We start from the raw sequence: 72,089 nt of genomic DNA, 5'->3' as shown, positions 1-72,089 counted from the left end.
CAAAGAACACACAAAATATGGTTATTGTGTAACCGTAGTGCCAAGTTTTGTTAACCTTTGTCCGACAAACTTTGATTGGAGATCCGTCATAAAACAAAGCATCTTCATATTGGGTCATGCCCAACAGTGGTAAAGATAAAACTATTCCTACCAGCCAGATAAATGCAATGACCTTGACCGTAGCACAAATTGTCACTGATTTTATTCGGTTCTTTAAAGGGTGGCATAAAGCTTGATAACGTTCAAAGGTTACAGCCAACATCGTCAGTACCGAGACATGTACTACTCCGTTCTCCATCATCGGAACCAATTTACCTGAAGTTATATGAAAATGATTTTAAAACATGTTTATTTATTTAGGCATTAATTTGCAATGGTGCAATATTGTTTTGGCGTATTTTTATAATAAAACCTCAAAAACTTCCAAAACGGCAAAGATGAAAACATGCTGCAGTCTGTTCTGATTAAACCAGTGATATAGGCACGCTACCATTCTTTAAACATTATATCTCAACATGTAAATATAACATGTTTTTTTTTCTTTTATTTAGAATTTCAAAATTATCTCCAGATTTGTTCTTATGGCGGTGATCAACAATCGGCGAATGGTTCACAAGTAAAATAAAGTGTGTCCAAAACGAGAAAACAATGACCGAAACTAAATAAATTCAATTTCGAGAGGGGATTAGGGGTTATGAAGCCTAAATATCGCAGATAAGCTGTCAAAAGACAAACTTATGAAGTAGGTCACATATCCGAAGACTAATTAACTTTCTTCATGTAGGTATACTTGAATCACCAAACAATAAGCAGGTTAAATAAATGAAACTGAAAATACAAAAGACACAAAAAGAATTTTGTCTTCAGTTTTTATTTAGGAATGTAGGCATAACCGAATACTGTTACATAGATTTAAACTTTGCATAATCTTATGATAACAAAAATATTTTTAGTGAAAAATGACTGGCGGTCGCTAATTTTTTTTTAAATATCTACTCTTGAAATTGAGTTGAAATAAATTCTATGAAACGCCCGATCAAGGATCAGAAAAATAAACTATTATCTTTAAAGAATATTTTCGTAGCTTTCATGACTTACAGAGAAACAAAATGGAGGGTGATATTCATAGGTGACACACGAACTCTAAGAGTATATATGTATGTAAACATTTCTTTTCTAATTCAAACAAGGAATGTGTAGAATAAGTGTCATTTAGTTTAAACAAATTTATATTCCGAATATATACATACATAAACATATACAATAATGACATAATTCAAATAATACATTCAAAGAAAACTCTCTTTATTATTTATTTACACCACATTTGGCTTTACTTTATCCAAAAATTTCTAATTACCTCCCTTTATTTACATGAAATGTAAATTCGGTAATATCTTTACAAATAATGCTTTTTGGAACTTACAAATTGATAAATATTCATTTGAGCATCATATTTATGATATAAAACCATAGAAAAATGAGTTACAGGATCTTTTAGTTTCCTGTCAACACAAATGAAGTATTCTGGCGTAGATTGCTTATCACGCGACGTTGACAATATTAAAAGCCTCGGGGAAATATTTATGGGTAATTTGTTCCACTTACGGATGACAAAATAAATAAAACTTAGATATAGCGTAGTTTTGGTGGATATTTAGCTTGCCTTAAAGATAGAGCTCAATATGGAAATGCATTTCCTTATACGACGTCTGCATTTTCGTATCATTTATAAGAATTCATCGTAAAAACACTGTAAAGATTATTTCAAGAAAATTGATAATGTAATGATTTCTTTTTTATTTAGTTTTCACAAGATTTTAACAAGTTTACTTGTAACTGTCAGTTGTTATACAAAAACAAACCCATTTGGTTATGATCATTTACACAAGATATAATTCGGATAAACTTTAAAAGAGTTTGTTGATTTCCTTTTCTTGACTAAGATATAATTTTAAGAAGAAATAGAATTTTTGACGAAGAAAGACAGGTACAATGAGTGAGTTAAGGCGTTAGATAGTATGACTATTGTATTATTGTTTCTCTGATTCTATACCTGACTGTTAATGTTTGGCAGCAATTTGTAAGTTTTTCTAAATAAAAGAGACTTTTACCACTACCATTAAATATTTTGGACAATATCATTAATAAAAATTAGTAAAAGCAGAGGGCCAAGGATCGAGAAATGTGTTACAACAACTGAAAGATGTGAGATTTTGAATTTGAAACAAGAAAATGACGTTTATAGCTTTAGTAGTCCTGAAAACAAACCGTTTTAGATACTCCATTATATTTTAATTTAAGAAGTATTCAGATGTGTCAGACTTTATTGAACCCCTGACTAATGACGAACATTAAAGCCATCATCAAGTGCTTTTCAGAGAGTGTTATAGATGTATAAGCCGATATACAATTGAATCTCCTGAGACGAATCCAGACTGCACACGGATAAGGAGTCTATTCATGTTTACGTGATTAAAAAGATACTTATAAGATTAATAGTTGAAAGACTCTTTCATAAGTCTCATTTAAAGTTGATACAAATGATATCAGGGCCGACCAAGGCAAGCTAAGGAAAACGTATAATAAAACATAACTTAACTTAATTATAATATAATATTAACATTTCGGGCTAGAATAAAATATGAATTTTCTAGCATACGTCAATCAGGTTTGAAATAAAATAACAATAACATAATCTTGAAACGTATTTGAATACTCAATATCAAGATTGTGAAAAATGGAATCCGTACAGAACGCTTATAAAGACAAAACTGAAAATGTTGCAGACTCGGATTGATTGAATCTGTTAATGGATGGTTCTTCAAAGTGCAAGCTACCGTCCACGCACCCTAGTACCGACTTAAGCAGAGTTCAACACTAACACATGAAAATGGTGAAATTTTGAATTAAGAAACATCCACAGGTGTGTTCATACAATGGAATTTTCAGTGTGACACTTTCCTGCCATTCCATAAAAGCGGCGTAAGCTCCCTAGGTAAAAGAGCGTGAAGACAATGGGCTGAACTAAATAAAATGGAATTTTGAAAGGGGGTCAGAGTTTATGACGACCATCGGAACTAACATATATATGTGGGTTTTTTTAACGTAACTTCCTGTGTCTGCATGTGACCACGGCTCTTTGTTACTTTGTTAAAGCACAACTCATATTCTACAATTTTCAACTAATATTTGCCTGCTAGTTCGAACCAACAAAAACATGAAACATAAAAAAACCATTGCCTATGTTTGGTAAAAGAAAGCAGTATGAACTGTTCCGCTATAGTATTACAACTCGGGCATGGCAGGTTTTAAGAAATTGTTTTTGTATGCATTGCTTGCAATGTATACAGAGTTATAAGCTTTATCTCCGCAGTCGTTACAGGTTAAGTCTTTACCGAACAACATCCACTTACGGAAATCAAAGCACAGAAGGAGCTGAATTTGTTTGGATCTCAGAATGTCAGAAAGGTGAAGGTTGTGAGATTATAAACCAATTTGTTTTTGTATAGTGCCACCAATGCTTTCGTGCGTTTTACTTGTAGTAAATTGGCTATAAGATTAATTGCAACACTGATATTTAATCCAATGTTTATTTGACTTAAACAATTTGAAAAAAAAATGAGTTGCCTTAACTGGGATTCGAACTCCAAACCTCTCGCTTCCTAAGCGAGCGCGCAATCCCTCGGCCACGGTTAATCTATATATTAACGGGCTGAAGAAAACCATAATATTCTAAATTAGGGTTTGTAACGACGCTAACTGTTGTTTAACACTTGTGTAAACAATCATGGCGCTTACTAGCATGTATATTTATAAAAAAATAAAACAATATTAGAAATCTTCGACCATTCGGGAATTAATTTGCTTGAAAATTAATGCGCCTTTCATTTGACCATCTTTACGCAGTGATCTCTCCTGAATTTTTCGGCTTTAGTGTACATATAAAGGGAAGTAACCGCTTCAAAAAAGCGGACTACTTTCGGCATTTGCAATTAACAGCATTAGAGTCTGAAATTTCGCTACCATTATTTGTTTGGTCTGACGACCCAAACAAATAAAAAAAAAAACGTTATAGAAACTAGTTCTTCATTCAGCAGTATTGTTACATTCCGACTACACATCATTAAAATATTGTTTGCAAAGTTGTTTTAATGCTTTGAAAGTTCCAAATCGTTCATTTTCATGAAATAATAGACTCTACATTCCTTTAAAGAAAACAAAAAATAACAGTTCATTGATAAAATCGTAGTTTATACCTACGCGCTAAACTTCGCATATACGCATGCGCTTGCTAGCATGAATGAATACATCGTAAATATAGTAAAGTCGTCAGAATTATATAAATGGGACGAAACATCTCAGATAGATATTAAATCAAATAAAATTCCTGATTTACATTCATGCAATAAAATTGGCCTAAAATGTTTTACAAAATGAATATGGAGCTCAGTAAAAAAAATTACCTGCGTATATCGGAAAATGTTTGTTTGTTTTTTGTTTTTTTTTAAAAACCTGGCAATTATCGTGGCTTCGTAAAATAAAAATTTCGTAAGCTATTCTTTTGAATACCTTTTTTACACATGATTTTCCTTTCACTTTTGTATGCCTTAGATTTTTGAAAAGAAATATGTTTCGAAATCTGATATTCGGTACGGGAAAAAATAAAGATTCGGCCACTCGACCATTCGACCCATAACAATTCGTCGAACTTGGGATATTGACGATTAAGCCAGAGCATGGAGCTAAATACGACGATAAGAAATAATCATTTGAAACTAACTGTAAATCAGTGTAAGCATTAAGAAATAAATACATTAAATTTATGTTCAGAAAATAGGAATTATTTTAATCTGCTTATTTTAATGGGTGCATGGAATTGTCAAAAACACCAAAAAATACCGAAAAACACTTAAACTACAAAGAAATATTAACGCTGTGATTAAATTCAGCAATATAAACAATTTTTGATGGTTATTTGATGAATTGGGTTCAATAATATCAGTTTTAAATCGATAATATATCATAAAATACGCTGATGAAAGTGTTCGCTGAGCCTGCGTCGCACATAGAAAAGCCAAAAAAACACATGCCACAGGCATTAAAAAATGCGCCAATTTCCATTTTAATCACTAGAGTAATTGTTTTTCACACTTCGATCGATCAATAAATTTATCAATTGTCAGCATTATATCGAAAAGAAAACACTAAAAAAATGTTTTTGGAAGCTTAAAAAAACATGGATAAGCCGAAAAACACTTTTTACGGCGATACATTTGGTATAAGTCCAACAAAATAAGTTTTATCTACTTTTTTCTCTTTAAATGATTAAAATTTACTTTGTTTTTGCAACCAGTGTAAATTAGAGAATTATTCTATTCTGTATTTAATGTGATATGAAAGTGTTTTTCAGCAACGTAACAGTCTAGCGTCAAAAACATGGAAAAGCCGAAAAACACATTTTAAAGGGCGATAAAATGGTCGTAGTTAAGCAAGAGCCACTATAATTTTTTTTCAACCTTTTAAATGAATAACTATTACATTTTTGTTACCAATGGAAAATGTCAGTTATATCATTTTTATAAATACAGTATGAAAGTGTTTTCGGCTACGTTACGGTCTAGCGTCAAAAACATGGAAAAGCCCCCCCCCCCCCCCCCCCCCAAAAAAAAACAAACAAAAACAAACAAACAAAAAAAAACAAAAAAAAAAAACAACACATTTTACGGGCGATGAAATGGACATATTTAAAATAAGAACTATTATGTAAATTTTTCAACCGTCTAAATGAATGTTTATAACATTATATTTGTTAGCAATGGAAAATATCGGTAATATTTTTGTAATAAACATTGTATGAAAGTGTTTTTCGGCTATGTTAATGCTAAGCGTAAAAAACAAAACAAAAAACAAAAAAAACAACAAACAAACAATACATTTTACTTGCGATAAAATAGATATATTTAAAAAAGTGCTGCTGAATACATTTTTCAACCGTTTAAATGAATAACTATTACATAAATTTTATAACCTTTGTAAAATGTCAGTTATTTTTTGTAATAAATACAGTATGAAAAACTTGTGGTTTTTTTTCGGCTATGTAACGGTCAGCGTTAAAAACATGGGAAAGCCGAAAACCACATTGGACGAGCGATAAGAAAGGTATATAAATAAAAATACCCATAAAATTAGACTTTTCAATCGTTTAAATAATTCACTTTTACTTTTTATTTGTTTATAGTAAAAAATAATCTAGTAGTCGTTTTATATTTATATGCTATGTGAACTTGTGTAGTTTCAATAGAGTAAAGAACATATATAGAAAAGCAATAATTTATTGCTGATATAATGGCAACACATCATCTAAATCATTATTCATTTTTATTATCTTATTATTCATTTTAGTGGTGAAACTTATAGGTTAGCTCAGGGTGGGGTTTTAGAATTGTTGAATGTCGGTCATCCAACTGTGGTCTGTCCACATTTAGCATCGTCGGATACCCACGACCGAACCATTTACATTTATCAGTTATGTTATGTTAAATGTGTATCCGACGAAGACATTTAGTTGTTAACACTCTACTGGACATTTAGTTTGTCAGAACTCTACTGGTCACACTTTTGCCCCAATTGTCACACAACATCGTAAGAATGTGTGTGACAGGTTTTGCTCGAGTTTGAACATGGATCACCTTGGTTTAAAATCAGAAGTATGTCACAGTAGCCAAAAAATAGAAAAAATGTTTTGGCTCAATATTGTGAATGGTTCATCTAAAGTTAAGAAGTTGGTTTCACAGCCTGATTATGGAAAAAAACTTGTTAACTTGCTGTCCAATATAAATGAATTTCTTGGAAAGGTTGTTTATGAAGACTATATGTAACAATTATTGAATAATGAAAATATTACAGTACATTTGAATTGTTTTGATTATAGATTTCATTTTTATTAATAAACGATAAAGTAATGCATTTGAAAATTAATGTGTAGAGATGAATACAACACACCAGAATATATGTATTAATGCATCAAAGTACAGTACATAGATCTGTAACATGGAAAGCTATACAAAAGGATGTACTATAATTTGGTAATTAAGTCTTGTAGGATGATTCAATTAATTGACTTTGCATAGAGTTCAAGTCAGGTCATAGATAGCATCACTGAAGGCTCAATATTACTGTTTCAATATTCTATGCTGCAGTCCATTTAACGGGTGTTTCAAAAAATGATTTCTTTATTGCTCATCTATCAGCTTGCCTAGCAATACACAGATGGAACATCACATCTTCCTTGTCCCATGAGTAACTTTGGAAGAAAAAAGCCTTGGTGTTGAGAATTGAGTACCGCTCAAGCCGGTTCTAGGGGGCGTGAGGGATGTTGCACTTATTCATTATCTCTCATGTACAGACTCAATCAAACCGAGTCTGCAATTCTTATGTAATTTTGTTGTGATTAATGCTTTTGAGGGAACACTTTGTTTCCAGAATTTGGTGTGAGTCACTTGTTAGGGACATTGACTTTGGTCAGAAGGTGACCCCTATTGTTTTTTAGGTCATTTGGTTAAAATCAACATGGCCTTGATGACAAAATGGCTTATATTATCAAGCAATGTATACTTCAGTACTTTCAGTGCTTTGATTTTATCTAAATCTGCAATGACTTTATTTATAAAGTTAATACGTAAAGAGGTTTCCCTTTTCCGTGATTTTTATGCGAGAAAACAGAGGAAATTCAATGTTACTCAAATCACGAAGACTTTGTTATTCTTTACTTATATAATGTGTAACACTGATATGTGACGTCTCCCGGGATATTCCTATGGGGAATTTGTTAATAATATAGTATCAACATTTACATGTCTTGACCAAATAATAAGAAATTTAGAGAGAAGAAAGCCATCATTGAGATGAATAATTGACACCTTACAAGATTTCAGACCTAAAGACAAAGGATGATTTCTATAATCATAGGACGATGGCCGCAATAACTAAGTTTTCACATATTTGCACCTGATGCAAAACCAATTTTTGATTTGGATAAAATCTAAGCCTTTTGTAATGTAGATTAAATCTAAAGTATTAAGCGACATTAATGCTGAAAACGAGTCAGAAAATACTTCCCAAATAAAATGTAATTTGAAATTTCGGATGACGTTTGACATTCTTCAAAAAGTTCAATTCAATGTCGATCCCTTGCTATTACATGTTAAATCATTATTCGTAAAGAAATAAGTCTTAATAAACTTTTTAACAATTGTCACACTTTCCGTTATTTGACAAATGTAAATTGTATTTGCTTTTTAAAGATTGATTTTTTTTTAAATAAAGGATGGCTATATAACCGAGTGTTTTTATCTGTAGAGACATATCTTCTTGTACTTTTACTTTAGGGGAAACGATAAAACGATAAAATTTCAGGAATCTCGAAGATAATCTTGTCAATTTCCATTGTTTTACTAAAATTAATTAATGTCGGACTAAGACCACATAAAATTTATATCTCCATAATATTAAATTTCATAAGAATATAAACTAAATCATCGTTATCTTTCTTTGAGTCTATATTCCTTTTCTTTGCAATAACTAATTTCATTAATTACAAACAATAATGTTCTTGAGTTACTTTTCAGGTCTTTCGGGGTCATTACTTTTAATAAAATTAATACTTTTAGTGTTGAGGATTGAAAACCCTTGAGCCGGTGCCGGGGGCGTGGGGGATGTTGCACATTCTGTTATCCCTCATAAACCGATGGAATAAAACTTAGTCTGCGATTTTTAAGTAATTGTTTTTGTTTTCATTTCTCTCGGAGATTATAACCTTCGCAAAATTTTGATATGTCAATATGTCAATTTAAATTTCAGACTGTGTTGTGACAATGGAATAATGTTTGATATAATAGGAATAAGAAAGACTGAACATCAATCAGTTACTATTAACGCCCACAAACAATATATAATTATCGGATAGTTACATATAATCTTAAATTTGAAGTCCGAAAAATATCCTTCGGTTTTTTGTTGTTGTTTTTTTTTGTGTGTGTTGTTGTTGTTTTTGTTCATCGCTTCCAACTTTTTTTAAAATTGAAATTGAAATACGCGGTATCTTTGTTGCTTCACAAGGGAAAGGGGATCAGTTTAAATGTACACATACATAACATTGCATTCATACGCCAACACATTTTGCTTTCGAATGAAGAAAAGGTAATGTCATATATGGTAAAGTTCGTAAATACATGTAAATGGAATTCATTCGTGATTCGATTTAAAGATTTTTGTTAAAAAAATATTGTTCTATTTTAATTTTACTGTAAAAAAATGATAAATATATATAAAAACTTACACATGACTTCTCCAAGAAACCATCTGTCTTTTCCAAAGAATTCCAAGAGAGCTGCCGGTTGACAAACAAGCAACACTAAAACATCAGCTGCACTTAAATTAAGCAAGTACACATTTGTTGGTGTCCGCATATTCCTCACTTTAATTATTACTACAATCACTAAAATATTACCAGCAATCCCGACAATAAATATGACGGCGTTACAAAACGACGTTATGAAATATATGTATGATGGAATTTCCATCTCTTTACTAATTATCTTATACTAGTATATCTCTATACGATTGATATACCAAATTATCAATAACATGATGCTTCTTCCTTAATTGTTATTTTTTTAATACTAGTATTCATAAATTGATTAAATTAATATAACTTCTCTTTCATAAATTATCACTGTAAAAACACCATTGCATTATCTAAATAGAATTGCTTGCTTTTCTAAATAATAATAATTACTTTTAACCAAAAGGAGTTTTGTCAACGGTGACAGAGAAACAAAAAAGCTTGATATATGATGTGTATATATATAGCGGATATATCCAATACACCTTATATTTCTACTGCAAAAATATATATAGAACCTCCAAGAACAAAACGCTGCATTACACACACAATTAATTAATCAATTTCGTCTTTTTAAGTTTTTTTTAAAGGGTATATTTCTTGCAAAACTGTGATTGAATGGCATTTAAATGAATGAAACATTTTCATTCGTCATAATAAAATGGTATATTTTTATAAGAGCACTTTATATTATGATGATATATTATAGTTACCAGAAGGTGAGTATGAATTTGAACAAAAGCAAGAGTATGTCTTTTGCCTTAACCGGTGCAGGGTAGGGGGAGACGGTAGCCTGCATTTACCACTGCAGTCCATGAACAGTCTAATCAACATTTTCAAGTTTGCCATATAAGGCTACATTCAAGGTTTTCTCTTTTGACTTTTTGGAATTACATAAAGTAATGCAATTCCCCTTGTGGCTAAGGGGTTGCCTTTACGGGTTAAGGCATTAGAATTGCAATAACCATTTAACACAGCGTGATCGTCAAAGGCAACTAAATGGGTCCGCATTATTGGAGTCTATTCATCGCTTAGCCCCAGGAGGTGGGATTGTTATTAATCCCTGGTGTTGCTAAATGTTTGTAACACCCGAGGTTAACCAAAACCTTGCCTGTTTCGGCGCCATATGACTATGGTAATAGTTTATCAAACACGTGATCAGATTTACCCTGAATGAACTAATAAAGCTCAATATCTTCTACGACAGACAATACGTGCTCTCTGTTTTTGCAAGTTTGACAGTAACAGTTACTATAATATTTTCTCTAGGGAAAACTAATTGTTAATAAAGCGTTATCATCTTGGAACAAAATAAAACATGCTAGTTATCATGCAGCTCCCTGGTCTGTATGTCAGATAAATATATTTTATAGACAATCAACATAAGTATGATTTCCTTTGGAAATATATGAATTACAAAATAACATATTTGATTAAATTGAACTTTGGTAATATCATCATTAATCATGTATTATTAAAATAGTTTTTTTTTAATTTTAAACTAGTTCATGAATTAAAGGAACTCCACTGAGGTCAAAAAGTCTAAAAAATAAATTTTTGAACTTCTTGTATAGATGAGCTGGGGCACTAAAATAAAACAGATGGATATGTAAAACATAATTAAGAAAAATATTCAAAAATATATTGAAAACCATATTTTGTGTTATTCATAGCACATTGAGAGTTAAAAGCTTTACAACGCTTATCAAGGTATTTATCTCAATTAAAATAATTATCCTGGAAAGACGGACTGAGCGAATGATCTGAAAATTTGCACAAAGTTATTGGTCTACACCTCCTACTTCAAATGGAGAATCAATCTCGAAAAAAAAATATTTCCTGTCCCTTCATGTCAGAAAACCTCTGTGGTATTCCCTTAATGACAATATTTCTAGACTATTTGTGAAATTTAAAAGAGTGATAAGTTGTTTCATGTCTACATAATGTATACAATCAAAGTTGTTCAAGTCACAGCAATGTCCACTCTTTGGGATGATATGAAAAAGAAAAAAATAAAAAAAAGCACCCCATTATATTTTTAACAATCTCTTCAATGAGAATTTACATTAACGAAGCATAGAAGTTTATGTTCTCAATCCACACGAGTTTATAAATACAGATGAGATACATTAAAGATACATTTAAAGAAACTTCTTATTTACTGATGAATGGCTTATCAAAATGAGCCATCTAAAAAGATCTTTGACTTTATGGCAGATATGAAATCGCCGCCGAAGCTAAACGTTTATGCAATGCGAACATTAATATTAGCAAAACCTGCATCTTAGACCATCGCCATTTGTTATACAAATTTCTGTAAATGTGAGCCTCTAAGCTGCTGCATGTACATATCCGCAACGAAATGGGACTAATTTGACGCTCATGGTGGCTTCCGTCAGCAGAAAATGGTTATTTTCTCGTAAAAAAGTAGAATGCTCACATCTGGAAAACTTATTTCATGAGCCAGCGCCGTGTTCCTTATATTTCCATAAAGGGAGCCGTCGTTTTATTCTATGACCAAATCAACAACGAAATCGGACAAGCTTAGTTGACCTTGGTTGATTCAGGATAAGCACTTACCAATGGGTAAAAACACTTTGCTCCGAAAAAAAATACGTTTAAGTGTACTAGCGGACAATATCGCGGGTTGTATTGGGCTTGGAGAGGTAAATAATTATGCAATGCGGGCAACAAGTAATTCTTTTCTTGTCGTGTGCCTGATATTGTCGTAGATGGCAGCCTTCGAGCAGTTGCATGAGCTAATCCGCAACGAAACTGGACAATTGGACGGCTTACTGTGGGCTGTGGAAAATGTTATTTTAATAAATATAATTATATTTAGATAGAGCTACTATCATAAACAGCCGCACGGAGTTTCATCTTTGAATTGCGTTCATGTTTCTTTGCAAACTCCATATACCGGTACATTATATTGCTGTGACAGAGAGTCTTCATACATTGCATGAGTCACTATGCATGCAGTGGGCGCCGGAAAAGGTATATTTGTATGTACTATTTGTACTAGGTAACAAAGTATTATTGTATTATAACGGGCAAACACCAATGAAATGAGGGAATTTATTTGGCGACACTGTTTGTTTGTCCAGAGCAATATTCCTTATGTTGTCGTACATGTGAGCTTCCAAGCTATGTTTGATTCTACGCCTATTTTTACACATTTCTTGTCATATCCCGGCAGTCGCTATACTTAACCGACTTTTCCTTATAATAAGCCCGTGCTACCTATTTCTCTGAAAGTCACAGGCTAATAATCAAACATGAGTTTTGAATCAGTGCTGAGAGACAAATAACCATTAGTCTCTATCTTTGAGATCAATAGCCGTGGAGAAATTTCTCATTGCCCGAGGATTAGACCGAATTACAAATCCAATTTTCAGTGTGTAGACTTCCAAACTATTGCATGAGGTGATATAAAAAGAAAATCAAATCAATATGTAGGTGATATTGGGTTCATTAAATAGTGTATTTTTATGGACATATACATGTGTATATCTCCGCGCGGGCTAAAACGCATATGCCACCCGAACATCTAGCAACTTTGATTTTTAAGCCTTCATGCGCCTTATATGTGCGTGAAGAAAAAATCCATGATATTTCAGGAGTTCAATCAGAAATTTATAACTAGTGTAATAACTTTTAGTCATACTGTACGGCATTATAAGGCAAAGGGCGCTAACTCTAACAAACGTGGCCAACATGCCGCGTTTATAGGCATTTTAGCTTGCTAGGCAATTTCTTCTGCTAGTACTGTATATCAGTTCTAACATTACTTTTTGTACTTTCGGGTTCTAAAAACATAATAGTAAATATATAATAATGTACTATTTACTTGTTTATCTATGAATTTACTTAATTGAAGTGGACCTGTAATGAATATAAACTAACTCTACAAATCACAGTCTTTACTCTTTACATACTATAAATTTACATGTTTAGTATTTTAGCTAGGTCAGACAAAACAATTGTTGACATTCTGTACGTGGTTCGATAACTAGAATCTAGATGGCAATTACCAAGTATATTGTAATTTCAATGTTCGAAATCAATAATCAGCACTGAAAAAATAGATCGAACCTGCGATATCTGGATTACATATCCAATATTCTGATACATTTCCTATTGAGATATACGGACGTTTTGTTGCTTATAAATCCTTTATATCATCTTAAAGATATATACAGTTTTTCAGAGCCTACACATTAGTTCAATTTCATTTCCGATTGGCCCCTGCAGTAACTTGAAGGTTCGCCTTGAAAATACGGCATGGCGATTGTTTTTGCCAGTTTGTCATTTTGGGAGCAGAAATGGAAAATGTCTTTTAACATTAGTAAATGTCATATTATGCATATAACGAGAAATCGCAATGCACTAAATGCTGTTTCTAAATACACTTCACAATTAATTAATTGCCTCTGTCAGTTGAAAACCAGGCGACCTACCTAGGTATAGAAATAAGATCAACGTTGAGCTGATCCCCTCAAATAAATAAGATCTCTAGTAAAGCCAGTCAGAGCTTAAATTAGGCTTCTTTAAACGTAACATGCATTCCTCCAAACCTTGTACTAAAGCAGAATCATATAAAAGCATTGTTAGACCAACTTTAGAATATTGCTCTAGTGTATGTCATCCTTACCATCAGTAGAATACCAGTATTGATAAAATTAAAAAATGTTCAAAGGTAAGCTGCTAGATTTGTGACTAATAATTACAGCAAGACACGAGTTTGTATATAGTCGTAGATAACCCACTTACTGCAGCAACCAGTCTTAACTCAGACTTAGATCGGATACATTCTTGGGCCAATACTTGGCTTGTTTCTTTTAATCCAGAAAAAACAAAAACAATTACTTTTTCAAGGAAATTATCTAAACCGTCTCATCCTACACTTAGTTATAACTCTATACCAATATCTCAGGTCAAATCTCATAAACATCTTGGTGTTACTTTATCTCATGATGCCCGTTGGAAAACCCATATTCATCTATTACTTGATAAGGCCTGGAAAAGAATCAGACTACTCAGAAGTTTTAAATTTCTTTTTTATCACGAATAAGTTTAGAACGCGTGTATTATTCATTCGTCCGCCCACTTCTTGAATATGCTGATGTAGTCTGGGATAACTTAACTGACGAACTAAATAAGGAAATAGAATTCTTTCAAAATGAAGCAGCTAGAATAGTCGCAGGCGCTACCAAACTGTGTAATATTAACAAACTCATCAGTGAACTTGGGTGGGAATCGTTAGAAAATAGAAGAAATAAACACAAATTAATCTTATTGTATAAAATGAAAAACCATATATCACCTTCTTATCTTTCAAATCTTCTAACTCCCACCCAACAAAGTACATATAACCTTAGACGTATTGACGATTTAACTCCAGTTCAAACCAGAACACATTTATACTCAAAATAATTTCTACCTTCTACTATACGCACCTGGAATTCTCTCCCTTAAACTCTTCGATATAGTTCAACTTTAAGCTCATTCAAGTCCAAAATAACTCCGAATATCAAAAGACCACCGTCTTACTATAATACAGGCACACGTAAAGATCAAATCCTTCACCCAAGATTAAGATTAGGATGTAGTTCATTGAATGAGGATCTGTTCAGAATGTCTATTATGGAAAGTCCAACATGCACATGCGGAATGAGAGAACCTGTATCTCATTTCTTATTGCAATGTACCAAATACAGAAATATGCGCGAAAGATTTCTCACTAATTTAAATTGTCCGGCTACATTAAATAATCTTCTTTACGGCAACAAACATCTCTCTTCTGATGAAAACAAAACCCTCTTTCAGAATGTCCAAAAATTCATTACACAATCGAAGCGCTTTTTGTAAGAATTACTATCAGTGTGAATAAACTTGGTCTTTCCGTACGCTCATATTTCTTTACATGTTAATCTTAATTATTAAACTCCGATATATTCAATCATATCTTTCCTTACATTCTTCCTTTCTTCTAGCATTTCACCATAATTTACCTTAGTTTCTCTATAGTGATAATTCAACAATCAATTATTCTCTTATTCTTTGTTGTACATTCAAAGAGCTTACATCTAACCGCAACATGTTTGTATCTTTATCTTGAAAATTACTTTTACTGGAGAGGAATTGATATAAGTATTGTTCTACTTGTTTTCCAATCCAGTCTGAATTACATTGTTGTGCAATGTTTGTAAATGTCATTTATGTACAATTTATTGAATAAATAAAGTTTAAACTAATCCGAGACTTAAAATGGAACGCTTTGCAATCAAGAAGACAACAATTGAGACATGTTCTATCTATACAGTATATATTTTAGTTTAAAGGTATTATAAGAACTTTTTTAATCAATTAAATATGTGATTTATGTTAACTTTCAATGTATTTGTACATACTAAATATATATATTAAAATACTACAATGTATATATCTTCTGTTTCTCATATACATTGATTATTTCTCTCCATCTTTAGGTCGCGTCTACACCTATTCAAGTTTCTTACATGTCACATTTAGATAAGCTAAATAAATGGCCCTTACAACATATAATCAGGCACAATTTTTACTGAAATGTCTTATTAAGATTGCCCAGGATTTATACCTTTGTCTTTGCAATACTATCATGTTTCCGTAAAATGTGTTAATAAAAAAAGCGGGAAAATGATGCAATTAGCTAAAACAATGGAGTAAATGAAATGCGTACATTCTTTAAAAAAAGGAAAATGTGAGGAAAAAATACATTTTGATGCAAATTCTTTATTTGATGAAAATTATTCACTAAATGAACAAGATCATTTAAAATCCATTTTGACTCTCTTTGAAAAACAGATCTTTTTTATTTCTTTTTAATTAATTAATTTATTTATTTATGCACTTCTTTCTGTGTATCAGCGTATTGATTTGTTCCTTTGACCAAGACATTGTAAACATTTACTGAAATTCACAGGTCATGTACACTGAATCAACAACAAAAAAGTCAGAAAATAATAAAATAAACAGCACTATCACACATTCGGGCACATGTTTTGTGTCAAACTGGTGTTATCAGTGTCTTGACAGCCAAAAACTTGTAGAAAAATAGAACCTGTTCTAATTTTCTTGCAAGAAATTATCTTCATGGATGTCACATAATTCCTCTTTAAAAACCATTCAAGTAGGGTGTCTACATTATCCTATACAAGAGAATATGATACTTGCATTCAAGACTTGGATAGGTGTAGACACGGCCTAATAGCAGACGGTTCTTTACTTTATGTTACATTTTTTTTTTGCTTTGGGCTTGGTACATAGACTTGTGTCCTTTGATACTCTTCTTTTTGAAGATAGAAAAGTACGTAACTAATAAACAACATGGCGGCCTCCTCAACATGGGTAGATTTGCTGAAAAATTCTCAGAAAACATGCATGATTCAAGAGGGTACTTACCTAGAATTTGTTTTGTATGATTACATTAAGCTCAAATCTTTCACTATTGTATTTCATAATAACTTTAGATGCCATTTGTAAGTGCTTTGTACTGTACTGTACAAACGTGTTTGCTAGAAGTTTCGACAAGGCTGAAAGTAAAATAACAGAATTTTACCAAGTGTATAGCTTTGATGTAGTGTCCTCTCCTCGTATTGCATGGAAAATATGGAAGTCCGCTGAAAAAATCATTTTATTTTTTATTTTTCGAGTTCAATGCACAGACACTTGGGGTGTGTAGTCCAATATTATGAAAAAGGCAAAGCCTCAAAGCGAGCTCGAGTTTCTTTTACCGTAAGATTGTTTAAAATAATCTTTCTTTTTATTTTACATTTTCCGTTTTAAACTTGTCATTTGGTATTTTATACACTGCTTCCGTTTATTCTGATTCCCCCTTTCTAATATGAAATTAGGCAAAGCCTATGAACGGGGAAGCCGTTAAAAATTCCTTTCATTCTTTCCGTTTTAAAGGTGTCATTCGGTATTACATGCACCGCTTCCGTTTTCACTCGGAACACTCGACGATTATCATTTATCCGAAAAGTTGAGATTTGTTCCGTTATCTGAATACCCCGCCTATTATCATTGAGTTACATTGTAAATGGCGGCGCTCGACTAGAACTGACACTGAAAATTTCATTGATAGGTATAGAATTCTATATATTTTTTAATTGTTTTTTATTTGATTTTCTTTTAAATATACACGTGTAGTCTATAGCCGGGCAAGCCAAAGCCCGGACCCGCTTTGCGGGCCCGGTCTTTGACTTCCCCGTATTATGGTTCCTATATAAGTGCGCAGGACACCAGTCTACGCTTCGGTTTTCAATCAGAGTACATCCGCTTTTATCGTTATCTTGTAATTCGAAAAGTTGCGATGTGTCCAATTGGGTACTTCAGACAAAAGTTTTCAAAACCATCACTTAGCAGGTACTTGCATTACCGTAAAGTTCGCTTTGCGAGCAGGCCCTTTTGGCCAGCTCGTCGAGCTCGCTATTAGACATTACAGGCTTGTTATAGTTTATGTCGGTCAAGCCTGACGTCTAATAGTTATTGCTCAAAAACGCATAGCATCATAAAAAATTCAAAAAATGTCTATTGTCTTGCCTTTCAAGCTTTATTCAAAAGCTTATCTTCTTTTCTTTCAATTTCATGCTCAATCATACACAAAAACTCTCAAACAATGTACTCCTCAATTTAAAATAAAATATTAACATCAATCTATTTTTGTCTATCAGCCATACTGGTTAAACAAGGTGCTTTACAGATTGATTCCAAATTTTTGAACGGAAAAATATATTCGAACACACTGACGGTGCATGGGCAATTATTTCGTTCAGAAAATATTCAGTTAGAATTTTCTGACTCAGTTAAACGCTTACATTTGAATTAGCCAATCAGATTTCGCGCACTGTATGGCCGCCATTTGTTTATCGGCTGTAAAAGGAATTTAAATACATGAGAGGATTTAATCATGATTTTTCGGATGTGACAGTTTAATTATTTTGACAAAAGGTATTTCTCTTTTAGTTTTGTTCATAAATAGGTCAAAACTAATGTAAATACACGCTGTCTTAATTGTTTTTCGTTCCGCCCGATTTTCTGGCAGAACATGCTAGGGGTTTTTGAGCAATTTCGATATGACGTTGCTTTGCCCAGAAGCAAAAATATCTAAAAGCTATGTCATATTTATAGGACTATTGGGGTGTGGAGCTCAAAACGCCTTTAAAATCCAAATAAAATGAATATTTGTCAATCCCAGCACATGTACTGATCATATATATCAAATAAACTTAATATAAGCCGTTTTGAAAAAAATTCATATTTCAACGTCTATAAAATACACAAGATAAAAATGTTCGCACACCTACCGTCAACATCACCATGTATTTTATTCCATTTCCAATATTTTCACATAATCCTTTGGTCCATCGACACAGAAGATATAATTCTTCACGATGATGGTCAATTTTTAACTTCAACGGTAATATAAACTGTGTCTGTGGTTCAATGTGTCATTCGGTATTCCATGCACCTTTTCTGTTTTCAATCAGAAACCTCAATGATTATTCTTTATCCAAAAAGTTGTGATTGTTCTGTGTTATCGGAATAGCCGGCTTATTAGCATTGAGTAACATTAAAAATGGCTGCCCCAACTAGAAATGATAAATGAAACTGAAAAATCACTGATAGGTATAGAAATCTATGTACTTTTTTAATTATTTTTTATTTGATTTCCTCTTAAATATACATGTGAAACGTATAGCCGGGCAAGCCAAAGCCTAGGCTTGCTTCACGGTCCTGGTCTTTGACTTCCCAATATCAATAAAATGCAGGTTTTTTTTATGACTTGGACATAGTCCTTTATACTGTTACTTCTATAGAATACCCCCTCCCCCTACTTGAAATGATTAATGTCGTGCCATTTTAATTATGATTTTGGGCGTGTTTCAAAAGCCACCATTACGGTAATGCAATTATCTTCAAAAGTGATGGCTTTGAAAGCTTTTGCCAGAACTTCTGGGTAGTAATAGCAAGCTTGAAGGGCCTGCACATAAAGCGAGCTTTACGGTAACATGAGTACCTGCTAGATAGTGATGGTTATGAAAACTTTCATCCCAAGCACTGAATTGACACATCGCAACTTTTTGAATTACAAGACAACAATAAAAGCCGAGGTATTCTGATTGAAAACGGAAGCTTAGACTGATGTCCTGTACACTTATATGGGAAGCATAACTGGACAGGGAATCAGAATAAACTGAAGCAGTGTATAAAATACCTAATGACAATTTTAAAACGGGAAATGTAAAATAAAAATGAAACAATCATTTTATACTATTTCACTGTAAAAGTAAATCGAGCTCACTTTGAGGCTTTGTCTTTTTCATATTAAAATAAATAGACATAGATCCTGAGTCAATATCAACTTCTGGTAGGCTCTTCTTTCACAATATCCTTTTCCAGAAAAGAAAATTGTTAATCTCGAAATTTGATTTTACAAGCAAATTTATGTTCTCTGTATTGAGTGAATTATTTGTTTGAAAGTGTGCAGATGTGTAGTAAAAATTGTGCAACCAGTGGGTTTTATAAATACATAGTAGATAATAAAATCTGTCAAAGAGCTTCACCCTGAGGGTCAATTAGGTTGTAAATACTTATACAGCAAAGCACAGTTAAGTCTTTTTGTGTGAAGAACTTAGATATTTGGCATGCAGAATTTTCAAGCTGGTATTAATACAAACATGTTAAAAATTTTGGAGCTTCATCCAATGTGACTTTATTTAACTAACTTTTGTCAATAGTTAAAGTTTATAAGTACATGTATATATCATAAATGATTTTATTTCAGGAAGAAGAAAAATTCATTTCACATTAACAGATGGAAGAGAGCTCGCTGAAGAATATGATCTTAGAACTAATGAGCTAATTGGTAAAGTATTTTCTTATTTTCTGTTTCTTGCAATAATATAAGACTGAACTATGGACATATATTTATCTAAAACATTATTACTCTATTTGCCTTAATTGAAGGTTCCATGGGAGATTATTTTTGAAGATGTACATGCATCATTGGTAGTGTTATTGAAAAATATTATTTTTTGTGCATTCCATTTGATCATGTACAATTTGACTTTCAAATGCTGTGTGTTTATTCATTAACGACAATAACTTTACGCAATCATTAAACTACTTTCAGGGTTGTCATTTGGAGGCAGTTAGAGGTCAAAATAACTGTCTAAAATGAATTTTAGGCCACCTCTAAACGTAGAAAACAGTCTTTCTTACAAGTATGTGTTTAATCCATAAATGACCGTCTCAGAAAATCTTTAATGACAACTTTGCCTGATACAATAATGTCTGAACTCTAAATTCTGCAATATTACTCATGGCATGGCAGAGTGGTTAACATGTCTGACTAGTAATCTAATGATTGTTAGCCGCAAACAAATTTGAAAGTGTGTCTATAAGCTTATTATAGCTTCCTACACAATCAAACTAAAATAAATTCTGTATAAACTAATAACATAACCAAAGTCAAAATGAAAATTTATTTCATTCAAATTATAATAATTATTTTGTAATGAATGCAGTTCGTAAATGGAAGAAGAAATCAACACTAGGAGGAGCTGTTAAATGGGAATTTGAGGTCGGTGAGCAGCTCGGTCCTCGTATGCTGGAGGCTGATGGTTTAATGGAAAGTAATGTTAACGTAAGTAACAAAAAATTGCATCATTCTAATTGATTAGATAATGTAATGTAGATTTTTCTTGAGTATTTTAAAGGCACATTATGCTTCAGAAACAAAATTTTCCTTTGTTAGAAAGGGCAAACATTGATTTTTATAACATTTAAAAATATAGTTTTAGAGTATATTAGATACTTATCGCCTAAGGAAAGTAGAGCTGAATGTGAAGGTATTTGTCATGGGGCCTGAGTTTTGAAATAATCATTGCAAAAATTTGGCATTTACATCTCCAAATTTATCGCAGCTTTATGAATTATTTGAACCATCAACAATTTAGTGGGAAGGTCTATTGATTAGGAAATTGAAGGCATCTTGTTAATTTAAACTGTATTGAGGACTTGAATGATAATTAACCCCTATTTCACCCTTACCACAATAAATAACATAGATGGACTTGTCCATCTTTTAATCAGGACAAAACCATCATTTTTAGGGGAAAATTCAGAATGAATTCTGACTGAAAAGCAAACTTTGCAGACCATGATGCTGATCTTGGTCTGCACTGGTCTGCATAGTTAGAAGCTGGCTTAGTGTTACACAAATCACTTTCATCTTTGATAGAAATATGAACTTGAAAATCACAAACATTTGTACTTCATAACAGAACATTTTCCTTCATCATTTGTTTATATTTCAGCCAATATTTGTTAGAAAGGACACTGTGCCATTATTCCAGTGGAGGGTACGGAATCTGCCATATCCATTGGAAACATATAGCATAACTTGTGACGAAGATCAAAATATCATAATTAGAACATCAAACAAAAAGTAAGTATGTGTATATAATCTCAGGAAAATTATCCTATTTATGATTAAAAGGACTATACTGAGGTTTTTGGCATGATGGAACTGGAAATGATTTTCTGAGATTTGTATCATTTGTTTTAGGTCTAGTGCAATAAATTGTGTGCAAATTTTCTGATCATTTCCTCACCCCTTTTTTTCCAGAATCATCATTAGTATTGTACGAAATGACACAAACAAGAAAAGGGTTGATATGCTTTCTCAAATTAGGCTTAAAATTGCTCAAAAAAAATAGTTTAACAATTAAATTCTGAGCATACATGAATTTCTTTACTAACCTTTGAAGATTTATTTCATGTTAAAAGCTTCACTTGATCTATTTAGAAATTTCAAATTTAATGTCTTTAGGCTTTTTGACTTAAGTGGATCTCCTCCAAAGTAAGAATTTCATTCTTTTGTCAAAACGAAATACAATGTATTTTATTTTAATGTATTCAAAGTATATATTTTACATATTATTGAAATTTCCTTGGGTCACATGTGTTATTGAATATTCTGTGATGAAGTTTATACAATTACAGCAAAAACTAATGATATTTTAACTTCTACCAGATATGTAAATTCACATTTTACACTCATATGACCATAATATCACTTTTAATGTTGCCAGCCACAGGGCATGGCACAGCCATTATGGTTTGATGTCACATCTGTTTTATTGTTATTGTGTAAGAAGAATCGTTTACAAATGCTTAAATCAAAACAAAGATTAAAAGAAACATGTGCTATTGTAGCCAACCTGTTTGTTTATGGAATAGAATGCAAATTACATATATCTGTCTTCTTTTTGAAAGCCAGCTATTTTACATAAACTCCTCTTTTAATAAACATTGACCTACTAAAGATCCTGTAACACAATTTTTTTTATGATTTTATATCAAAAATCTGATGCTCAAATAAAGATTTATCAATATTGTAAATTAAAAAAAAAGCATTATTTGCAAAGATATTACCAAATTTACATTTCATGTAAATAAAGGGAGGTAATTAGAATTTTCGATAAAATCCAAGCCAAATTTTTCAATAAGAAATGAATGCATTACTTATAATGATGTTTGGAAATTGTTTTAAAAGAAGACTTATATACATATATAAAATTTCACTTAAGTTTTGTTACATCATTGATTACAACATACAGAATCTTTAAATGTACTTTTCCATCTTCCATTTTTAGAATTGTCTATAATCAAAATAGGGAATATCAAGATGAAAATTAAAGTTGGTCAGCCAACAGTGATAACTATAGAGCCTGGTCAGACAGCACGGATGTGCAGGCTGGCCTGGCTCTAATATTGTTGGTAAAGGCTAATTACTATTGACTGTAGCTGGGTAAAGGTTAAAAACTTTCATGTCAATGTATATGTTATTTATAATACAGGAGTTGTCTGTTTATTTCAGATATTACAAGAAATTTAGAATACCAGACATGGAACGATGTAACCTAAACCTGGAACAGTCTAACCTCTCATTTGCTCATGCTAACAATACTCTTATCATCTCAGTAAGTAACCTAAGTACTTTAAAAAGTAAAAAATATATTAGAATTGTGGGTGATCTTTAAATTATTTGTAAATTATTACACTAAATATCTTTATAAAAATCAAAGTACCAAAATTGAATGTACGTGTATAATGTGTGTATATTTGAAAACACAGCAGCTTCGGATGCAAAAAAAACATTGCTCAAGTTCATTTAAAGAACTCATCAAAGAAAAGGTAAAAATCTGAGAAAAAAAAAATTGTATGCAGTATGAGTGATTAAAAGTTGTAGTTGAATGTTGATGTCATTAACATCTTTTTGTGCATGAATATGTTAAAAAAGATAAACACAATCAATGCTTTGTAAAGAAAATTTAAAACCAGGATAATTTAAATATGAGTTTTTTCTTTGTTTTCAGTATAAAAAGCCAGCTGCTATATTAGATATGGAGAAGACATTACATTCAGAATTTAGCAAGTTAAAAGCCAATAAAGATGGAGATGTTGACTGTAGACCTAGCTGATAGTGTTAATAACTTATTTAATATACCAGTCATTTGTAACCAGGGCCTCCATACCCCTCAAGGATAGTTGGAGGTTTTTTTGGACTTGAGAGGATATGATAAAATCCTCACCATGTGGGGGACAAATGAGGTGATAAAATCCATGTCAATTTCTCCCAGGGTGGAGACAGTTTCAAGTTTAAACAATTTAATAAATGCTTATTTCCCCCAGCTATCTTTTCGCAGCATCCCTCTAGGGATGGAGCTGGTTTACAAATGACTGGTGTATAATAGTCACATGACCGACCTGTATTCATGATACCTCACCAATGACATTCCTTCATGATTTTCAGCTTATTTGCTTACATTTTAAAGCAGCATGCCTCTAGATTCATACAAATTTTCATGAAAAATTTCAAATGTACTTAAAAGTAAAAAATTGTGATAGGAACAAAGAAAGTAGTTTACACATTACAAACAGTACTTTTAGTCCACATAATTTACCAAAAGGAGGTCAAAATATCCTTACTGTGTTAGTCACTCAGTACAAGTATGGTGATAAATATGGCAAAATCAGTCACTAATCACACACATCATGTAAATCATTACTTGAATCTTGAATTTTTTCAATTTTCTTAAAACCTTTAGTACATTGTTTGATATTCTTTAAATATTTTGGCTTATCTGGAGGTATGCAGCTTTAATATTATGATTAAAATTGAAATCTGTCAGTAATTCACTTTCATTGAAAAACATAGCAACATTATACATGAATATCAACAAGTTTATAAATCATTAATCATTGTGTCAGAAAAATATGCAATGTACACAGCAATACAAGTGTTATGAGTTAAGTGATTTTGTGTTCTTTTTCTTTAAGATTTAAGATTTAAATTTTTTGGAAATTATTATCTGAAAATAAGTCTTGATAATAAAAAAGATATCATTTTTAGGTAGACTCTTAGAATAATAGAGAGAGCTTTAGTACTCACCCCAGTGAGGTTGTTTTGTTGTGCAAGTTGGTATCTCTAAAACTACTGAAGGGAGTGGGTGAAACTTCGCACACTTGTTCTCTATGATTATCTAACATGTTGGACACAGATCACATTAACTCTTGAGTTACCTTATGACACAGTTATGCCCTTTTACTGGAAAACACAAGTATAGCAGATCCCTGTCTTACAGACAGCTTGTTTTGAACATTATATCAAAAAGGGTTGGTATTTTACTTTGATAAGAATAAAACATTTTTTATATTGTTTGAGTAATAGCATGAAAGGAACAAATTATTTATTTACTGCCTCTCAAAAATTTATAAGTCTAAAAAAAAGTATAAATTATCTGAATCTCAACCAAACAGTCCTTTAGTTTACAGCACCAAATTTAGATATCATTGTCATTATTTTGCCATGCCATGTCGAAAAAATAATTTCTCACAATAATTTACCCGTTAAAAAATTGCTGTATGTTTCTATCTGAATATATATTTTTTGGTATCAGAAGACTGTTTCATTTATCATAATGAATCTTGTATGTATTTATATCAATGGTTGTAAATTATTTTCTTTATAATAAAGAATACTTAATGACTAAAATGTGTTCATTATTATATGTCATAACTAGTTGCCCTGTAAGGACATGTCCCATGTGACCATTCCCTCCTTTCTTGATTGAGGATTTGCCCCATTTAAAATATTATGATATTAAGCATATTTTAATCATTTTCTGTTATACTATTTATGTATTTATTTTTTGACATTGGGGGATGGAGGGACGGGTAGAGAGTGCGCACTTATTGATCTTTCAGAAAATTTCGTATTACAACTATCTAAAGTATGTACGACGACGTGCCCCTTCAGGACCAAGTTGATCCATCAACCGTCAGTAAGCTTTCTCGAAAACTTTCTCACATGAAAGAATCTGACTGGGACTCGAGTCAACAGTGCTGAGAGGCAATATTTGAAGACTACATTAACTTCTTGGCCACAGAAACTGGCATGTTCTTGTATACTTTTCTATTTGACTGAGTGGGGGGTTACCTTGTAAATTATTTACATCATATTTTTGTTTAATAAGACCATAAAGTCACACTGTTCTGTAACATTTATCACATACCTGTGCCGCTTTTTATATTTGTGTAGCTCCATTACTTAATTTGTTGAATAAAATATGCTCGATGGAGGCTCACATAGTATAATTTAAATTTATTCAACCATTCAATAAATTCAGTATTGAATCATTATTCAATGTAATATCCTTTATTTATTACATAGGAAAACATTTGTATGACCTGCACAGAATTGTGTGCATCTTGTCTGTTTACAGGGTTTGAAAGAGATAAGGCTTTTTTCCTAGGCATTCTTGTTGACACCATTCATAGAGAAGAAAAAAAACAACTAAACTGTTGAATATAGTCAAAATAATTTTTATTCACTCAGTACATTTAACAAAACTCTTTTACCTTTATATTCATACAAAATAAAAATAGAACAAAATATATATTTTGTAAAAAATATTAAAATTTTACAATTTTGATATAAAAGTTAAAATAATGTATTAATATCATATTTATTTTATTGATTCATTCCCATATCACACTTCTCATATCACAGCTTTATTATGTACAAGGTCAAAGTTCAATATTGTACAGGTTAAAGGTCGAGTTCAATATTGTACACACTTAAAGGTCAAACTACAATATTGTACATAGTTGAAGGTCAAATTACAATATGGTACATAGTTAAAGGTCAAACTACAATACTGTACATAGTTAAAGGTCAAACTACAATATTGTACACAGTTAAAGGTCAAACTACAATATTGTACATAGTTGAAGGTCAAATTACAATTGTACATAGTTAAAGGCCAAACTACACTATTGTACATAGTTGAAGGTCAAATTACAATATTGTACACAGTTAAAGGTCAAACTACAATATTGTACACAGTTTAAGGTCAAACTACAATATTGTACAATTAAGGTTAAACTACAAATAATATTTCTACACAGTTAAACTACATGTACAAAATGTTACAAGATTGTTAAATGATAACAGAGAAACAGTGTGCCAGGCAAATGATCTGATGGCATGATTATGCGACCAATCTTGGTCTGCACTGGCATAATCAGTCACTGCCAGCACAGCATGCTAAGAGTTAAAAGTAAAGAACCATTAGATATATGTTTTAATTTTTGACCTAGTCCATATGGCTACTTTACTGGTGGGGTAAGACCTTGGGCACCACTCTGTGCATTATATCATGCACAAGTGGGTGCAAACTAGCTTTGTAGATTCCTTACATGAAAGAATCCTTGGCCAAGAAAGCCCCTGCTATTAGCTACTGGAATATTGAAAGAAAGTGCAATATGATTTGATTGCATGTTTACAAATTACAAAAAAATGTAATCATAATTTCATTCACAAGTAATGTGGAACACATGGCCTGCCGAGTGGAAAGGCAAGCAGACAAGAAAGTATTCACAGGAACAAAAGATGACCTAAGGAATTGGCAGAGCTCACTAAAATGAGAGTAGTATATTTGGTGTATAAATTATTGTTAAAACATTTGTAAAGTTGTGACATATGAAATAACCTATAAAAAGGGCCATAACTCTAAAACAAAAATGTCTATGGTATGCACAGGTATTCAAGTGATGATTTGAGTAAAGTTTTACAATTATGCTCCTAAAAATTTGCTTAAAATATATATAATGTGTAAAATAATATATGTATGTGTAAATATATGTTTTTGATATTCCAAAAATATATGCTGTTTGTAATAAAATGAAAATTTACATAAAAAGGCAAAGAATTAAGTACATGTAAAACAACAATGTATTTGATTTACAGAACATTTACAATATTTAAAACTAAGACTATGTTTACAAGATCTTAAAATAATTTGTTTACAAATCTGTAAACTAATATCACAGACTCAAGATAGTTTACAATACAAGCAATATAATACTGGCCTGGATAGTTATGTGGATAGCCTCCCTTGAAATATTACAAATGATGTCAAACTTACAAAGGGAGATGACTTCAAATTTAGAAAAAGGCAACACCATCTATTCCTGCTTTTATTCAAGTCTAAGTCCCTTCATTAAATAAAAGGTGGCGTTTTTTGTTGGTCCTTTTTTTTCACTTAAAATTCAAGGTTAAGATGGATGTCTTTATATTATATAAGTAACTTCCCTTTATGTTTTTATAGCCCTAGCATTTCTCTACTTCTCTTCAAAAGATATCTCAACATATTTACAGCAAGTAATGACTTCTCATTATTCATTTATTGAAATGATAATTTAATGGCTAATTATGCAAATGACTTAATGTTTGACAAATTAATGCCCCTTGTTTTTACACTGTGTTTTCTATTTCTCATGTCTTTTAAGGATAGACAGTTTACTCTGCACAATATATAAAATTATTTAGGTACTAGCACCTTTAACTGCATAATGGGAAGAATGTCTATAAGCCTAAATATCATTTCAGAGGACAATCTACAGCTTGAAATTAAATATCCATTAAGTAAAGTCAACTCATTTTGCAGAAAGTTATCCCCAACAACATGTGCAATGTAATGTCTGTTATGCAAGTTTTGTTAACAGTTAATTTTGCTTACTACTCTGAACTAATGCTTGTTCTTTGGTAAAGTCTTGAACACTATGTTATAACAGTCCATAATATTTATTTAGCTCCAAACTTTCCTTTCATCTTTTTGAAAGCACCGGAAATTCCTGAACCAGACGACATTTTCTGGTAGTTAATATCATGCTGAGCGGCAAGATCGTGAATATCCTGGTCAGACATCTCGCGTATACGATGACGTAACGTGTCCTGTAGACTGTGATTAGCCTCAAATCCATACATATGTTCGCGGTATATACGTATCTGGTCTATCACTTGACATATTGACCTGGAATTATAAACAGCTTGTATCAGTATTGCCAGAAAGCATATTTCCTTACAGAAAGTTTTTTATTAAATTAAAAAGGAATATACTGAAGAACCGTGGTAAGTTATGCAATCAGGAGCACAAAAATGTTATAATAGTTTGTTAAATCCTATAATAAATCTCAAATTACAAAAAGAACTGTGTGGTAGATCTACTCTGAATAAAGACCATTTTTCAACAACCTTTCATTGATTTAATAGAACAGAGTAACCTCTAAATAGGGACCACTTGTCAATAACATCCATGTTTGGTCTATTCTTTAAGTGACCTTGTGTTTGACTTATTCTGATTTTAATACATTTCAGTATTTTATAGAAACTTATAGTTGCTTAACTAAGTTGCAATATGTTTTTCTGTTATGTAAATAATTTAACTTAATGTTCAATTCTTAGTATGTAAAATAAATTGTCTAGACAATCTGAGAGAAGAGTTTTCCTTGAAAAAGACCAAATAATTTATTATTAAGAAATCATATGTGCTAAACCTTAATATTCAGATAAAAAATATTGATTAGTATAGAACACATTATTATCTATTGTGTTGACAATTACCTAATTTTTCCCCACTTGTACATCTGATTGGCTAGTTTGAATCCTCCGATCTCAAGTTGTTGTATATGTAACAGGAAGATAACTGCAGATGGAATTGTGGGATATAGATGGCAGTCTTTGTCCTGCTGCATCAATGACAGCGGATCATTCTTTAGGAACATCTGAAATTGACAGGTGAAATGAAAATGAAATATAAAACATTTCAATTACATAATTATATCATTCTTTGAACCTTCTAATGCAAAATATCTTAAATGGACTTAACCGCATCTTTCAATCTGAAAATAAAAACTCATTCATCATATTAAGGAAAATTTAACTTTGTAAATTTGTTCTAACTGATCAGATGGCAAGGACTTTTGTCATAAATGTGAACTTTTTTTGATGATCAAGTGGGAGATTTTTCTTCAAAAAGAGTGAGATTTTAGAATTTGCAATAAACAAAGAAGGAAATTCTGGAAGGGAGATTTCTTTAATTTGTGAAAATACCCCTTATTTTAAGAAAAATCTTCGAAAATATGGCTGAAGAAAGTGGGAGTCTCCAGCTAAAAGTGGCAGAGTTCACATGTATCCTTTTGTCTGCATGCTCACCCTGATTGCATGGGTAGGAAGTAGGAATCAGTGGTCTTTAGCTGGCCACGGGGTTAATTACATTAGTTATTACTAATGCATGATTTATGCTACAAATTATCAAAAGGCTATTTTAATTCCTTTTGCTTCAAAAATAATGGTGAAATTCAAAACTAAACTTTGTAAAACAAGAAATCATCAAACATACCCTAGAAGCACAAAGTTCATCCATTATAGCTGTGCATTTTGCTGGAAGACTTTTCCACGCAGGAAGTTGTTTAATAATGAGAGTCTCCAGACCGTCCAGTATCGCCATACTGGTGGCAAAGTTACGTAACTCTACACATGCATGAGCAATAAACAGGAACTTGGACAATACTGCAATCTGGGTCTACAAAATAAAAACCAATTCTTAGATATAAAGTTTTGAAACTTGCTCAGACATGTCAACACGGTCATTACCACGGCTTTGGACTAAACAAAGTGATATTATCAACATAAGAAAACTTTAAGTTGTTTAAAAAAACAAGCATTCAAACAGTTTCATATACATTACAGTGTCTTTTCAGTAATACATCCAAGAGTAAGAAAAACCTCCCATTTTTTTAATACTACTACTTTAGAACTAAAATGTTTCCTTGCTTGTTTGAGTTTTGCCACACAACACTGTTTGGATCTGTTGGCAACTTCCCAGCTTTGCTGGTGGAGGAGATATGGCAATCTGAACCAATTGGTCATTTTTGAAGGATCTTTTACTTAACTGCTCTTAAAGAACATGTATTTATTACCAATCTTGCCATCATATAAGTTAATGTGTCAACAGACTTATCTGAATAAAAAAAGACATCTAAAAAAGCATGTAATGTAATCCATTACTGAAAAAGATACATGTATAGATTTACCTTTGGATTACTACAAGCTACGATCTCACCAGCTACCCAATGGGACACTTCCTGGGCATGGTCAATCATTTTCTGTATAGCCGAGTCATCATGAAGTGGCTCTAAAAATAAACCAGTACTATCCTCTCCTACACCACTCCTGAAAATAGTTGACAGTAATACTTAAAATGTTGTTTTAAAATTTAGAAATAAAGAATTATTTGGCAATATAATGTACCAGTATTGTAGAAATTTTGACAATTATCAGCATGCTCTTGTAAAACAGGAAAACAGATAAACTGATTTCTTTCACAAATTCCAAATATAAACAACAGGATTATGCATTGAAATTAACAAAACACCATAATTTTTTTTAAAAATACACAGTTTCAAGGAAGTACTGTAAAATACGGAAAACAAATACTTTCAGGAATGAACTCATCAATTTATTTTCCTGTATACTTTTTGTGACCTGTGATCCATGACTAATCAGTTATATACAGACAACAAATTGAAGGATACATTATAATTACTTCGCAATTTCATCAACTCAATTGAATAGAACTATTTTTGTTTTGTAACCGCCCATCATAACATTAACATAATGCATACCTTCTGGCCATGGCTGGAGTTTTCATTCCTTTCATTGTAAGAGCTACCCCAACTCCTCGAGATTTAGAGTCCAAATAATGAACTGGGTGTGTCAGTTGAAATATGCCCTGTAAAATAATAAATTGTATAATTTAACAATGCACTGAGGTACTGTTAAAATTACACTCAAGTGACCTAAAAATCATTTTAGAAATGCATTTCTCTACAGATTTGAGACTAAAATTGATGCAACCTCATGGTAAGCAATTATTAAATGGGGAAGGGAAATATAAAGACAAATAAATCATGATGGAGGACCTTTAGATTATGACCTACAAGTATAATCCCAAAGACATGACACAATAAAAAGTAAATACCTTCACTGATTGTAAATTGAACTAAATGTTTCTTTGATGCATATGGCATCAACACACAGGTCTGTAAGTAAGAAAGCCACACTTTTCTTTTAACAGTCAAACTATTATATGCCTATTAGATTCAGTTAATTACTAGAAGAGTAAAACATCTAACCTGTTCTATCAAGCACAGCTGTTCAGCAAGACCTTGAGCAGTATAGTCTGCGAGGGTAAACATGTCTGTTCTTCGCCCTCGCTGTACTATCGGGAATGCGTCAGGATTCTCCATGCTTCTACGACGTCGTTCAACACACACAGCTGATATTGTGACCTTTCCTGCTTTATCTTTAGCACTAGATTTTCCACGTACCAGAGCCTTGAAAGATTCCCACTATAAAAGACATATAATTAAGATGAATTTTAAAATAAATATAATAATGATACTTCTATGTTGTATTTCTCATCATAAATTCTTCTATTTCAAGCTTATAATCTAGCTGGAAAAATAGTCCCAGTTTTACAAAAGTTAATATTTCTTCGGAATATACTTGTGAAAAACGTATGAAATTGTGTTAAAAATGGCTATGAAAATTTTAACCTTACAATTCTGGTATTGATTTTTTTCTCTTACTTACTCATATGCAAAGTTATATCAGGTCTAAGATATTGTTAAGGAACGTTAATGATAACTATGTTTATGTTTAATAATGTATGCAAATATTTAAGAACTGAATACAAAGACTGAGTACATAAATAATATTCTACAATATGTTAAGTTACAATAACCCATTCCACCATTTGTACATTTAATACATCTACAAAGGGAAGTTACTACTACTGACACCATAGTATCAAGGGAGACAACTATGCAATAACTACTGGAAAAGCAGAGTATATTAATAATATAGATTATGGGAAAAGGTTATGGCAGTTTTAAAGTTACAATATGCATTTTATTCTAAGACTTAATCATTTTTATAACAATTATTCTTGAAATTATTGAAAAATAATTAAACATGCAGAGGACAGCAAAAGTATGTTCATGCAGTTAAATAAATGTGTGACAGGATGATAATTATCTTGCATATTAGACTAGAATTTCAAGTGTTCAAACAAAGTCAGAAAATGTTTTATCTACACCCCAAGGTGTAGTAAACTTTAAATGATAACACTTTGCCCTTGTTATGCATAAGTTAAAAATTCATACACTACTACAAGAAAATAGTGCTAGATAAAGACATTGTTTTCGCTCGTTTTTTGGGCTTGTTTCTTTTTCTAAACTACATCTATTATGATATGTAATATGCAAGAAAAGGAGTCATCAAACACCAGATGCTGGTACAGATGAGAATGTTCAGCTCAAAGGTAACTGTTTCAGGCAAGTAATGACTGCTGAGCAATTACAAGAGAGCTGGAAAATTCTATCTGAATTGGCAAGTATGAAAGCTTAACCTTAAAAGAATTTGAAATATTTATTTATTTATTTAAATTAAGCTAAACCTTTGTAAAATCACTGAATATTCAAATATTGATATTGTAAAAAGTTGTGTGAATTAAGAAAAAAAAATCTTACATCAATAAACAATGTCTCTAAAAAAATATGTCATTATTCAAATAATTCTATAAAAAAAAAAAGAAGAAAAAAAGAAAGAAACGACATTAACAATACATGCCATCAACTAAAAATCATCATTTTGTTTTAATTAATTACTATGTACACACAGGAACCTGTTTTAAATGCATATTGTTGTTAAAATAATTGTTACAACATACAATGAAGTTTGCATGCAGTATGAGGGAAGACAACTATGGAAAAAAAGTTAATTTTTACAGTTTTGCTTGATTTACCTCTTTCTTTTTCTCAGTCAAGGGTTGCTAAAAATAGTGTCAGAAATATATGTATAGATATAGAAAAGAATAAAAACAATATAAATAATGCTTGCAGGTGTATAGTTATAAGCTATTCTGCATGCATGTCTTGTGTTGGCCAATCAAAGCATACAAAAATAATGTTTATATAAATTAATACTAATTTGCCAAGTCAGCACTTTTTGGAACATGCAGAAATTGTCAAAATAAAAGTGCAAAGGAACTTAAAATAAACTACAAAATGTTATGAATTCCACTAAATATTTAAATATTTGTTATAAATATGTTTCTAAAGGTCAAAGCCAATTTTTTTTGCACATCTGAATCATAACAGAAATTTCAATTATTTTCTTTTCTTCATTCTAACTTTGTTTAAAAAGATTATCATTTTTTTTCAACTAATAGAAATATGCCTTCTTTAAAGATACTAAGTTACATTGAATAATATTAAAACTAATAATTCTCATAATCATAAAGTTTATGTTAAATTTCCCTATATTTCAAATAGTAGTATTGTCTTCTCAAAGATTTAACAACATTAATATTACAGATAGATAATTACAATATATCATGCACATTCCAAACAAAGGAACATAGCAGGGATAATCTTTATTAACTGTACGGGTTTTGTTCTTTGTTCTTGTTCATGAACCTATGAATAACTATAATTAACTACTGTAAAATCTATAAATTATATCTGTCTCTAATTGATATATTCATAAATTCAAGTGAAAAAGTCTAGAATCAAGTGTGATATACAGGTATACTTAATTAAATATTATATATCAAGTTTTGAATAGGTCTAGAATGAAAATTTGATACACAGTCTAAATTATATATCATAATATTAAGTAATGAGCCAATCTAGAATGAAATGTGATATACAGTCTATCTTAGATATCATATATCAAGTATTGTACCTGAGTCTAAAATAGAAAATGTGATATATGAACTAACTTGAATATCATACATCAAGTATTGAACAAGTGTAGAATAAAAATGTGATATACAGACTAACTTGAATATCATATCACAAATATAGAGTCAGTATGTCTAGAATGAAAATGTGACAGTCTAATTTAAATATTATCTCACCTTGACCTTTGGGACACTTGTCTGCCAGAAATGCATCTCTGCTTCATCAGGGTCAGCTGAGGAAAGTTCAAGGTTGTTGCCAGAGCAACAGTTGCTAAGCAATGATAAAAGACTTTGACCTCCCTCTGATTCATCATTGATCTGTAGCAAAAATATAGAAAACCATAATAAAAGATAAAAATATTTTTGTACAAAGATTCTAAAAATCATTATATTGATACAAACAACATAATTATGTATTCTTTCAGAATATGCCTTATATCTCTGGTACATTTAACCAACCTGTACTGGTATACTACTATTGTAGATGATGAGATGAATATGCAAGTCTATGAACCTGGTTAATGTGATATTCACAGAGACCAAAGGAGAAGGTGATTGGCCAAATTTCATGACATAATGTCGTTCTTTTGAGGCAGGCATGATTTACTTTACAAATCAATTAATTGTAAATATTTTTAAACATACATGATCTTTAATAAAGAACTATAAATGTTGCTATTAACTTACATGATCTTTAATGAAGGACCTTAGCAAGTTAACAAGAGTAGGTTTTCCCTGAAAGTCAATGCTATAGTAACCTTCCAGCCAATAATGGAGTACATCTATTGTCCTCTGTTTTAGACGGGAAATATTTGTTTCTGTTGAACCAGATCTGGAGTAGAGAATGGTACATATAGACAAGATATGATTATATTCAAACAATTTTTACTTCCGTTTTAAATAAAAAGGAAGTCCTGTGTGAACATAAGTGATCGGAATTACATAACCAATATCATTCCAAAAATGTTGGAAATATTCAATAGAATTAAAGATAAGAAATTATGTAATATTATATTAAGTGACTTGACAGATAATTTGTAGCTTTTAAAATCAAGAACGTACTGTAAAAACAGCAATTTTCCTGCATTTTAGTAACATTGATTACCTCCTATTAGTACAGTACTCATAATAAAATTCAGTTAAAAATAAAGAGTTATCTATATTTAAATAATTTTTGCTAAATAAGTGACTGATTGTTTTGGATGGTTAAAAACCTTAAAACCCTTTCCATATTTAATCTATGAAATGTGTTGATTAGTCACTTTCGTATTGCACTGTATTTTAGTTAATACTTGCACTGTATTTTAGTGAATACCTGCACTGTATTTTAGTGAATACTTGCTCTGTATTTTAGTGAATACTTGCACTGTATTTTAGTGAATACTTGCACTGTATTTTAGTGAATACTTGCACTGTATTTTAGTGAATACTTGCACTGTATTTTAGTGAATACTTGCACTGTATTTTAGTGAATACTTGCACTGTATTTTAGTGAATGCTTGCACTGTATTTTAGTGAATACCTACACTGTATTTTAGTGAATACTTGCACTGTATTTTAGTGAATACTTGCACTGTATTTTAGTGAATACTTGCACTGTATTTTAGTGAATGCTTGCACTGTATTTTAGTGAATACTTGCACTGTATTTTAGTGAATACTTGCACTGTATTTTAGTGAATGCTTGCACTGTATTTTAGTGAATACCTACACTGTATTTTAGTGAATACTTGCACTGTATTTTAGTGAATACCTACACTGTATTTTAGTGAATACTTGCACTGTATTTTAGTGAATACTTGCTCTGTATTTTAGTGAATACTTGCACTGTATTTTAGTGAATACTTGCACTGTATTTTAGTGAATACTTGCACTGTATTTTAGTGAATACTTGCACTGTATTTTAGTGAATACTTGCACTGTATTTTAGTGAATACTTGCACTGTATTTTAGTGAATGCTTGCACTGTATTTTAGTGAATACTTGCACTGTATTTTAGTGAATACTTGCACTGTATTTTAGTGAATACTTGCACTGTATTTTAGTGAATACCTGCACTGTATTTTAGTGAATACCTGCACTGTATTTTAGTGAATACTTGCACTGTATTTTAGTGAATACTTGCACTGTATTTTAGTGAATACTTGCACTGTATTTTAGTGAATACTTGCACTGTATTTTAGTGAATGCTTGCACTGTATTTTAGTGAATACTTGCACTGTATTTTAGTGAATACTTGCACTGTATTTTAGTGAATACCTACACTGTATTTTAGTGAATACTTGCACTGTATTTTAGTGAAATACCTGAACCGTGTAAGATGTCTGTATAGCAATGTGTCATGTATAAAAACATTATACATGTAGTTAATCTATATTGTATCCCTTATACCACAATTAAGAAATTCATCTTCATTTATAAGAAACCTTGAAAGAAAATAGAAAATGTGACAATAAAATGACCTAAGCAAACATGTATTAACCCTGTACCTGCTGAATTTCTAAACTGGACATGTCCAGCTTCCATTTTTGGTAATGTCCATTATCAATTTTGGGGATATAAAAATGAAAATTTAAAGTTGGTCAGTTAACTAAATATAGCTTACAAAGAATTGATTTGAAGTTGGATCAGTCCATTCAAAGTTAAACTTGGATCAGTCCATTCTAAGTTAAACTTGGATCAGTTTATTCAAAGTTTAACTTTCATCAGTCTATTCAAAGTTAAACTTGGATCAGTCCATTCAAAGTTCAACTTTGATCAGTCCATTCTAAGTTAAACTTGGATCAGTCCATTCTAAGTTTAACTTGGATCTGTTCATTCAAAGTTAAACTTGGATCAGTCCATTCAAAGTTAACTTGGATCAGTCCATTCTAAGTTTAACTTGGATCTGTTCATTCAAAGTTAAACTTGGATCAGTCCATTCAAAGTTCAACTTTGATCAGTCCATTCATCAGTTTTGGTTCCAGCAGGGTCAGGGTTAGGAAGCAGTAAAAAAGTATGGAAAGACAGAGCTGCCCTCCACCAAAGATAAAGCTGTAAAAAGTTTACTATTACATTTTGTGTAATGAATTCTGTATATAATTTGTAACATAATAAATTCCTCCTTCCGTTTTCCAGCATATTCTTTGACTACATCATGCAGTGTTTATTATTTATGTAATACATGTACATCGTGACATATAAATCTTTAAAGTGAATCTATTTAGACTATTTTTGACTTCTTTTTTAAAAAAAAAAAGAAAAACAAAATTATAATTATATTTCCTTTTATCAAGTACAGATTAGATTTAACATGTTACATGAAAGATATCAATTTTTAAGCAAAAATTGAGGCAGGATTTTGATAGAAATAGAATACCGATGATGCAATTTAAAAGAAATTATTATTCAAAAAGACAACACATAACCAATGTAAAGGACCACACATAACCATTGTAAAATACCACACATTACCAGTGTAAAGGACAACACATTACCGTCACACAAAAGTAATTAATTAAAAAACAAGCAGGTTTACAACAAATTCACCAAGCAATTTGCTGCACCAAATGATGACTTGTTTCATATTGATGAAATATATTGATATTATTTTGTTACACATAATGTAAAAACAATGTGACTCCTTTGTTTATTTTTTTATCATATAACAGTGATTATAACACTGTATGGTCATTCGATCTCTGTCACGAAAATGGTGCACTGGAAATTATTAAAGGTTACAATCTACCTTACACCGATGTAAAACGTGCTTTTGTTGGACATTCTGTAAACTATACAAGGATTCAGCTTCATCATCACATGCAACAAATTCAATATCCTTTCCAAGTCAAAGCTACATTAGCAAGGGACAGGCGATTTCAAGTCAGCTATCAAAACAACTTGGTGAAAAGTTTTTCTAGGGACATGAATAGTTCCTATTAATTTCTTATCAAGATGTCAATGGTCACTGTAATTATTTTGTTGATATGAACATATAGAATTTTTAGAGAAATTGATCTGAAGATATTGTTATCTGGGGGGAAAAAATCCCTGCAAAATGATGACAGAGTAATTTCTGACAATAAGTTTCTTAACAGACATAACATTGTATTTTTCCTATGGATATAAAATTTTCATTTTTCTTATACAAATAAATTTTTCATACACACTTTTGGAAGACTAATATAAAAGTGTGGAAAAAGGCTGTCCTTCGGAAGTATTAATCACAACAAAATCACATGAATATTGCAGACTCTGTCTGATTGAGTCTGTACATGAGGGATAATGAAAAATGGCAACATCCCTCACGCTCTCTAGCACCAGCTTAAGCAGATCTCAATCCTCAACACTTAATGTGATGAGAATCAATGATCCGGAAGGACCAGAAAAAAACACGTACAACAAACACTGTTTTACAGTGCAGTCATTACAGATTTCCTATAAAGACATCAACAATCATTATATTAATTTAAAAAGAAAAAAACTTGGTTCTGCAGACGTAAGATAAGACATGAAGTAAAGAGGTAAATCCCATATACAATAAATTACTAGTATATATTATTATTATAGTTTACAGATGTGAAGCTACAGGTATGATTATTAAAGATGATCAGGGCTTCGATAACCCTCTGTTTTTTGTATCTGACATTGGAACTGATTGACCAAAGGTCCTCTACAAATGTTAATGCATGACAAAAAAAAACAAAAAAAAAAAAAAAAACGGTGTGATAGAGTTATTCTTGGGTAAAAATATACATCTGATTCAGTAATTCTGTGTTTCGTTATTTGTTTTTCCTAAAGAGAAACTTGTTTAGTTATGTTTTTCAAATGCCAGTGCGATGTCACTTTTATGACATTCATGTTTTGAAAATCAAACTACCGGGGCAGTCATTACAGTACTTAGTTTAAAAAGAAATTTGGAGGACAATTTTAAATCGAAGCCCTGTATATGATATTGCTAAGCAAAGCCTGCATGTTTTCTAAGCCTTACCTCTTTTTTAACCTTATTGTAAGCACTCTGAATGCACAAGGTGGAATAAATATGTTTTGTCAAAGATGCATTCTACATAACTGTTTTCATATACATAAAGCAAAATTTAATGTTAAATGAAGAAAGCAATGTAAAAAAAATGGAATTCAGCTTTAAATTCAACATTATTTCTTACAAAAGTTGGAACCAGGAAAAATCTCCTTAGACTAGTCATCATTTTGTCTTATTGCAATCTATTTTATATTTTGATTTTTACTACATTGAAATAGATGAAATTGCATATTAATATGATTAAGACCTTTTGTGTAAGAAAAGTCAACAAAAAATATTCTGTATCATTCACTTTTAATAAGATCTAACCTAAGACTTAAGTTGTTTTCTTTGAAATATTACCATTTAGAAATGTAATTTTAGAATATTCTCTCATAATGGTCATTACATTTCTGTTAAATTTCAGTTAAATTTCAGTTAAATAATTGAAAATTATGGTTATCATCATAGAATTCTACACAACATAAGGGCATATTTATTACACACTTTTCTTCAAATTTTGTGCTAGAACTCTAGAATGTTATACTAAATACAATTTTATGATGCAACTTAAATATTTTCTAAAAAAAAATAAGAAAAACAAACATAGCAGTTACTGTTAAAAAAACAACAAAAACAGAAAAACTAAAACTGATCAGACTACTCTATGGGCACTTTAATTAAAACTGCATTAGCAACTAAAACTACATGTACATTTATAATTAAAAAAAGGCTTATGGTTCTGCAATATGGGGATATGAAATCTTAATTTTCTGAAATGCCTAAAACTTCTAATGAAATAATGATGTTTCTTGCTATTTAAAAAGCTTTTCAGTAAATATGCAAAGCAAAGAAAATTTTCTTGTTTATATATATTATACTTTTGCAAAGGAAACAATTTTTGCATTATATAATTATCAGGCATAGAAAACTTCTTTTGGCAAAATGTACAAGAAAGAGTCAGAAATTTCAATACACATGTACATATCTTCAGCAAACAGTTCTTTACACAAGAATGATTATATTTCAACATAATTAGTATCAAGGTTTTTAGGAACTCATTATAGATAAAATATGGGGAAGTTTAGGGTTTCTTAAAGAAAAGTTAAGAATACTTACTTTGTTGCTGAGTCAAATTTGTTGATAATAAAGGTCATAACCTCTGTTGCTGTGGTAAAATAACGATAACAAAATAGGAACTGGTGAATATAACCATCACTTAATGCAGTTCTGAAAAAAATACAATACAAATTCAAATCAATTTGCAACTTATCTTAAAAGTCAGATTCATATGCCCATTGTCAATAGGCTAACAATCTCTATTTTTAACATAGTCCACTTATACGGAGGGAGAAATTAATCTGCTTCAAAAAACCAATCTTTACAAAACTATTGCTATCATTATGCTTGAAATGTTACCAGCATTTATTTTCAAATGATCAATATAGAAATGTTTTGATGATTACCATAACCAATGAAAACAAAGTGTATTTAATTTGGTTTAACATCAGTATCAATGCAGTTATTTTTATAAACAAGTTAATTATTAAATGTATATGATACATGCTGTTACTTCTTAGCCTCTGTGGCTAAGTGGTTATGGTCGTTGACTTCTAATCACTTGCCCTGTACCTCTGTGTGTTCGATTCCCGCCAGGGTCTTTGGATTCTTTCATGTGAGGAAGCTATCAGAACATCAGTGCTTCTACTCAAGTGCCTGTTTATGCATGAAATAATGCTAGGAGGGGCAACTGAGATCTTCCTCTACCGGTAAAGCTGGAAAGTTGTCATATGCCCTATACTGTGTTGATATGACGTAAAACTCAACCAATCAAAACAAAAATTTAATTTACAAGAGATGAAAATAACTTACGATGCAAACAAGTGAGCCATGAGCCCTTCAGGGGTTCCAGCATGAAGAGCCTGTATCTCACAGCCTGACTGGGGTTCACGTAATGTCTGGAACTGAAGCAGGGGGTTGTCTGGTCGTGGCTGGAGATGAAGTGGCTCGGCAGGAGCACATATTGCTATAGAGTAGAGATAGCTTACATCTATACCTTGAAGCTCCGCCAATAACATCTGAACCATAAAAAAAAGAACACAGTGAAATCGCAGTTTTCTAAATTTTCATAGAGGTGATAAATTATCTTTTAATGTTATGAAAAATTAAACTCATCTGTACATGTACTTCTATTATGAATTTCTTGAGATTTAAAGCTGTGATAATTATAGAATTCAGACGGCAAATTTATATTAATGTTATGAAAAACTGAAGCCATCATTCTGTATGTACTTTCATATGAAAAATTTCTTGAGAATTAAAGTTGCAGAAATGTATAAAATCTACACTGACTCAAAATCGTTTGTTTAATAAAGTTAATGTGACAAACAAAGTCAGACATTCTGTTAGTTTATTGAACTTTCTATATTTAAAATGTGGAAAACAAACCATTATTGACCTTATTGAAAATGATGTGATGAACAAAAAATGTCAACAAAAGGTCAAGATAACACTTATTTATGCCTTTATAAATTAAGTGGAAAATCTAAATGTCTAAGTTAAAGCTGCAGACTGTAAGCTATAACATACCTGTATATGTGTTTTACAGAGATCTATAAATACAATTCTTTTAGTCATCTCCGTAATGTCCTTGGCAACCTGTAACAACTGTGTTCTCTCAGCTAAAATGTATAAAACAACAAAAATGTCAAGAAAAATATAGAGAAATAGCATAAAAAGCAATATTTTGTCAAATTTCATGAAAATGAACAAGAACCAAACTAAGTTGATGTTCTCCCCATTGCTGTGGTATAGATTTCATTGACAACAATTAAATGTTCAGTTTTAAAGGAACTCCACTGAGGTAAAAAAAAAACACTTAATATACAAAATTTTAAATTCTGACATACATCAAGTGAAGCATTTAAAATGGAAAAATCTGCAAAGAATAAAAGAAATATACACGGAATTAAATTGATTATCGATTTTTTGTGTGGTTCATAGCTTGATTGAGTGACAAAAAGTTCAAATATGATTATTATGGAAAACAGGGTGAGGGGGTGATATGAAAATTTGCACACAAAGTTTTGGTGTAGACCTACATCAAATGGTACACAAATCTTGTAAAAATATTTCCAGGCCTGTTATGTCAAAAAACCTCAGTGGAGTCCCTTTAATTTAAAAGTCATATACAAATGCATTCAGACTTTCAACTTTTCATATTACAGAAAGGCAGGATTGGAATATTTGACTTCTTACCTTTAACTGTTTTATCGTTCTTTGAGACTTCAAATGTGCTGTTTTTGTTTGTGTCCACTAAAGATTTGTAGAATTTCTGAGTTCTTTTCCTAGAACGTTTCTCCATTTTAATTTCCTGACTCAGGGCCGCCAATTTTGACACCAGCAGTTTATGGTTTTGTTCATCCTGTTTTTGTAAAACAAATAGGGTTGTTTCTTTTAATTATTTTTCAAACTAATAGGGTTATTTTTCTGTATAATTTTGTAAACAAATAGGGCTATTTTCTATCATTTTGTCAATAAATACGCTTATTTCTATTCTTTGTTAAGCAATTTTTAATAGGGTTATTTTCTATAATAATTTTAAGCAAATAGGGTTATTTTTCTGTCTTTTTTAAGCAAATTGGATTGTTTTCTATCATTTTACAAAATATCTTTTTTGTGACATTCCCTCAAAAGGTCAAGTGACATATAGAAATTTGAACACAAGCAACTCAAAGTTACAAAAAGAAATGTATTATGAACTGAAAATTAATGCAAAAATTAATGCAAATTATTCTATGAAAGTAATATCATACTTGATTTTTCAATCTTAAAGAAATATTAAAGATAAAAGTTATGATAAAGAAATAAACTTACAATATCTTGCATAAATCTTTCCATTTCCTGTGACATACATAACTGTATCATTGCCCAGTGATACACCACATGACCTCTCTTCTCCATGGCAACACCCTCACCATCTTTAACTAGGTCAGATTGACTACTACTATGTGAAGATAAACTCATCTCTCTTGACAACCCTGTGACCTTGGCATTTGACCTTTGCGGACTTGGGACTGTTAAAGTGTTCTGATTAATATCACCTTGACCTTGTGACCCATTTACTATCCCTGAATTTTGTTTCAATATCTGACTTTGTGCTGAATCATGTGACACGTTTAGACTCAATGGTCGTGAGACATTTTGAGAATTTTTAGCAGACGGAACAACACTGTCGACAGAGAGCTGTCTATTCATAGAATTGTTTTGTGGCAAGTTAATATGACTGGAAGCTTGAACATTATTTGAAGTATTACATGGCTGACTATTAACACTTTCAGCACCTGGCTGAGAATTGTCAAATAATAAATTACTATTAGATGAACTTTTCATTCTATCTAACTCATGTTTAGTTTTTATCCTTCTTCTCTTCCCATAATTCTCTGTGTCTGTTGAATCTGAAGTGTCAGCATGCTGACTGACCTTATTTGCATTTGACCTTTGATGACCTTGCAAGGGAGACAATTGTGGTTGAAGTCTATCATGAGTTGTCTTTCTTGAGCTATCATTAGTTTCTGAGAGACCTGATGAGTCATCGTCCTGGTTGCCAGCTTGTCTCTGCTTCCTTTGACCAGCTTGTCCCCGGGAGTGACTAGCATTTCCTCTACAATATGAAAACAGTTTTATCAACATTATATATGTATATAAATACCTCAATACCATTACCAGACTATATATCTTTAATTGACTTAAACCATTCATCATTCTTAGAGAAATTTTGAAAATAAGAAGTTAAGAACTGACTTATAAGCGAGCACTGCAGACCACGATCAGACTGAATGGATGAGCTTGGTCTACACCCAGGATACATGGTTAATGGCTATAAGCAGGGTAAAAGTTTCATCTGTCAACAGTCACTTTCAGAAACTTTCCAACATACCAATGCAAACTTAAGGAAAAAAACTTGAAAAGATAGATCTAGCATCTTTTTGTCATACTCTTTTATGGAGAATGAAACTTTCCCCATAATTCTCAAAAAAATTTACAGCCCTTCAAAGTTAAAGGAGAGTATAAATGTATGATGACAAACTTAAATCATAGTGATCTGTCATACCATTGTTTTGCCTTTTGTCATTTGATGAAGTTCTGAAAATTACTGAAAATGTATGTGCAAAGTCTACAAAGTCACTAACGAACAAAATCTTGGTACAGTTAGATCTTAAGATGACTTTTCCATTTTTTTTTCCTTCTTCATTTTATGGATTTTCAATAGTGCAATGTACATTTACGTGAATATTGTCAATGCATTACAAATTGTAAAACAATGGATCAAAAGAACTACATCATCATAAACTAGCTCTTTCCTGAGAAGGCAAACAATTTTGTTTCAACACTGAAGCAATGTTAATACAATGTCACAGTCTACTTTCAAGGTCGGTTCAACATTGAAACAATACTGATACAATGTCAAGGGCTTCTTTGAATGATGGTTGAACATTGACACAATATTGTTATAATGTCAGGGCCTATTTTCACTGTTGGTTCAACATTGGACAAATGTTAATAAAATGTCAGAGCCTATTTGTTACATTGGTTCAATGTGATATACATTGTGCTTGCTCAATTGAAGCCTGAATAGCCTACCTGTTACCAGATGGAGGTCGACTACTGTTAACTGCAGCATACAGGTTCTTTAACAGTTCATCATGCCAATAGATGTCACTGTATTTCTCGCTGATGGCACTCTTAAATGTCTCCCATTTCAACACACCCAATGAAGATATATACTCAGCTGTTAAATATACATTACAATGCATTTAACATAATTTCCATTAAAAGGACAATAAAATATATCAAATTATCTTTAAATTCGATACAATATACATGTTATAGAAATCTATAACATTAAAAAAAAACATGTACACTGAAAATCCTTTAACCCTTACAACGCTTAATATCAGAAATGGACTTGTCCATCTTTCAATCTGAACAATACCATTCATCATTTATATGGGAAAATTTTAAAAAAAGTACATTGTACTATCTTAATAGTACACAGTGCGAACCATGATCAAAACTATGAGGAAATTAAGCAAATTTTGAGGGTGAAAGTTTAGTTGAAACATATTTATTTAAAGTTGATTGCAAAACAAGTTCTTGCCACTTATATTAATCACTTTCGAGTCCACTTCCTGGAACCAACCAGTACTGGTGTCATATGAAGAAACATAGGTGTGACCCAAGTAGGGCTTGAACCCATGATACCTGGGTTGAGAGGCAGACACCTTAACCACTAGGCCACCGCTCCCCTTGAGGGTGAAAAATGTACATTTTAACAGTTAAATGTGCAATTCATTAGAAATAAATGTCTATGCACAGCAAAAATAATTTACAATTTTCTCCAGAAAGCTAATTAAATCAATAAATCATTTGAAGCTTTAAAAATAAATAAGTTATTTAAAACAAATTTTAAATTTTAAAGAGCTAAACGGTTATTGTAACTTTTTCACATAGTTCAGATTAATCAAAGCTATGTTGTGTTATTCTGCATTTCAATGACTACATTAGCTTTTCTTTTGATGTTTCCTATATGCAAGCATCTATATCAAACTGATAAAATTGACTTTTGTATTTCTGAAGTAAGCATAACATTGTTGTTTTTTTTTTTTTTGGTTCTTTAAAAATTATGATTTAAAAAATTTTATACTGAGTATGTTTTATACATCTATATAACAATTAGTTTTTAAAAAGTTGTTGAAGATTGTAAAGGTATTACTTATTACAAGAGCACAGCATGCAGTGTTCATGCTCGTCTTTTATACGAGCAAAATTATCAATAACCAATTTTGACAAAAATTCCAAGATAAAAGGGGGAATAACTCCAAAAAAGTAGCTTTCAGAATTATGTCTCTTGTCTAACAACTGCACCTTGTCATGATAAGCGAGTATTCTGAGTTTCATGTTGATAACTTATAAAATGTTTCAATAACTTGATAATAATTGAGCAATTTAAAGTTTTTGCAAGATGATAACAACACTGCACAGTGATCAAAATAGCTCAACTTTTACTTTGAAATAGACAGCTCAAATGAAAAATTTAATTGATTCATTATACATGTAAATTACTTTAGGTTCAAACAAGTGAAAGGTAAAAGGATGCCGCTATGTATTGTAAAAATCATAATTATAAGGTAAAATGATTATTTATTTCTCTAAATAATCCTTATGTCCAAAAGTCAACTACATTTTTTCATCTTTGAATAAAAATTTGACATTGTGATGAAAATTGAAATTTCAAGGAATATTGTTTACGATGCGAGATATTCTTTTTCTCATCTGCAAAGCAAAAGGAAACTAAAATATAAAACAGTATTTTTCTATCATTTCCACATTTAGACATTTTCCACAACTACTGAACAATAAATTAAAGAAATAACAAAGTTAAATACCAATGGCCTTGATTCAGATATATGGACTGTAGTTTTGACCTTTCAGTTGGCACAATAACAAAATAATTTATGAACAATAGAAGTTTAATAGGACAGGTCAAACAACACTTACCCATAGCTAAATCTTCAACGCCATTTTCCATGTAGCCATCAAAGGCAAACTCTTCTCTAAGGAGGTGAACAATTTTACCCAGAATTTTTTGTTGTTTTCCATTCACATTACTATTTAATAACCTGTCCATTAGAGAAGCATCAGATCCTGGCACATTGCCCCGATATAAACCATGATTCATTCCCCCTATCCCACTATCATGTGTTGACGGGGACGGGGAAGAAGCCGTGGAGTTAATATTGTGTCTATGAATATCTTCCGGGGAGCGGAAATTACGTCCATTAGGACGTGAAAATCCTGACATTTGAACATTTCTGTTTGTATTTAACATTGAATCATCATACACAAATCCGGTTGAAAGTTTGTTTTGGAATGAAAGACTAGAAAATGAACCATGCTTGTGATATCGTTCACTGTCTGAATAGAATTGTGGCTCGCCACGATCTAAAGCATGATCTGATTTCCACTTTTGTAATCCCCCAGCTTCTCTCGGAACATTCAGTAGATGAGATGGCGAAGGACGGCCTAAGTTTTTGGCACGCATGTTTGCTGTCTTTTGCACTAAGTCTTTAGCAGTTCTACCATGGGGAACTTTGCCCCTTGACCCCGAAGGGTCAGATATTGCACTCTGATTGCTTAAATCACTTTGATTATGATAAGCTTTAGGAGACATTTCTGGACTATTTATATCTTTGATCATTGAACTAGAACCATTGGGTGAAGTAAAATCCCTTGCACTATGTACACTTCCACTATTACTATGCACACTTTGTGGCCGTATAGGAACAACAGGGACAAGTTGTAAAAATCCAGTCACAGGGTCTTGTTGGAACTGAAACTGTGGAAGACCAGAGTAAACATTTCCACCATACTGCATCCCAGGTAATGTCATAGTCTGTCCTAACAACTGAGAATGATACTGAGAAGGGATATTCAAATTTTGTAATGCTTGACCTTGACCTAGATTAGCTTGAGCAGATGTCACTGTCATATCAAGGTCACCAGTATTTTTTGACTGGTTTTCAGTTTTTGCAGAAGAATCTCCCTGATTTAAATGGTTTTGTAGGAACCCTGCTATAGCAGAAGCAAGCGAATGAGTATCAGGAACATTGCCCTGCTTTTGAATTTCCTTCAATAAAGCATCAAGAGCACCACTTGAACCTCTGCGTTTTGATCTGTCACTGCTTTTGGAACTTGATTTCTTTGGCGTAGGTGGCAAGGATTTTTTATTTGGTGTTGAGCTTTTACTGTTACTTTCCTTTGACACATCTGCCACTTTATCTTCATTTTCTATTTCTTTAACCATAGATGGTTGTTTATGTTTCATTAAATTCTTTTTCAATTCTTTCAGTTTTTTCACTACTTCCTTCTCCTTATCAGCATTTGGATCTGGGCTTTGCTTTTTTTGCGGCTGAGAAGTTTGAACTGAGGGTTTTGCGGCAGATTTTTCTTTTGAACTACTTGTTTTCTCCTCTTGCACAGTAGCAGGTTTTTCATTGGCTGATGTCTGCTGCAATATGATTGGTTTAAAATGTGTGGCAGGTGATGAGAAAGCACTTGGTATTCTAGGTTCTGCAACTGTATTTTCCTTTGGGCTTATTTTCTTTGGAACAGGACAAAATGCTCCACCAGAGACTATGCCCACTGGTGCAACAGGAGCCGGTTTGACCGGTTGGAAAGATGAGCCACCTGCAGGTTTAAATGCTGACGGTGTTTGAGAGATCTCTGGTTTAGACTCTTGAGCCAGTTTCTGCTGTCTTTGGGTGGCTTCTTCTTTATCATTCTACAATTTGTACAAAAATGAATCCATTATTGCTAAGAGATATCAAAAGCTTATAAAGTTAACTGTTTAAACATAGATTTGTCACAGTCCCAGTTATATTAGATACCAAACCTAGATTTTATTTTCTAAAAAAAAATGATATGGATCATAAAGTTAAATTAACATATTAAATGCACAAAATAATAATTTAATATATCATTTGACCGTATTAAATTACATAATTATTATAATAACTACATCTAAAGTGCAACACCTGCTGCAAGACAAACATAGAGGTATTCCTATAAAGAGATTAAATCTACCATGAAGTCTTGCTTAGGGAAATATAATACTGTTGTTGTAAAGAGGTGATTGCTCTTGAGAATGTTGCTCTGTAGTGGTGACACTGTATTTTTAAAAATATATTTTTGTATCATATAAAGAAACATAAAACAACAACATACCATTGCCTGATAAGCCTCCTGGAATAGTTTACTGCAAACGCTATCTGAGCTTGTCCCATTAATGTGTTCATTGCATACCTATAATGAATAAAATTACATGATATAAGTAATACACAGTGAGCTTTATTATGCATTAAAATCAGTCAAAGATACTATTTCATAGAAATATATGAAAATTGTCATCAAACTGGGGATTTAATTAAAATAACAGGTGCTCTAATTAAGACACCATTGTGATGTCATATAGTAACCAGAGTTGCCTAAAACGGACCATTTTAAAAAGGTAACCACATTGTACTATTATCGTTCAGATTTTTATTTATATCTGAGACAGGGCCATTTTTGGTGGATAGTGAAATTATAGTTCTTTGTAAGAACATATATTTAAGTGTTTTCATTTCACAGTCATGTAAAAAGGAATGGCAAAATGATATATACATAGATTTTTTAATCTTAAATTGTTTATGTGATTATCCATCCAGGAGCAATCCTAATAATCTGCTTTGTATTTCTTGACAAAAAAAATGATAAAGATGTTTTGTGTATGGTAATTTGTTAATCTTAACCTGCTGGATCCAAAAACAAGCCTTTGCTCAGGCCAGCCTGCCTATTGTGCAGTCTAACCAGGCTCTATAGTATTGACTAAACTCAAATTTAAATCTAGTTATCCCCAGTTTGAAAATGGACTGTTTTAAAAATGAAAGCTGAACTAATATATTTAGGAATTTCAGCAAGTTTAAAGTCAGTCTTCGACATTCTTATGTTATACTGTCTCAGATATTTTTACTATTAACTTATTAAGAACATATCTCTGTATATATATTCTAAAATAAAGAGTTATCAGACAGAGATGCACTAAATTCTTAACTAATTTCAATGCTTGATAAAAATTAAACAAAAGCCAAGGGGTAATTTCTGTGTTAGTAAAGGGAAATAATTCAGTGAAAATACATACTGGAATTATGAACCATTATTTTTTCATATAGTCAAGCCAAAAATGAATTCAGTAAGAACATTAAACTATCTTATATAAACTATAATTATACCTTTGCAATATCGACTAGCTCTGGACGTTTTACAGGGTTACTATCAGCGAGGTACTGTAGAAGATCTTTTAGGTCTGAGCTAACACTCATGGCTGACACTGAAGAGTATTTCTTCCCTGCGGCACATCTCAGAGTTACACTTAGTCCAAATAGACAGGTCTGAAAATATAAAGGGCATTCATATTAACCTTCTGACTAATTGCCTTTTCTATAAGTATAGGACTCACTACAGATTTGGAGCAGTTAGTACCTCCTGACACTTGCAGAAATCATAATCACAAAATAGAAAAAAAAAAAAACTTTTTTTTCTGCCAATTCTTAAATTTTTCATTATCATATAAAATCATTGTCAACAGATGAATTAGACATCTTAGAATGCATTTTGAAAAAGGTGAGAATTTAACATTGAATCATTCAAGCGCCTTGTCACTTTTAAGATGTAAGAACATAAACAAATATTTTGTCTATTCAGGGACAATATCAAATTTAGATAACCCAATGTTAAAACAAACCTTTTCCGACAGCTCTCCTTTCTTCTGTAATTCTGGCGCCATAAATATCACCTCTAATGGTTTCTCCTCGGGAATCGCCTTAAACGAGACGTTACCAGATTCTCTTATAACCAGAGTATCTGGTGACAGGTATGCAGCTGAAAGTATTATATAAGATTCCATATCAATAAGACCCAAGCCTAATATAATTCACAAAATGTGAAAAAACTCAATATAAACAGCCAACTTAATTACATGAAATTTCAAATTCTTTTATACAGTATGCAGCAAAATATTATTACAGAACCAATACGTAAAAAGTTTTTTTTATCAGTTTTCATGAAGATGACAGAATAATGAGAGATTTTTATCCTAAGCACATGTATTGGAAATGACCCCTAAAATAGCAGCCAGGAGAGGTAATTTATATTGCTATGTAAAAAGCATCTATACCCCTAAACAGCCTATCTTACACATATTTTTACTCTAAGACAATTAAGGATAGCCTCATCACTTGAAAAATATAAGTGCACAGAGGTAGGTGAATAATGTTTGCTGACATGACATTTTGAATATGATGAAAAACTCCTCAACAGCTGTCAAGTACTGAATCTATCAGGCCACCAGGTCAGTCAAGCAAAGAACAAATATAAGAGCTCCTAGATATAATTTGTTGTCTTATTGTTGATATTTTTATTTCTGTAGGTAAATAAACAATGCTGTATTAAAAACTAAGAAAATGGTATTCAGTTGTGATTTACATAAGATTTCACTTTTACATTAGTATCAGGTTCTAATTAAGGTTTGAACCCTAAAGAGACTGTGAGTCCTGCCTTCTAATCTATTACCAATCGGACACCCTGTCAGCTCCAATATTTTAACTAGATCAATACAAGGTTTTGTTTGTATTGAAAATATTGAAGTCCATTACTTGTTGAAATATTTATTCCTCTTCATTTAGTTTCACTTATACTAGTGCTTTCATGTATTATAAATTTATTTCATAATAACATAATCTCCAAGACAAATGTTTAATCTGCTAAATAATGTAAGAAAATGACCACTTGGTTTTAATATGCTACAAATTAACCCATTACTTCATGAGCGTTTTGTGAAAAATGGCTGTTTTCATTGAAAATTCTCCTGTTTAACAAGTTCAAATTGCTATAATACTATAAAAACTGCTTCAATACTAATTAAAACTTGGCACAAATGTTGACTGGACCATTACCCTTGCAACAACATGCTCAGGCTTAAATTTTCTGTTACCATGGCAACGAGGAGACATCACAAAATTGCCAAAAATCACTATTTTGCGTTGATTTTTTCCATCAAAATTGATTTCAAAGTGCTGCAACTTCTCAATGGATTGAGATAGAGTCAAATGCTTTTCAGCGTTGGTTACACGTTACCTTATGATCAATCTAGGCTCATTTTTAGCCTCTCACAAGTTCAAAATTTTCTTGGCGATGAGGGGGACTGCCGCCCCCTTAAAACCCCCCAAACAGAAGGGGGCACATCCCCCTTCTGGCAACCCCCTGATGTATCTTTTGGTTGGGGGGCCGCGCCGAAAAAGTGGTCACTTTTTTTAGCAACATTTCTCAAACAAAAAGAAGTGTTGGGATCCTAAATAAGGCATTTTTTCACCATTTGAGACAACAATAAGGGGGGGTGAAAAAGGCGTTAAAAGGCGTGTATATCGCGTAATGGGTTAAGCAAAAGCTATTTTTGTACACATCAAAAATTGAGTAAGAATGATACATTTCCATAATCCAGTGAAAAATAAATAATACCAATAATACCAAGAGAGTATTGTTTAAATTTTTAGTCCTAATAATTAGAAACCTTCATCTTTTTAAATGTAAGAATCTTGTAAGAAAGAAAAATGAAAAAGAATAGATAAACCCACTGAATTTGTTTATTTTTTGTTTGTTCTCTAACGGATTCATGGTTAGGCTTTGAGCCACATCATATGTCAGATTAGGTCATAGGGTGGCTCCTTTCCACCTTTATTGGAAGACTTTACGTGCCCCTTGGTGGCAGTTGCTTTATTTCAGGCATCTGTGGGCAGTAGAGCTGAACAAGAATCAACTTTTATATTTTACAAGAATAAAAAGAAAAGTGTCAATTTCAGTTCTTTGTTCTTAATGTTCATGATATATTAAAGGGACTCTACTGAGGTTTTTGTAGTATATTTCTGTCTTCTTCCCCTTTACAGACTTTTCCATTTTAAGTGCTTCACTTAAAATTTCTAAGATTTTCAAATTCTGTTTTTTAGGCCTTCAGACCTCAGTGGAGTTCCTTTAAATGAATAATTCAAAATTAGAATAAACATAAGTCATTTTTGCACATGGCCAGACAGATATGGATGAAAGTTATGCAACCAACAAAATAAAAGATGGATTTACGTAAATGTTTCTTTTTCCTCTGTAATGCTGCTGTTCCTTCTTTACACAGGGCCCATAACTCTGATTCTGAAAGGTTCCTATCTAAGGCGTCCAATATGTCAGACACTGTCAATCCCTAAAATAAAGTCATAAAATGTTTTTAATTCACTTTCAAGAGCTTATTAAACTTTATCTGACATTTTGTTCATCTTTTCCTGACCTCTTTTAAATTTAAAGCCATAGAAATCTAAAGAGAATCTTAAATAAGTTTCTGATATTATTCATAACAGTCGGCTGGGGAACATTCTCAGTGCTTGTGAGGAAAACTGAAGACCCTTGATTATGTAGTATTTATAAATTCCAAAAGTGCCAGTATTTTGTCAAAATCCATGTTAAGAGTTATGGGCCTTGAATAGTGACCTTCAATCATGCTCCCAAATAAGTGTATGAAAATTCAATCCATTTCCTTCTGCAGTTTAAGAGATACAAACTCATACACAGAAACTTAACCAAAGTGTAACAGCGACACCAACGCCAGGATGAGTACAATAACTCTCACTATTATTCAAATAGTCAACCTAAAAATACTGACCAGCCATTATATGGTAAAATATGTACAATATGTAAATTATTTTAAAAGATAATTTCTTGGTATAATATCCGAAGACTATGTCGCTAAACCTCTATACTCTTAGTGCATGAAAGCATAATGTAATAGTGTATAATGCAAATAAAAAGATCTTGATTCTTTATTAATGTTGAGATCATGATTGCCAAATAGACAACTTTTTTTCTGAATTCTCATAAAAATGTCTTTATTCTTTGACTTATAAATATCAAGTGAGAGACAGTATATGCCAGAAAGTTTAAGCTCACTAAAAGTTTCTAAAGCACACATCAATATAAACATATAAATTAAATACACACAAAAAAAATTCTTAAAATGTCAATGACCTCAGCTTCTTTTCATAAATACACTTTTTCAATTCAATATCAACGACTTATAAAATTGCACCCTTATAAAAGCCAGTCTTGGGAACTTTTCTGTTTGACAACGGCTATTTCCCATCCATTTAGACTAATATTTGTTAAGATTAAAAATTAATGCCTTTTATAAATATTCTCAACATTGATCTTCATAATAGAAGATTTGTCTCTAAAAATACTCATAAAGGAACTTTAATATAATTTTGCATGTTATATTTGCTCCTTTTTCCTCTTTCTATTCTTTTTTTGTTAAGTACCATATAATTGCAGCAATTAAAAAGCACTTCAGTTTTACAATTACATGGTCGATATTTTTTATTTTTTACAGTTCAAGTAGAATGAAATCGTTCAATGAGGAAAAAAGGAAAAGTGGCATAGTTCAATATAACTGTGCATTGTGATTGTGAGAATTTATTCTCCCTCTTAAGAAATCATATAAAGAGTGAAATTAAAAATACCTTCTGTAAGCATTAAACATTGATAGAGAAATAGAAGTAAATAAGGTTATATATGCAAAGGTGACAAGTACTGGTATTCACCTAAATAGATAATTATCAACCACATACAAATCTAAATCTAAAACTTTCGAGTTTATGTCATCCAAAATTGCTTCAGAGTTCTTAACTTTGGCCCATTTTATAGAGCTGTATTTTTTCTTTTTGGTGTTTGTTATTTTGTACTGGCAAACAATTAACATTGCAGTAAATTTGAAGTATAATCAATTTCCCTGTTTGGTCTGTTTTGAACCGCCTAATTTGCTGAAATTATTACATGGATTTGTTCAGCTCTTCCAATTTTGGAACTGTCCATAATCAATTTTGATGATATCGGGGTGAAAATTAAAAAAATTATCAGCCTACTGTATAGAGCCTGGTCAGACTGCATTGGTGTGCAGGTTAGTCTGACCCAATTATGGCTGCAAAGCTCATCACTTTTGGTTACAGCAGATAAAGGGTTAGATATATCATTAAATTTAAAAAAAGAATTAAAATATCTGATCATATATTCTCAAAGGCTATAGGCATAAATAACAAGAAAAGATTATTTAGGGCCAAAATGTTTTACAAGAAGCAAACTGTGGTCCCTTTCCAGTGTTCCTATGCAGACGTAACCATTTTAAAATAGTTAAGTATAGATAATATAGATAGGATATTGTTTTTGCATAACAGATGCAGACACAATTATTGTTGGTGGCACTATGGCAACACTTATAATTTTGTTGTAGCTTACACCTGTATGATGTTTTAGGAAAATTTGGAGCAAAAAATCATTAACTAAAGATTTTGCTCAAAGTTTAAGCGTAAAATATACTTGTTTACAATCTGATCCAAAAAAAATTTTGCATTGATTTATTATTAAATTAACTTTTACCTGTTTCCTTTTATTCCTTTTATTTTTAGAATTACAACTTTCACTAGACAAGTCGGATTTCTCTTTATTATTTCCCCCTGCTTCTGTCTGCTTTTCGGACATCCCTGTCAAATTTTGGGATGAATTTTTAATTTCTTTCGAAGTTTTATCTTCATATTTTAAATAAGTTATATTTTGATTGCTGTCTTTATTCATTTCCTTGCTATTCAAACTAGAACCATTACTCCCTGAATCTTTTGATTTTGAATCTGTTCTCGTCAAGTCAGAACTATTTGCTGAACCATTTAACAATTTTTGCTTACGATCCTGTATACTTCTATCAGAATCTTTCCGACTTTGATCCGATTCACTCTCACTAAATAATTCAGACACCACTAATTCTTGAACTAGAGTTTTCTTAGGTGTATTTCCATTTGCAACACTGGATTTTAATCCTGGTTCGTTTAAATTAATGTCAGGTTTCTTTGGAAGAGCAGGTTTTTGTTTACTACTAGTATTTGAAGTATCTAAATTTTCTTTATGTTTGAAAGACTCGCCTCCACTCAATCCTTGCTTTGACGAGGAAGATGTTTTTCTTTGTTTACGATTCATTTCCTGTTCTTCGCTCAGTGGCAAGGAATCGTCATGAGATTCTGCAGTTTCAGTTACAATCACGGTGCCGATTTCTGACATCAATGTCTCTTGTTCTGACAAAACAGTATCTTGTTCTGACAATACAGTTTCTTGTTCTGACAATGGCAGAGATTCAGCTTGCGATATGTCCTCCGTTAGATCTGGTATATCATCGCAACAAGTAGCATCTCCCTGTTCCGACTGTATATACGAGTCAGCATCTGGTGAAATGCCGAGATCTGTTGCATAACTAACAGTGGCTTGAGTGTTGTCATCATATGTATCTAAAATGCAGAGTATAAAATAAATGTAAAGAAAATATACATACAACAGTTGAAAATGTGCAAATCTTTATGCCTTAATCTAAACTTCTACAGAAAAAAAAGAAAAGTTTCTATTTAAATTTTAAAAAGTTTTAATAACATATAATTATGTGAAAGTATACAAAAGCAATTTCAAAAACAGCTAACAGCTTACCAATACAGAAAATAATCCCTACAAATTAAGTTTTAAAATAGTTAAAAAGTAACATAATTGTGTTTTGTTCTGTTGTGTCATTCTGTTCATTTTAAAAATATATTTTGTCGAGTTGCCAATATTTGATATAATTAAGTTTTACTGGATAAAACCCAATGTGAAACAGAGTCTTGCCAAATCTTTCAAAAAGTCATATTAACAGAGTATCAAAATTATAAATTGTTTAACAATTCTCAAAGATAAGCTTCTATTTTGCTTAATTACCCACTAGACTGATACTATGTCTCAATTATGTCTAGTCATATTGTAAGATTTTTTGTTGCCTGGCAAAGTTTTATTTAGCCAGTAAATCAAGTAAAACTTCGGCTGGAAACTGACACTCCTAATCCCCTCTTACAAACTTTACAACTTGTCATTAAAAATAGCAACTAAAAAAGAAATTAATAATGTTTTGCGATGTTTGATGTATAATTATGTTTTTACAATAAGAAGTAAAAAACATTATAGTTTTGCCATCTGATTACAATTTCACATTAGTTTAAGATATTCATGCATCAATAACACATTAATTTGTAATTTAAACATCAAAAGTATTGTCATTAATTAATTAAATAACCCTGCACACATTTTACAATCAAACCTGTCAATTAAGTTTATAAATACATACTTAATTCATCAATTACTCTTTTTTTTTTGCTGAAACATCATTGATTACAATAATTTATGTCGATTATTGATCACCAAGCATCTTAGATAACAAATTATGAAGACCTGCACTTCAATTCTATAATGTCAATAACCTATTCTCTTTTATCTTAATTCTTGCTATCTATATACAAGACATTGTACCGTATGTATAAATAATTGCATGTATAAATAATATCCTGTTCTATAAAGAACTTCCTGTGCTCACAATTTAAGAACTTACTGTCTGAATCATTAATTAAAGAGATGTAAATACCAAAAGGATAAAATTAAAGGCACATTAGGCCTAAGAAATGAGTAAATTTCTCTTCCTGAAGAAAGGGCGAACATGTGTTTTATAATATTGTAATTCATGATGGATGAACAACATCATGTAAGATGCTGATTGCTTAAAGAAACCTGCCTCAAATATGAACTAATTAATTTGTGATAGAGATAGCAAAATGTAAACAAAGCAGTATTTTGACTTCCATACAAATACTATAAATCATTATAACTGTACTAATTGATACAAAAGATGACCCACACAGCTGTACATTCAATAAGAAATGTTTCAGTACCAGCAGGTGTAAAATTATTTACTTCTATTATTTAAGGCGACTTACAGGCCCATTGTTATAGGCCCATAGGGCCGGGTGTTGACTTATTTATTTACTTTTTAAAACTATATTCATATATTCATATTGTATGTTGTAACAGTATATGTCACTATGATAAACAATTTATCTATCTTCATGTCAATACAATTTAATACAATTAATTAATTATTTAAATAAGTCCTGCATGAACTAATATTATGCCATTAAAAATATGTCACGGGAGACAGGAAGCAACATTGCTAGTATAATTATGTAGAGTGTTATCTTTAAATTGAAAAGTAAGCAAGCACACTAAAAATTATAAGTCCGGCAAGATTATTAGCAAAGCTGAGACTCTAATTGGTCAATTTAGATAATATTGCATCAAAATTAGACATAAAGATGTTGCTATAAACAAGATGAAATCCTTGATTATTCAGATGTAAACCCTGAACTAACATTTCTGTTGACAGGTTAGTTTGTACAATTTTAAAAGCAAAATTTTAATTACAAAAATGTAACTTTTATCATTCAATTATTTGTGTTTTTCATTTAGTAAACAAACTTAAGTATTATGAATATTAATGTATTAATTAACATGCTTCAAGAAAGGTAAGAATCCAATCTACAACATAAAATATGATTTTTTGAGAATTATAAACAAATGCTCGCACATGTGGTTGATTCCGGTAGTGAGGGTAAATTAACAAAAATACATACAATAAACAAAACATTATTTGAAATAAAAACATAACAACAGTTGAAACTGAGCACACAAACATTTATAAACAGGGCAATGTGTCTTATTCATTAACAAGAACTATGGTAATATCTACGTACATGTATAGTTATGCTGAATTGACAATTTTTGATGGAGTCTGAACTTATAATAAAAGTAATCTTAAAAATCATACTTTTCCAAATATTTCATTTTTCACCAAATTCTTTAAAACAAAACACACCAAAAAAACCTGACATTGTTTCTTAACAGAAAAACCTGAGTGTAATAATTTCTCATGCACCCTCCAGGACAGATGCCACCAAATTATAAATAGCACATTATTATTAAGGCACCAGTATTACATGAGTGGCATAAAATATTATACAAATATGGACTTTTTAGCTGTTGAATATGATGTGATATGTACTGAAAAAATTAATATTGACCGAGGCGATAGCCGAGGTCAATATTAATTTTTCAGTACATATCACATCATATTCAACAGCTAAAAAGTACATATATGTTTTATTATATAATTTATAAATAGCTTTTATATGGCTTATCACATCTGCCATTGCATATGATGGAAATCATTATTTTTCAGCTTGTCTACTGTTTCCATAATTTGGCCCTTTCCATTGGCATGCTGATCCCTATTGTTCTTAAAAATGCAAAACGGTAACTAATATAGACTAATTTGACTCTTATTTACACCCAAATCAATGTTTTTTTCAAAATAATAACAACAAACTTAGCATGACGTCACGTCAAAGTCTTGCTTCTTTAAGGGATTTCCAGAAAATCTATTTTTAGAAGAAAAACCGGTGAATATACTCTGAAAATCTATTTTTAGGAAAAAACAGTGAATATACTCTGATATTGACCTGTTATTTTTTACAAAAAGTTGCTTGTTAGCCAATCAGGGAAAGGCATTTCAAAGCTATTTATAGATTATATAATAAATATAGTTAGTGTACAGGTAAAGCATTCATTAATGCATTCTTTAACAGAAATCAAAATTGTTGTAGAGATTTTGAAAGTATCGGTTTAGCAAGATAACAATTGTATTATCTTTATTGTCTCCAAAGCTTAATGTTTCCGTCATGACAAAAAATCAAATTGTATTATGATAAATTTTTCGTCTTCATGAACGCGTCAAATAACTGGAACTTCACAAAATATTGATGCAGGTTTTTCCCGTTCAACTTTTACCATTATCTAGAGTGATCAACATGTTGTACTAGTTATCGGCAAATTTACCATTATGTAACTGTAAAAGTTCGTTTGTACATCGGTGTAAGATGAGAAAACCTCACATTTCCTCATTTCTTGAGAATCTCTCTTGTATGAAAATCATAATGCAAATACAGAAATGGGTTTGGCCACAGCATAGAACCTTGTCAGACATTATGAAGCGCACAGACTGACCTGGCTCTATGACCTATGCGTCATAGGGCTATGTAGTTTAGGTTTCAACGTATATATCTTACAATGGTGCATGAAAGCTTTATTAAGTGTATTCAAGTGCAGAGTTAATTTTACCCCATACATTATTAACCTTGAACAAATTGTCCCACATGTAACTTATATCTTACATATATAGTTAATATGTTATGAAGTAAACAACTGTTTTGTAACTTAAAGCTAAGAAGACAAATATCACATCAAAGGCAAATCAAAGTGCTTATTCTTGTTATTATATAAATTTATACTGAAATATTAAAAATCGTTTTGCATCAGATCTGCTTCACAACTAAAGTTGGTCAAATCTTTTGTCCATGCCATTTGCAAATGATGTAAATTTTGTCTTCAGAGCTCATATTGAACATTTAAGGATTCCGACACATTTCCTGAACCCAACATCGTGTTAAAGTTGTATAATATATAAATATATGGTTTTGTTAGTAAACAATTTATAATTCCACCATGTAGTACAAGTAGTGTACATTGGAACATGCAATCATACTTAAAACATAATCTGGGGTACTCGTCTCCGAGGTAACACCATAGAGGTTACTCATGTTACCCCCTTTCCAGTATAAATTCTCTACCATTACTGTAAAAGCAATACATTATCTCAGTAATTTCCTTCATAAATTACAAAGTGACAAAATCATGCCTGTAAGAGCTACTGTTCAAACTCTCTTCCTTTTCTCTGGCACTTCCAAACTACTACCTACAAAATCTTTTACAATAGCTGTCATTTACAAACAACAATTTGAAAACATCAATGACTTTTTTTAAGTTTATAATGGAAATTATTCAGTATTAACCCCTGGAAGAGTTATGGGCCTTGGTCAATGATCTTTAAATTACTTATTCCCCCCTGAAAAAACGTGTGTGAGTATATCTTCAGTGGCTGTAGTAGAACATGCAAATCTTTACTCATTTAAATACATGCAGAAGTTATGGGTCTTTGACAAGTAAATGGATTTAATGAAATATGCAGTTGATTGGGATTTAACAGCTGAATTTCTTAAATGGACTTCTTCCAGTTTTGGAAATGTCCATTATCAATTTTGAGGATATTTTAACTATCTGAGATATTCAGCCAACAGTGATAGCCTGGTCAGACTGCATGGATGTATAGGCTTACCTAGCTCTATACTGAAGGCAAGGGGTAATCATCTTCGGTCCCTGGACGTTAGGGGTTAAATCATAAGTAATCCTTAAACATTAACATGTCAATGACCCTTCACTTATTTTATTTTCCTAAACCTAAAAGAATATGAAGTGAAAGAAAATATTTACAATGAACAGACTTTTAGACGTACTTGGATAAAAACTAACAGAACCGGATGTTATATGCTCTGATTGCAATCTATTACAATTTATCAATAGTAAATGCTTTCATCTTACTTTATTGTTATGTCAAGCAAATCCGTTCAATAAATACCACATCAGGATTAGGGCCAAACTTGTTTGTAACAATCATTCATAAACATTTAAGAAGATTTAAGCAATAATGTTTATCATTATATTTACATCTATATTTTATTCAATATAAAGCAAACTGGTTAAGGAGTAACATTCAGTCATATGTAATTTCCGAAAAAATGGCCGAAATGCAGTATGGAATAGTAGTCTTTTCTTTATTCTCAACCAGTTTGCTTTATATTGAATAAAATATACATGTATAAAGCTATATTTTTGTTTTTTTTTTAATTATGAAACAGAATACTTCAAAAATACCTGTATAAAAAAAATATGTTTGCATTTTTCTTTTTTTTGTGTATAACACATGCAAGAAATCATTTCTAAACCATTTAAGACTACATAAAATAAAAAATAGCCGCATAATATTTTGTTCCAGAACATTTTATTCTATTTACGTACAATATTAATGCATGAAATAATTTTTATGTAAAAAACTTTTTTGACAGTTGAACATTATATCATGGGAACTGCATAATTTTACTGTATAATAAGACGCTAAATATATTTCAGAAGATATAGGTTTATACCCTTTACAGAAAATATACTATGTAACAATGAAAATGAAAAGTTTGTGCCTATGTATGTTTAAATTCTATTAAAAGGCTCACTGCAAACATAATCTATAGCTAAACTTTACTATGATATATCACACATGATAAAAAATGCATGAGAAAACATTGACTATACATTGTCAAGTGAGTGCGGATATCGCCACCAACAAACTTGGCGTAACCTATCTTTACAATATTTGTCGATAATTTGACTTGTTAAGCTGCCAAATAAAATAATTACAGTGATATTATCTAGTCAGTGTAGAGATTTTTTATAAAATATTTTTACCCTCGATTGTTTTCCAAACAAATATAATGATTTATATGCATAATGATTTGAATCAGGAATTTTATATTGGCACTTAACGAAGGTGTTATCTACTAGCCTTTGCCAATAAACAATCTAAATCAGTGCTTAATATATTTATAACATCTCTTAAATTAATATTACAGACCAAATATGGCAATGACACCCAAAACTTATTAGTTGTCAATGGATCGGTGCAAAACCGACGTAACTGCTTCATTATGTAATATGAGTTATCACTGTGTCGCATCAAACCTTTGATTTAGTATGCCTATTTAAGCTGTTATTTAAAAAAAAAAAACAAGAAAAAAACAAAAAACAATCGTAATGTCAAATGCCTATAAATTTTGAATATTTTTAATTCAGATGAAGTGTCAATATTTTCTCATTCATTTTTTCCTACTCCTATTGTTTGAATTCAGTAGTAAGCAATTCAATATTGACTTTTATACTTCAACATGTCAGCATACCTTCTTGAGGGAGTCCGAATCCCACAATGGCGGCAATGCCGCAGCACACTTCCTGTGATGACTGACCACAAAGCTGTTCCTCACAGAGAATAATAGTTGATTCAAGATCTGGACGATTGGTGGTTTCGTCTGCCGTCATACGACCCAACAGTTCCCGTAACTCTGCAGATATAGCCTCCTGTGATTGGTCAACATTGTATTCTGCTGCGTACAGTAAGGTCATTCCCAAGGAGAACAGATGTGCCTGGAAAAGAAAGAAACACTGAGTTAAGTTTAGCTATAATATTCATATAGAAGTCTCTTAAAGTGTTAAATGTTGCATATTTACAGGTTGCAAAAAATGCCTTCAATCTTGAATAATTGGTTTTAATCTGCAATCTGAAGCAAGTTTTAAAATATAAAATACTCCTCTATAAACATATTTAAATGCACTTAAGTAAAATCACATTTTACCACAAAATAATGTGTAGTAGTGGTTGTGGTGACGGTAGTTTAACCTACGGTAGTTTAACCTACGGATCATGGCAGTGAGCCACTTTGGATTCACCAGAGCACAGTTTTGTGAGCCATCACATCTTTCCTGGGCAGGCAGTCAGTACTATATAATTCAAAGTACCTGGTGGATCTGGATTCCTTTCATGTTGAGGGGTAGTTGGTATGTGATGAGAAAACAATGATCTCTAGCCAGATTTCTAATAATATGTTAACCTTTGGTACTTACAAATGGGCTCTGACTTTTTATATACATTTACAACAAGTATCATGATATTTAAACATTCTTTATAAAGACTGGGCAAATTATGAAGACAGGATCTTGAAAGTCAAAACCTTTCACTATAAATTCTAACAGAATACTCTTAAAGCAATATAGGAAAAAAGGCCATAATTATGTTTAAATACCAGAGCTACTGCACTTTACTTAACCCTCTATATCATTTAAAAAAATCATATACATGCATAAGTATTTGTTTTTTTACCAGGAAATCTGATTAAATTATTATTTTTCACTGACTACTCATAGTGAACTTTGAAATCTTTAAAAAAAAATCAAACAAAAAATATATTTCATAACAATAGTAAAATGAAATGAATTTGATCTAATTACCTTTGATCTGCATTGTTTCGAATCAAAACAAAATCACAATGTAATACCAATCAAACAAGAAAACGCCTCATTTTATTATCTGTTCACAGTTTTTAAAACCTATCAAATTTAAACTAAACATGGGTCATGTTAGTACCAAAATGCAATAGAACACTCTTAAGTTTTAACTGCGTCATAATTTCATATTTTGTGTTTGTCACTACTTCGGTGTAAAGGTTAATTATGAACAGGAAAAATGGACGAGTAATTATCTTAACAGATTTTATTACAACATTTTTCTGTATGTTCTTACAGTCGTGACTGTTTATCTAATTAGCTATTGTGCATTCCATGATTGAATAATGCAGTTTTAAACATTACAATGCTTGAACCAAGGTTGACCAGTCCTTGCAGCCAGTTTACAGCAAGACCGACCTGTGCAAAATTTATGTCATGAAGTTTCTGACCAAGGTCTATGGAACTTTTTGCTGTCCTAAATCATCAAATTCTTATCCTGAAATCTTGATATCCATAAAGTTGATAATGGATAGTTCTAACAAGAGGGCCATGATGGCCCTGAGGTCGCTCACCTGTATATAGCCCCCCCCCCCTCCACCCATAAGAAGATGTTTCATGCTAAACATCTAAGCTCTAGCTCATTGGGCTTTTTAAAAGAAGATTTTTTTAAGTTTTTACTATACACATATAGTTAAAAACAATGACACCCCTGGGGCGGGGCCGGTTTTGACCCCAGGGCTTTTATTTGAACAAACTTTGTAGACACTCACTAGAAGATGTTTCATGCTTAATATCTAAACTCTAGCTATTTGGGTTTTTTCAAAGAAGATTTTTTAAATTTTTGCTATACACATATAAGGAAAATCAATGACCCCCGGGGCGGGGCCAATTTTGACCCCAGGGCTTTTATTTGAACAAACTTGGTAGACACTCATTAGAACATGTTTCATGCTAAATATCTTAGCTCTAGCTCTTTGAGTTCTTTAAAAGAAGATTTTTTAAGTTTTTACTATATGCATATAGGGAAAATCAATGACCCCCTGGGGCGGGGCCAATTTTGACCCCAGGGCTTTTATTTGAACAAACTTGGTAGACACCCATAAGAAGATGTTTCTTGCTAAACATCTAAGCTCTTGCTCATTGGGCTTTTTAAAAGAAGATTTTTTAAAGTTTTTACTATACACATATAGTTAAAAACAATGACACCCCTGGGGTGGGGCCAGTTTTAAACCCAGGGTTTTTATTTGAACAAACTTTGTAGACACTTACTAGAAGATGTTTCATGCTTAATATCTAAACTCTAGCTATTGGGTTTTTTCAAAGAAGATTTTAAGTTTTGGCTATACACATATAAGGAAAATCAATGACCCCCAGGGTGGGCCAATTTTGACCCCAGGGCTTTTATTTGAACAAACTTTGTAGACACTCACTAGAAGATGTTTCATGCTTTATATCTAAACTCTAGCTATTTGGGTTTTTTCAGAGAAATTTTTTTAAGTTTTTGCTATACACATATAAGGAAAATCAATGACCCCCGGGGCGGGGGCAATTTTAACCCCAGGGCTTTTATTTGAACAAACTTGGTAGACACCTATTAGAACATGTTTGATGCTAAATATCTAAGCTCTAGCTCTTTGAGTTTTTTAAAAGAAGATTTTTTAAGTTTTTACTATATGCATATAGGGGAAATCAATGACCCCCTGGGGCGGGGCCAATTTTGACCCCAGGGCTTTTATTTGAACAAACTTGGTAGACACTCATTAGAACATGTTTCATGCTAAATATCTTAGCTCTAGCTCTTTGGGTTCTTTAAAAGAAGATTTTTTAAGTTTTTACTATATGCATATAGGGAAAATCAATGACCCCCTGGGGCGGGGCCAATTTTGACCCCAGGGCTTTTATTTGAACAAACTTGGTAGACACTCACTAGAAGATGTTTCATGCCAAATATCTAAGCTCTAGCTCTTAGGGTTTTTTAAAAGAAGATATTTAAAGTTTTTTCTTTCGGTTGCCATGGCAACCAGAGTTCTGCATGGAATTAAATTCTTTGAACAATTTTTAAAGGTGACCACCAAAGGAACATTCCTGTGAAGTTTGGATGAAATTGGCCTAGTGGTTTATGAGGAGATGTCATTTAAAGTAAAAGTTTACGGACGACGGACGGACGACGGACGGACGACGGACGGACGATGGACGCCGGACGAAAAGCGATCACAAAAGCTCACCCTGTCACTTTGTGACAGGTGAGCTAAAAAACTAGAGCTGAAAATTAAGTGAGGGTAAAGATTAACTTAGAGATCTTTTTAATTTGATTTATTCAGATGTTACATTGTTTGTGATTAAAACATTTATTTAATTTTACATTTAAACTTTTTTTTAATTCTCCAACCTTGGATAATATTCTGGTATCTCATTAATTGGTTAACAAACAAGTGAGGCAGATCATGTGACGTAGCCAGTATTCAAACCCATGACCCCCTAGATGTGCCCACTGATCATGGTCTGCTTTGTTTCCTATTCAGTCAGTGATTCTTTTGAAATTTTCTCTATATGATCAATGTTTTGCCCAAATTTGAAAGATGGACAAGTCAGGTTAGGTTATTTATAGCATGCCAAAGGTTAAAATCAATTATATGCTGCATAGTTAATAAGTAAAATATGTAATCTTGAAATATTTTGAAAAATATTTATCATAAAATCTCTATTCCTTGTCAGCATAGAAAAGGAGCAATTAAATGGTGTAATCAAGTTTAAAGATCGCAATTTTTATGTATTTATTACCCCTTTTCTGCTTGTAGAGTGACACCCAACAATGCTTCAAATTTATTGCTATAACCCCAGTTTATCAAATTCTATAACAATCTTAACACTTAAAAATTACTTATAAAGGCACCCTCAACATTAAAATGTAAATGGCAACCACAGATGTAGACTGTGTGCCTTAAATAATTACTGGAAAACATCAAAGTGTCAAAGGCCACTTAAAATGTTAAGCAATTCACCTTAAAAGTTGAATGAATACTTTGTCATAAAAAGAAAGTTCAAAAATTACAAAGTAGTAGCACAATATGTTAAGCATACTTTATAAACAACCCGAGATCCATCTCAAACTTGTTGATCTTTGGAGTTTGCCTCCAGGTCTGACAATTATCAATGAAATGAAATATTTTCCGTATTTTTTTCTCTTCTTCTTTTTTGCAGTAATGGAAAACATATTTTGTTTCATGTTTAACTAGAACATCGGTAGGATCAGTGTCACTTAGACAAAGCTACGTCACTGGTAAAGTAAGAATTTTTTTTACAAAATTAATCTATTACTCTCAATGGCCTTGACCCATGCAATCTATAATCCCATCCTAGGATAAAGGGCCATTGATGGTCCCAGCACACAAAACATCTTAGAAATTTATATTTTAACCCTTAACTTGCTGAATTTCTTAAAAAGAGAAGCCAAACACATTTATATTTAGCTGTAATTTTATCCATTTTTTTTGGATTTCAGGGTTAAAAGTTAGCCAGCCAACAGAGTAAAACCTGGTCATGCAGACTGCATGAATGAATGCACGGACAGACATACCAACATTTAGGGTATTACGATTTTTCTTTGACCTTTATGTGGCATTTCTCAATATTATCCAGTGAATATTTCCAGAGGGTTTTGGGAAAATTATGGATAGAATGAAACTCAAACCATGCATGTTTGTCCAGACGGACAATTGCACCTGAAATGGAATAAGGGGCCATTTCTATTTTTATTATATTTTGTTAAATAAAGGGTCATTGGCCCCTTATTCTATTGTTAAACTAGAAATGTGTCCATAGGGCACGGATGCCCCCACACGCCACTGTTCTGTCAATCTTATGACTCTAGGTCAAAATATTTTTTGGGCTACATGTGCCACAAGTTGAAAACTAAAAATCAACAAAGGGCCATAATTCTGTTAAATTTGGTCGCAGCAAAAATTCCCTCCTTTAATACCATCTACACATTAAGGTTGTTAATCCCTGGAAGTTTAAGCAAAATCTTCCATCCGGTTTAAGAGGAGTTGCGTTCACAAAATTTCTACATGGTATATAATGAAAAAATCAACAAAGGGCCATAATTCTGTTAAATTTGGTTGCAGCAAAAATTCCTTCCTTTACTGCCATCTACACATTAAGGTTGTTAATCCCTGTAAGTTTAAGCAAAATCTGCCATTGGGTTTAAGAGGAGTTGCATTCACAAAATTTCTACATAGTATATAGTGAAAAAATCAACAAAGGGCCATAATTCTGTAAAATTTGGTTGCAGCAAAAATTCCTTCCTTTACTACCATCTACACATTAAGGTTGTTCATCCCTGTAAGTTTAAGCAAAATCTGCCATCCGGTTTAAGAGGAGTTGCGTTCACAAAATTTCTACATAGTTTATACGAGGGGTGTCCCAGAATTACGTGGATTTTTGCTATAACTTTTTTATTTTTTAATGCATTTTTTAGCAAATTTGTACACAATACCTTTAACATATCCTTAATGAATATGTCCATTATTTTTAAATTTCTAACATTGCTTCTCTATATTTTACGTCGCTATAGTAACGCAGTATGCGCAGGGCGGGGCAGTCCAATATTTTGTATTAATAAATTGTCTTTACTTTCGTATATCTTGCGTATTTATACGTAAAAAATGGCGCGACGTCGTCAGCATATGCAGTGACGACATATGAACGTTCGTTTGAAATTTTGACGTCATAGCTGTTTTCCGTTATGTTTACCAGCGGACAACTGGACAACCGTTGCTCTTGGATATTTAACAAAAAATGACGTCCATGGATATTACGCTGAACATCGGACTATCATCAAGTTTTGTGTTAATCTTGGGAAGACGCCAACACAGACGCAGGAAATGTTGGAGACTGCAAAAGTGAGACCTCCTGTTTGTCGATCACTCGTTTTCAAGTGGCATAAGCGTTTTCGAGACGGCCGAGAGAACATTGAAGACAACAAGGGTCTTGTGAGAAAGTCATTGTTGACTACGGCGTCAATTGAGGAAGTCAAGGGACGTCATAGATCGGGACAGGCGTTACACCAAGGTCAATGCTGAGTACTATTTAAGGGTAGGCAATAATTTTGTGTTTAAAGAAAATGATTTTTAAAAATTAAGCTACCGTATAAGTGTTTTTTTCTGCGATGACTTTATTTCTGCGTTTTCTGCGGTCAGTTTCGGCACCGCAGAAATAAAAACCGCAGAATATTTCTCTTACCTGCTACGATATGTATCCTTCATTGTGACCTGTTTCGTCTAAAGTAATAACGACAAACAGATTATAACGGTTAGCGAGTTTTCAAGTTGTATAAAATTGCTGTCGGCTAATTGTATGTAATGTGTGTTTGTAAGGATGTACTTATTGTTAATTATGCTAATTTAAGAATAAAGATATTTTAAACCATTCCAACCCTTATACTGCTAAATAATCGTTGTTTACTTTAATTGTCATCTAATACGATACGGTAAACTTATGTCATTTTCATTTAATTAAAGATCATACTACCGGGGTATATTTTTCACACGTTACTTCACGCTGATCAAAGATGTATACCTTTCTATTGTTGCGCATCATATTTGTTTGCAAGCAAACAATATAATTGTTTGTAATTACTATAAAGTTTTGCAGTGACGACGACAAACAAATGCGAACGTGTACATGCAAATATAATAGATAGGGTAATGTGACTTAGACTTTGATAAGACGAGTCGCAGAATTTAAATCATGTTTTGTCCAAAGAATGTCCCGCAGAAATAAAGTCCGCAGAAATAAAAACATGCCAAAATTTTGAAAAACCGCAGAATTTGGAGCCCGCAGAAAAAACCACTTATACGGTAATCACAAGTTATTATTTTAAACGCAATTTATCCGCTTCAGCTTTTAAGAAAGTGAACTTCAAACTGCTTATAGTAAGGCAGTGCGCATGATAGGTTATTTCCCTTTTAACGCACATTGTCTTGCGTACAAAATAAACTCCAACAATAATAATAATAATAATAATAATAATAATAATAATAATAATAATAATAATAATAAAAAATAATAATAATAATAATAGAAATAATAATGACAAATAATAATAATAATAATAATAATAAAATTATTTATAATAATAATATTAATAATAATAATAATAATACAGCGGTCAGCATTATCACCGTCGTCTTTAACACTATTATCGTAACAAAAGTTAATAGTATGCTTTATTATTATTATACAGGGCGGCGTACGACCAGTGGATATATCGACACCATAGTGTATTGAGTTAGGCGGCGACTATGTTGAGAAAAAAACTGACATTCGACGCCACACATTTATTAACAAACTAGCGACCCACCGGAATGACGTCATAACGTCGGAATGGACGGCCCCGCACCAGCTACCCCTTGTCTCATTACCCTGCCCACAGACAATGATCCAGTTGCCGGGCAACTTTGAAATTTTTTGTACTAATGCAATAAGGTTGCATTTTGTTCATGTTAATTTTGTTTGTTTTTATTTTCAGTAGTTTTTGAGTTACAGCAAAAGTCCACGTAATTCTGGGACACCCCTCATAGTGAAAAAATCAACAAAGGGCCATAATTCTGTTAAATTTGGTCGCAGCAAAAATTCCTTCCTTTACTACCATCTACACATTAAGGTTGTTCATCCCTGTAAGTTTAAGCAAAATCTGCCATCCGGTTTAAGAGGAGTTGCGTTCACAAAATTTCTATATAGTATCTAGTAAAAAAATCAACAAAGGGCCATAATTCTGTTAAATTTGGTCGCAGCGAAAATTCCTTCCTTTACTACCATCTACACATTAAGGTTGTTCATTCCCTTGTAAGTTTAAGCAAAATTGCCCCGGTTTAAGAGGAGTTTGCGTTCACAAATTTCTATATAGTATCTAGTAAAAAAATCAACAAAGGGCCATAATTCTGTTAAATTTGGTCGCAGCGAAAATTCCTTCCTTTACTACCATCTACACATTAAGGTTATTCATCCCTGTAAGTTTAAGCAAAATCTGCCATCCGGTTTAAGAGGAGTTGCGTTCACAAGATTTCCGGACGGACTGACGGACGGACGGACAAGTGCAACGCTATATGCACCCACATTGTGGGGGCATAAAAATGAAATCTATTGTTCTCTTTTGTTCTGTTTACATTTAGGTGGCTCCCTTCCCTATTTGGTAGTTCAGACAGACAGAAGATAAACCCGAAACTGTAAGTTGCACCGAATGATCTTGAGGAAGCTTAACTCAGACGATTGACATGTTAAACAGTAACAATAACTGAAAAATTTGTAAAATTAACTGAGTGCCAACAATATTCAATATTGTAATGGAGAATACCTTGTAAGTGTTTCCGTTTGTGCTGTACTCAGGTGACAGGTAAATTGGTTCTGGATCTGGAAATACAAGAAAAACATTGATTTATAAATCAATTAAACAGTTCATTATGATAACAGGTGCTACAAGTTGAACAACAATGGAAAATCTTTGAAAGGCATTAAATAACTATTTTGCACCCCCTGCATGACCTTATCTTGGTATTGCAAAAAGTTGTTAGTCTTTCCCATATGAGCCACTAGGCCAGGCTGCTCATCAATCCAGTCTACTAAGATAAAGCTATACAATACTGCTAATTATGAACTTCAAATTTTCATCCATATATTACAAAAATTGATAATATACAGTTCCAGATGATGGGACAAAATTCAGCTTTTCTGCAAAATAAGGGATGCTTTTAGTCATGAACATAAATTAATACATTAACTTCCTAATAAAGAAAACCTGCGTCCTTCAACAGAAATACAATAAGGATATTGTATACACTATGAATTATTTATTCAAACCAGAGACATTTCTTTCAATATGACTTTTCCATTGGCATATTTTGTGTGTGATATTTAGTGAAAGTAATCTATTGCTACATCATTTTGATTCTTAT

At 31.8% G+C, this 72,089-nt stretch overlaps 3 protein-coding genes across 3 annotated transcripts in view; 1 reads left to right on the top strand and 2 right to left on the bottom strand.

The window, feature by feature from the left end:
• Window positions 1-9,584, bottom strand: part of LOC132723430 (QRFP-like peptide receptor) — a 10,191-nt gene extending 607 nt beyond the window's left edge. The window contains exons 1-2 of the mRNA XM_060708157.1: window positions 9,341-9,584; window positions 1-315 (exon numbers count right to left, since the gene is read on the bottom strand). The exon at window positions 1-315 is cut by the window's left edge and continues 607 nt beyond it. Coding sequence (XP_060564140.1) covers window positions 1-315; window positions 9,341-9,584 — 559 coding nt within the window. The remainder of the gene's footprint in view (window positions 316-9,340) is intronic.
• A 7,126-nt stretch (window positions 9,585-16,710) lies between these two features.
• LOC132723429 (protein DPCD-like) lies at window positions 16,711-25,514 on the top strand. The gene is made up of 6 exons (XM_060708156.1): window positions 16,711-16,841; window positions 20,238-20,318; window positions 20,980-21,098; window positions 21,772-21,902; window positions 23,337-23,439; window positions 23,836-25,514. Exons 1-6 carry the CDS (start codon window positions 16,775-16,777, stop codon window positions 23,938-23,940), a joined length of 606 nt encoding a protein of 201 aa, XP_060564139.1. The 5' UTR covers window positions 16,711-16,774; the 3' UTR covers window positions 23,941-25,514.
• Window positions 25,515-26,323: 809 nt separating this feature from the next.
• Window positions 26,324-71,547, bottom strand: LOC132723428 (kinase non-catalytic C-lobe domain-containing protein 1-like; the record flags this gene model as incomplete). Its single annotated transcript, XM_060708155.1, is given in 25 exon segments — window positions 26,324-28,836; window positions 29,427-29,587; window positions 30,205-30,387; window positions 30,899-31,037; window positions 31,490-31,596; window positions 32,000-32,215; window positions 33,673-33,699; window positions 34,789-34,929; window positions 35,299-35,443; window positions 39,580-39,606; window positions 40,729-40,839; window positions 41,482-41,687; window positions 42,199-42,290; window positions 42,868-43,033; window positions 43,486-44,272; window positions 45,253-45,400; window positions 47,170-48,952; window positions 49,396-49,473; window positions 50,442-50,600; window positions 50,954-51,090; window positions 53,341-53,455; window positions 55,678-56,573; window positions 60,737-60,826; window positions 63,036-63,279; window positions 71,492-71,547. Coding segments are annotated over 25 exon segments (6,443 nt in total), but the record flags the coding sequence as incomplete, so codon positions are not given.
• Window positions 71,548-72,089: the final 542 nt, after the last annotated feature.

Source organism: Ruditapes philippinarum, unplaced genomic scaffold (assembly GCF_026571515.1).
Source record: "Ruditapes philippinarum isolate M1 unplaced genomic scaffold, ASM2657151v2 ctg2121_1_1_1_1, whole genome shotgun sequence".
Taxonomy (NCBI): Eukaryota; Metazoa; Mollusca; class Bivalvia; order Venerida; family Veneridae; genus Ruditapes; species Ruditapes philippinarum.
Note: the sequence above shows the minus strand (reverse complement) of the source record. Positions and strands in the feature narration are given on the sequence as shown.

Coding starts and splice junctions, on each gene's coding strand:
- LOC132723429 (XM_060708156.1), top strand. CDS start 16,775: ATGGCGGCCTCCTCAACATGGGTAGATTTGCTGAAAAATTCTCAGAAA. Junction 21,099..21,771: donor TAATGGAAAGTAATGTTAAC/GTAAGTAACAAA, acceptor TTTATATTTCAG/CCAATATTTGTTAGAAAGGA. Junction 23,440..23,835: donor ACAATACTCTTATCATCTCA/GTAAGTAACCTA, acceptor CTTTGTTTTCAG/TATAAAAAGCCAGCTGCTAT.